Source organism: Anolis sagrei, chromosome 6, assembly GCF_037176765.1.
Source record: "Anolis sagrei isolate rAnoSag1 chromosome 6, rAnoSag1.mat, whole genome shotgun sequence".
NCBI lineage: Eukaryota > Metazoa > Chordata > Lepidosauria > Squamata > Dactyloidae > Anolis > Anolis sagrei.
Genome location: NC_090026.1, coordinates 115,355,607 through 115,427,695, shown reverse-complemented (window position 1 = coordinate 115,427,695; position 72,089 = coordinate 115,355,607).

Below are 72,089 nucleotides of genomic sequence, written 5' to 3'. Positions count from 1 at the left end.
AGTGTTTTTGTGAGTGATGGTCACTCATTGGCCTGATAGGTGCCTTGTGTCCAAATTTGGTGTCAATTCATCCAGTGGTTTTTGGGTTATGTTAATCCCACAAACGAACATTACATTTTTATTTATATAGATTGTTCTCTTTTGTAGCTGCTGGATGCAACGCTATAGGATAGGATGGTAAAGAAAGCTGGCTATGGCATCCATGACATTTCATTTCTACTCTGCTATTACAATAGGTATTCATAGAATCATAGAGTTGGAAGAGACATGGTAGGTCATCCAGTCCAAACCCCTGCCAAGAAGCAGGAGATCACCATTGGTCATTGTTTATTTTTCTGGCTCAGGACATAGTTTCTATAATATGCAATGGTCTAATCTAGATGGGAAACTGGAGGTTCTAGCCATGTAATCCCAAGAGGGCACACTGGCATCGTTCCTTCCTTATTTTTAAATGTTTCACTTCTAGTGTGGATTTAGGCCAATGTAGGGCTGATTTTTTTCCTTGGAGGATTTTTTTTTCATTTTTGAGAGGCGTTCATCACCAAAGTCGTGAACTCAACTTATAGGTGCAGTAGGTCCAAAATCTGGAAAACACACTGAAGAAAATGAGGAATTCCTGCCTCCAACATTTCACAGATGAAAACCAAAAGACATATGCCCAAGCATCATCTGAATGTGGTCAAGAAGGAAGAGATTATTAATGACAAAGAACATGTAAGCTAAGAGGTGCTGAAAAGGATTACTTTTGCCTAAGCCCATTGGGAAGGGCAAGCTTCTATATCCTTTCCTCCTCTTCCTCCTCTAAGTCAACTGAGTGCAAACTACATTTGGCTCTTGGAGTCAGATTTCAGAAACACTGAGAAAAGAGTACTTGGAACAAGAAAGAAATTAGGACATTTCAAAAGCAGCAAAAAATAGAAGAGAGAGGAGGCACTGTCAGCCCATTGCATGCTAATCAAGGTGGTCAGTGGAAAGACTCACACCCAGCCCAACTTACAAAAGCCCTTTGTCTCACCCTGGTCATTCCACAGATATATAAACCCCTTTTTTCCCATTTCCAGCAGACCTCACCTCTGAGGATGCTTGCCATAGATGCAGGCGAAACGTCAGGAGAAATGCCTCTAGAACATAGCCATATAGCCCGAAAAAACCCAAAAGAACTGAGTGATTCCAGCCATGAAAGCCTTCGACAATACAGAGAGAGGATTAATTGGAACTGTACATGCCAAGTTGGACAGTTGGAGGATGTGGGGTCTGAGTTTCTCCAGTGATTTTTGGAAAGAAAGGCAAATGAGAGATGAAACAATGTGAAAAGCTACTGTTTTGCATAATTTGAAATAAAACAAAGATACTCTCTTACCATCCATTTATTACTGAAGGGCATACAATGTGGAACATGGGTCGCTAATTGGGAAAGACAGATTGGAAACATTTAATCTGATCCTTTAGAAGAAAATTGGGCTCTGTGATTTAAGTTCACATTTTATGTTAGCCAATCTCTATTTACAAGTGTCTGATAAGTACCCTACACAAAAGATTTACTTGTTTCCATGGAAACACATTTTTTTGCAAACAGACATGTGGTATACTACTGACCTTCTTTGAATTCTATTGTGCTAAAGTGACAGCCATAAAGCTAAAACATTCATGCCAAGGTTTTTATGTTCATGGGTATCATTTCTACCATTCAGCCTATTTGTATTTTATGGGGAAGTATTTCTGTAAAGCAAGAATTGTCCATTTTATTATACTGAGCCATGACAGATATGCTGTGGTGTAAATATTTCATGAAACATGAATATGTGTGTGAGTCTTTCTCCCTCTCTCTCTCCCCCCTCTCTATGCATGTATCTAATTTTTTCAGCAGAAATATATCACAATGGGTTTTGGATACATTTAAATGATCAGGATACATTCATATGAAATTTTATCTAGTAACACCTAACACTGAATTTCCCATGGGTGAGCCATGTTTTTTTTCCCAATTTAGGGCATGCTTCTAAGACTGAGTAACCATAGTATGTGTTATCTCAAAAATGTCACTTCCCTGATATATTTCCCACTAAAATGAACTCACCATTAGAAGAATTATCCAGTCAAACCCTGAGATTAAGCCTATCTTTGGATATAGAGATCGCCAAGTACACCAGTTCGATATGCTTTGCCACTTTATGTCCTTTTTTAAAAGCTTGGCAGATGATGCCTGAGGCTTATGACTCACTTGTAAGAGCTGGCAATATTCCTTAGCACATTAGCAGTCCGGCTCTGTGAGTAGGCAAAATGAATTTGTTGGGTTCTCTGATGATATCTCAGACCCTTTTGAAGCTCTGGAAATCATTTAGGCAGGGACCCATCCTTGGTGCCTTCCCATTTCTCAAAAAGGTCTACAAAGTATGTTAATAAGTGTGAATGTTGTAAGTTGTTGACTGGTATGTGTTGCTGGCTGCCATTCATCTCTGTCAGGATAGAAAGGACTAAGAACCTACCTTAGAGAGAATCAAACCAGTGGCCCGTCTAGTCTTGGGTACATCTACACTGCAGAATTAATGCAATTTGACCTCACTTAAACTGTCCATTAGTCAATGCTAGTGCACTGATGCTGCTGGTGCCTCATCAAACTACAATGTACAGGATTCTGTAGCATTGAAAGTGAAAGTGGGGTCAAATTGCGTTACTATAGTGTAGCTGCACCCTTGGATTGCCAATCCTGCTTGACAGTATATTTGCAGAATATCTTTTGTTATTCTACCTGAAAATGCTAGGAATGGAACCCATAATTTTTTGTATGTAGAACAAGGGTTCTGCCACTGAATTATCATCTTAAATTAAGGAACCGGGCAAAACTCAATTTTTTTAAGGGCTAGATGAAGTTTATTGCCTTCGCAGATCTCTGGATTTATTTTATGTGAAAGTTGTGTTCTCTTTGAGGGCCATCTACATGTCACAATGGTTTTTTAAAAAATGTTTCAATATCACCTGATCTTGTTAGTTACTGTAAGATTTGATTATTCAGAGTTTTGATTAATATGTTTTCCCTAGGAATTATTAGGTCCTCCAGGGTGATTCAATGGTCAACATTTCCTGGAAATTGACCATAGAATCATGCTGGAGGATCTAAAGCTTCTCTAGGTCCTTAAAGGTGATTCTGTAGTGAATGTTCATCAGAGGCTGACCATCAATTCATTCTGGAAGCTCTAGAGATTCCTAGAAAAAACACTTCTCCAAGAATCTCTAGGTTGGGTCCCCTAGGGCAATTCTCACTGCACTTACCCTATAATCCTACATATCACCTATCACATCAGCACTTTTAATCTGTACCCATTACTCTGGCCCGGCCCAATTTTATTGTGTCTTGGTGTATTGTTTTATTGCTTGTTGTTTTAATATTGCTTTAACTGTTTTTGATTTGCTTCAGGTTGTGTATTGTTATGTTATGTTTCGAGGCCTTGGCCTTTGTAAGCCGCATCGAGTCCTTCGGGAGATGCTAGCGGGGTACAAATAAAGTTAATAATAATAAAATAATAATAATAATTCTCTAGTCCACTAGAAGCTGATGACGGATTCTTGCTGGAGCACCTGAAGGTTCCTAGAGAGCTCACTTCTTCAGAAAGCCTTTTGTTCTCCAGTACAATTTTATGTCCTAGAAGACATAGAGATTCCTATAGAGGTACTGTCTCATGTTGAAAAATACACAGCAAAATTATTTATTTGTGGGTTCCTCACTATTGTGTGAGTCCTATGCCGCTAACCCCAGTGAAAATGGAGAGCCTGGTGTATATTGTAGTTATTTTTGATGAGTTATTATAAGCTCTGGCTATGCATCCTCACTGCCTAGAATCTCCCCCATTGAGATAGGAAGTAATGTAACTCAATCCACTGCCAGTCTTTGGAGTGCATTTCCCGGTGCCTCATAGTCTGTGGCTGCCCTGTTTTCATTATTGAGCAATAGCTCAGTAACTCATTAGCTCAAGGCCTTTCAAAATCAAAGAATTAGGCCGCTTCATAACTCAAAATTTCTGAGATCCCCAAGCATAGGTCATATCACGACAAACTCCCCCAAAGTATTAAAGTTTTAAAACCCAAGAGCCTTCCTAAATTGAAGAGATCTCTTGAAATTTTTGAGATATAAGAAACTATTGCTAACCCAACAGCAATGGAAGGTACCTCCTGTACTATTTGGTTTTGTACAACTTACTGTTTTGAGCTCTATTTTATCAATGCTCTTTCACAAAATTGTACACATTTCCTATATAGCCAATGTAGTTTACCGAGAGAGTTTATTAAAAATAAGTGAAGGCAGAGTTTCACGCTGTCAGATCAATATATCTAGCAAGTGAGAAGGGAAGGTGACTCTGAGCTAAGCCTGAAGAAATGTTATGAAAAATTAAGCTGAAACATCTTCATTTCATTAGAGTGACATAAAACTCATGTAAAATGGTGGTGGAGAACCGGTTCAATTTAGTTAGCAAAATGTAAGCTAATGACTAGCAAAAGCAAATCTATAGTGCTGATCTCAAATGTCTGGATTAAAAATGTATGCTTCAGGCTTGGAGATATCTACCCAGCAGGTAACTTTCATCTGTTCTCTTCAGGAAATGAAATAAGGAAGGGGAGAAGAAAATATAGACAGAAAGGGTATTTTCAATTTTTTGTTTCCAAGAGGTGTGTGTGTGTCAAATCCATGTATTTGTATGTGCAGATTAATTCCTCTGCAACATTTTAGGTGGATCTACAATGTAGAATGAAATCAATTTGGCACCAATTTAACAATCATTATTCAATACTATGGAATCCTGTGAGCTGTAGTTTGGTGAGGCTCTAGTACTCTTTGACAGAGAAGGCCTCTACGTCCCACCTTGTAACAAGATCATCCGGGGAGGCGCTGCTCTCGCTCCCACCAACATCATAAATGCAGCTGGTGGGGATGAGAGACAGGGCCTTCTCAGTGATGGCCCCCCTCCTGGGGAATGCGCTTCCAAGAGAGATACAATAAATCCCATCCCTCCTGGCTTTCAGGAAGAAAGTAAAATAATGGCTATGGGACCAGGCTTTTGGTCAGCAGACATAAATTAGCACTTTAGTGGAAATGGATTGGAACAGCGATTTACATGAGGATACAATTCTATTTGGTAACAAATGTTTTTATATTGTTTAATTAATGGCTTGTGTATTTTATGTATTTTATGTATTTTAATGGTTTGATGGTTTGTTTAATGATTATTGTATTAATTGTTCATGTAATGGCATCGAATTGCTGCCTATGTAAGCCATCCTGAGTCCCCCTTTTGGGGTAGAGAAGGGACAGGCTATAAATACCATAAATAAATAAATAAATAAATAAATAAATAAATAAATATCTTGTCTGACTCCAAAGATTCCATAGCATTGAGCCATGGCAGTTAAATTGGTGTTTGCAATGAGACAGGGTGAGCATTCCCAAGGGGACTGTATACCAAGACCTTGGATATCCCACCTCTGCCTACAGTAAACATATATGTATGTGCACATCAAGCGATGAGATGATATGAGGAGAGTGAGGAATTGAACCTCACAAACTCAGTGACTTGTAGTTCACACCTGAAACACACTATCTTTTATGTGTTTATTACAGGATGCAATTTTTTAGATGTCTGTTTATATTTCTTCAAGGTGTAACCCAAATCTGGAGTCAATATGTAGCTTCCAAATTCTCCTCACAGGTTACATCAGTGTAATCTCCAAGTGATTTCCAGCCATGTAACTTTAGTCCTGTAAGTTTCTTACAAAGTGGAATCCACAACATGCGAGTGTGGAGAAGAGCAAACCAGAGACCACCTACTGCAATGCAACCTGAGTCCTGCTACATACACAATGGAGGATCTTCTCATAGCAACACCAGAGGCACTCCAAGTGGCCAGCTGCTGGTCAAAGGACATTTATAAGTTTGCAAACTTTGTGTTTTGTTTGTTTTTTAAATGCAATACAACTGTTTGGTTCGCTCCTGACATGATAAATAAATAAATAACTCCTGTAACTTTACACGAGACTTTAATATATATGTTGAAACAAAGAAATGTTTATTCATGAATTCTTTTGCACATAAGCTTATATGGTACAAAGTACTTTACTTCAGTTCCACTTGGATATTATTGCAACTGTCTTTCACTCCTTTGAATACATAAAATTGTCAGTATATAACTTTCAAAACAGTTTAACTTATTTCTGCTCTGTAAAGTCACTTTTTTCTCCTTCAAAATATATTTCTCCTTAGCCTCCTGGCTGGCTAGCTTATAACTTTAAGTCACTCTCTTCCATCAACAGTTCGACTGAAACTTAATCCCAAAGGAATCTCTATCTCTCAGTTTTACCTACCTGAGAATTTAGACATATATTAGCTTTTTTCTTTACTTCAGTATAACGATGGAAGCTACAAACTCAAATATCAATCCTCTTCCCTCTAGCTCCTGGTCAGAGACTACTTTTTTAAAATGTTCCCTCTTTTTTATCTAGCTTCACCCCTTTTCTTGCTAGCCATTTTAAAATGGATATATTTCTACTGCAAAGGCTATGTATCCATGGTAACACAACAATCAATCAGATGTAACCAGCTCCTGACTGCCCTTGCCATAATATCAACACTAATAAACATAGACAAAAAACTCCATTATAATTAGCTTTTCCCTTACATTTTCCATTCAGTATCAAACTGCATTCATTCTACCTTTGTGGCAGGTTATCTCTACTGTGTGGAAAATTGGAAAATCCTCTGCTTTCTCTTTCAGGTTCTCCCACATTCAAAATTTAAAAACCTCAAGTTCTTTCAAAAATTCACAAATCTTACAACATCTTTCTAAAAACAAAACAGAAATGAAATTCTGTTCCATTGGTGTTAGCCATGAATCCAAAATGCAGTTATTCCCATCATGGAGCTTATGTTATGACTGTTAGCTGTATACATATACAGGAGTTTTCAGAAACCTGAAGCAACCATAAATCAGCACTAACATGGTATAATAAAGTAGGTTTACAAGTCAGATTTTTAAGAGTTAAGCACACAATGCCTCAAACTTAAATGAATAAACTTGTCAACTGTTCCCTCTTCATTTACTTAAAACAAGCATGCAAGTTATTTCTATCTGGTAAATCAAGGCACTATAAAAAAATCTCATAAGTACTTATCAAAATAATCTGAAACAAAATCTTATGAGATAGGAATGTCTAGGCCTTTGGGTAAAACATGCATGGATAATTCACATTTATCATATTACAAGCAAGGCTAATGACACAAAAGTTATCCTCCATTATGTTACACATTACAATCATAATATAACTTGGTTATGCCTTAGTTGTGGTCTCAAGATTTATGACGGCTCATTACTTGTAATTACTTCTGAGCTTAGAAAATAGGGATCACCCTTCATTTTCTTGTTATTGGGTTCCATACAGACATGGGTTCACCAAATCACTGGAATACGTAGTTTGCCATTAAAAGTCTTGAAGATTGTGCCTTGTAGCCCATGTTCAAGAATTTTCTATAAGATTTAGTGGTGGGAGTAGTATTGTTGCTAGGCCTATTTATTTTTTATTTTATTTATTTGCTTCACTTTTATACCGCATTTTTCAGCCCTTAACAGGCGACTCAATGCGGTTTAGGCCTAAGGGTTGGAAGGAAATAAACATATAAACATAATTGAAATAAACATAATTGAAATATGATGCTGGAAGAGGGCCAATAAATGGGTTCTAGAGCAAATTGATGCTGAATTCTTCCTTTAAGTCAAATTTAGGTTATTATGCTTTGGATATATCATGATTCATTAGAAACTATAATAATGCTTAGTAAAGTGAGAAGCAGTAGCAAATGACGATGGTTGCACTGCAAGTGGGCAGACTCAATCAAGGAAGTTGCAGCCTCTGACTTTCCAGGACCTTGTCTCTCATTTATAAGACTGCCATAAACTGAAGCCTAATTGATGGCAATCAACAACAGCAAGGAGTAGGCTTGAGAGTAATATACACTGAAACTAAGAGAGCTCAAAGAACCAGGCTACTCTCATAGCCAATGTCTTTCTTTATATTCCGTTATCAACAAGACCAACAAAGAAAAAGAAAAAAAAATCAGAAACATCAGGGGACTTATCCATAAATCATCATATATCACATCACCTAGGAGAAATTATTACAGGGAAAACCAGCTATTTTCCCCTATTACAGGGAAAACAAGCGGATTCCGAATCCATCTAAAACACAGACATGTGCTTTTCATCTTAAGACCAGACAAGCATCTCGAGCTCTGAGAATTACCTGGGAAGGAATCCCACTGGAGTATTGCAGCACACCAAAATACCTGGGAGTTACTCTGGACTGTGCTCTAGACTAATAAGGAGCACTGCTTGAATATCAAGCAAAAAGTGGGTGCTAGAAACAATATCATACGAAAGCTGACTGGCACAACCTGGGAATCACAGCCAGACACAGTGAAGACATCTGCCCTTGCACTTTGTTTCTCTCCTGCTGAATACGCATGCCCAGTGTGGAATACATCTCATCACATTAAAACAGTAGATTTGGCTCTTAATGAGACACATTATCACAGGATCACAGGATGTCTACGCCCTACACCACTGGAGAAATTATACTGTTTAGCCAGTATTGCACCACCTGATATCCGTTGGGAAGTAATGAATGGACCAAGGCACTGACATCTCTGGCCCATCCCCTGTTTGGATATCAACCAGCATGCCAATGGCTAAAATCAATAAATAGCTTTCTAAGATCTACAGAGATATTCACAGGAACACCTCAGCAAGCAAGAGTCCAAAAGTGGCAGGCTAAAACCCCAAACCTCAATCAGTGGCAGAGACCAGATGAGAAACCACCTCCTGGGCACACAGAAAGCTGGGCAACTTAGAAGGCACTGAACAGACTGCACTCTGGTACCACGAGATGCAGAGCCAATCTTAAAAAAATGGGGCTACAAAGTGGAGTCCACAACATGCAAGTGTGGAGAATAGAAAACCACAGATCACCTACTACAATGCAGTCTGAGCCCCACCACATGTACAATGGAGGACCTTCTCACAGCAACATCAGAGGCACTCCAAGTGGGCAGCTTCTGGTCAAAGGAAATTTAGTATAATGCCAAGTTTTTAACTTTGTTTGTGATTTTTTATACATTATAGCTGCATTCTCAATTTGCTTCTGACAGGATAAATAAATAACCTAGGAGAAATATATGTGTGGTGTGATGTGTGCATTGTATATGTGGTGGGTACTTTCAAGTCATCCATGACCTATCGAGACCCTGAAGCAAACCTATCACAAGGGTTTCTTGGAAATATTTTTTTTCCAGAAAAGGTATGCCATTGTCTTTTTTCTGTGGTTGAATATGGCTGGATTTACCCTGTCATATAATGCAGGTATAAACTGACCATGTAATGTATTCCAAGCTGCATTATATAACAGTGCAGATCCAGTCTTTGACCAATCCAAGATCACTCAAAGTGTTTCATGATTGAGTTCAAATGTGAATCATGATCTGCATAGTTGTGGCCCAATGCTCAAACCAGTATGCCATCTTTGTTCTCTCTCTATGAGTCTGTTTCCCATTCACACATGTATACATGTCATTTTTAAAAACATTTAGTTGTATGTGTATGTGTGTGTGTGTGTGTGTGTGTGTACGTTCTCTCACTGACAAGAACTAATAGATTGGCTGGGTTATTTTTTTCTCAATGTTTTTTTTTTCTGTTTTAAAGAAAACAATGCCAGACAAATAATATAAACTTGGGGAAAACTCTATGGATAACAAAATGTGACAAAAGTACCCTCTCTTGTTACTTAAAAGTTAAATACAAAGTAAATAGGATGTGATTACAACCACCTAGATCAAAAGCAGGATTGATCCCAATCAAAATCCTTTCTCCTAAATGTTAGTCTAAATTATGACAACAGCCATGGAAAGACATTCCTCAAGAGAGAGGTAAGCTTAGCTACCTTCATCATTTTTGTTGCATTTAGAATATGTAGATCAGGTCTGACAATCTGTTGAGTGTCTGGACAAAGGCTGAATTCAGCACACACCAGAAGGTTTAATTAGGTCAGCCACTGTCATCTGAGAATGAATGCATGTTTTCCTCTCTGCTTAGATAATCAAAGATGAGTGGGAATTTCACCCGTCAGCATCCCACTGTGTTGACATGTACAAGAGTGAGCCAAGTTTCTGTACTTTGCAACTATGCATATTTGTTGAGTGACTCATTTGTTTCTCAATGACCAATTTACATGAGAAAGAGAGGGGGAGAGAGGGAGAGGGATCAAATAATGCCAATAATAAGAGAACTAAACTCATTATGTATCATTGCTTGGTTGCCATTCCTTGGAAGTAGGTAACACTCCTAATGATGGAACACAAGTTACTATGCCAACATTTTCCCCAAACATTTGTGAGCATAAGACTTTATGTGTGAATGAGATTGCTCTCTCTCCCCCCTTTCAATCTGTTTCATTATATATTCCCAGACTGTGAACCCTGCAAAATCTAAATATTTTGAAGATCTAAATATGAAAATTTCCTTCTGTATGCACCTCTCAAACTATCCTTTGTAACAAAAAATTCAGGTGGTCCAAATTAATAAAAAAAATCATAATTGGAATGGAACCACACTATTGCATTATATAAGTTTTTGCACATTTCCCAGTGTCATACAGTGACAGCAAGGGAACATAAGCCTAATCTGAAGTTCTGAGTAGCCTTGTTTTCCAATGGCTTCCTACCTTCATGGGCACTTACTATATACATTTAAATATAAGTCAATGTACCCATCAGTCAATGTACCTGTACTTTAACTGTTACCAAAAAAGAAAAAAAAAAGAAAAAAGGAGGGGGGAACTATCACCTTCTCTGAAGAGTGGCAAAGGGCTAAATCTGAGTCTATCCCAGGAGAACCTAAAAGAAGCATTGGCCCTCTCCGTTCTCTCTACTAAGGCAATAGTCTGAGCAGGAAAATTGTAGTGGTGGCTCTTTGTTGCTTCCCTTCAAAAGGACACAATGAAAGTAGAGGGAGGTCGGTACCCCTTTTTAATTCTCCCAGAGTGGATTAAACTTTTAACTTTTGCCACTCCTTGCAAGAAAGTGAATAGTTGCTTTTTAAATATAATAATAATTTTAGAGGTGTGCATTTTGGCCAGAAGGCATGACATTCCGGAGTCCATTGTCAGCTGACCCCTCATTCTGTTTACTGGGAAATTATTTGAATCAGGAGGGGTGTTGCTGTTTTCATTCAGCAAAGATTCGGCCCATTGGCTTCAATTGGAAAATTTAAAGGCTCAATTCTCAGTCATTTTAAGACCTATCTGCATGAAACCTACCACAGTTGTAGACCTCATTTACAACTGCAGGTCTGCCAAGTTTCCAAACGATTCACCAATCTACTGATTTTTAAGAATTATTTTAATTTTTACCATAACATCTTTTAAAATAAGACAAAATGCAAGAGATGGTTCTGGGAATTGTAGTCATTGGTTGTGTCCATTCTCAGCCAATCAGAGAGAAAAACTTCAACTCCATCATGCTCCAAGAGGAACTCCAAGAGATTTTTCCATGCCCGCCTCATGCAAGTGCTGCTGAGAAAGTGAGTTCCCAGCAGGGCCTTCTCTGGAGAAGTAACTTATGAAACTCTCCAGAAAGAAATGGACTGATGCCGCTGCTGCTGGGGAGGGAGGAAAAGACATTGCAATAATCCCATCTTCTCCAGGAGTCCTGCGGCAGCCCCTGCCTCATGTATATTGCAGACTTAACTCTATCCTCTCTAATAGCCAATAAAACCTGTCTCTCTTAATCTATTTTGCTGGGCTTTTCGGCTGCCTCCTCCCCATTCTGTTTTCAGAGATTATATGAAATGCACCACTGAATATTACAAATCATTTTAGTTCGAACTGATTTCGGCCCAAGCCTAATAAATATTACCCCTTTTATCAAAAAGGAATTATTCTCTTCTCTGTATAGAGTGGTGAAAGGCCTTGTGGATTATTGGGTGGGAGAATGTGAATGTTATGCAAAATAAAGTCTTAAATGTGAATAATCTTAGAGAAAACTATAAAAAATTTCAAAGACTTTCTTGCAATGGGAAGAAAATTGTTAAAACTCACTGCTTTCTTTGCTAATGAAATTAATGAATGATTACATCCCGACCACAGTTTAGTAGAGAAAGAGTAGAGAAAACCTTGAGAGGTGGAGGTGTACATGTTTTTAAATAGACCTGTTTTGTGGAAGAGGGAAAACCAAAATAAACATAAAAGTTTTTTTCAATTTTAATGGGGTCAGGTTTTCTATATCTAATAGTGTGCTCTTGAAACTGGATTAGATTTGTATTTAGTCATACTTAGATTATACCTACTGAAATGAATGGGACCAACTGGTAGTGACTAACATAAACTATAACCATTTTATTTGGTCCACATCTGCTAGCTTTCCTTCCCTGTCTTGACTGGCATTGTTATAAACTCTTTTAATTGTATAATGCCCCCATATAAGTTCATTTTATGACCTTAAATTAACTTAAAAGCCACAGGAACCCTATGAACCACAGATGTTCAGGGTGCTGAAAATTGCCTCGTAATTTCTGACTTCATAGTAGACTTAGCAGGTGATAATCCTTGCTAATTTTTTTTTTAACCAGGATTTCCTGATGAAGCTGAAATCTAAAACATAAGTACTAGGAAATAAGTCACCCACCCAATCATATCACAGGGAAATATACATAACACTGGACAAGCCTTCGCTGCTACTATTGAAATAAACCATTAGATTCCCTACACTTGATACGCGATCAAGATCTTGTTTAAAACTACAAAGCAGAAATTATTTCAAGAGATTGGAACATAGAAGACATATGGGGGGAAGGAGAAAAGGAGGACCCAACTTCAGTGTAGGAAAAATATGGGCTATGAATATTTGCAAATGTCATTTTCAAGGGTAAGAAAAAAAACCCCTTATTTAAATTCACAGCGACAAACTCCTTGAAACCTCCCTGTGTTTGAAAGACTATTTACTGTGTCAGGTTTATTTTGTGCATTATTATTATTATTATTTGAAACACAACAAGATTAGTGCACAGCAAACAAGATCACCACGTCGGACACTTGCAGATCCAAGAAGGGTTGCTTTTTGCAGCTAACGGATTGTAATTTTGTCAGCACCAATTGTTTTTAAGTGCAGACCAAGGTGTTTAGGCATTGCACCCAGTGTGCTGATCACTACTGAGACCACCTTTACTAGCTTGTCCCAGAGTCTTTGTGTAAGCTTCTCCAGTTGCTTTTCGTCAATTCTGTGGTCACTTGGGATTGCAATATCGATGATCAACACTTTGGTTTTTTCCACGATCATGAGGTCAGAAGTATTGTGCTCCAAAACTCTTGCCAGTCTGAATTCAGAAATCAAAGAGTAGTTTTCTGTGTTCATTTTCTGTAACCTTTTCAAGCTTTTTATTGCAGGCTGATTGTATTTGTGGCACAAGTTCCAGTGGATCATCTGAGCAACAGTAGTATGCCCCTGCTTGTAGTCCATCTGCACAGCTGAGTATGTGATCCATTGTTTCATCTGCTTCCTTGCAGAGGCTACACTTGGAATCTGTAGTCGACTTTTCAATTATAGCTTTGATGGAATTTCTTCTAATTGCTTGTTCTTGGGCTGCAAGAATCAGGTCTTAAGTTTCTTTTCTCAAAGTTCCATTTGTGAACCATATACATGTTTTTTTTCCTTTTCAATTTCCCCCTCAATTTTTCCCAGGAACTGTCCATGGAGAGCCTTCTTTTGCCAGTTTTCTCTTCTGCTCTGCATTGAATTTTTATAGTATCCACTTTTTGTCATTTGCACTTTACGCAGTTTTCTACTATTGACTTCCATCAATGTTGGTTCTTGACTGTCTTTCATGTCATCTACCAATGCATGTTTCTCTTCTTCTACCATTTGTTTCACTTGCAGAAGCCCTCTGCCTCCTGATTTCCTGGGCAGGTAAAGTCTGTTGACGTCACTACATGGGTGTAACGAGTAATGGATTGTTATCAGTTTTCTTGTTTTCCTGTCTGCCATCCAGCTCTGCTTGCATCCAGTTTACAATTCCAGTAGTCTATCTGATAACAAGGATGGCCCAGGTGTTGATAGTTTTGATTGTACTTCTGCCATTTAATTTGCTTTCTAAAATGTTTCTGATCCTTTGGACATATTCACTGCTTACCACATTTTTCACATGCCCATGTTGATGTCCAGCTGTAGTATGCCCAGATATTTATAGGCTTCAGGATTATTGCACTTGATAATTTTTCTATTGTTATTATTATTATTATTACTATTACTATTATTACTTACAGCACCAGCAATGTACAACAGTGGCAAGCCAAGATATGTTCCAAGACATCCCCTGTGGATTCTTGAAACTGTGGAAAATAGAAAACCGTGTATTTTGACTGTGTTTGGACTGGAAGGAATTGGATTGGATGACCTAGAAAAATCCATAATCATTTCAGGGGGGAAAATATTTTTTGGGTCATGAGCAAGTGAAACAGTGGTTTTTGAGTTGTGTAAGAGGCAGTTTAATGTGCATACATACACAGAGGAAGGGATTAATAATGCAAATATAAAACTATACAATATACTTCATATGAGGGAGCTGTTCTGTGCAGGAAATGTGTACATTTCCTATGCATTTTCTGCACAGGAAACAAAATTTCTGCACAGAAAATCTGCCACTGTCATTGTTCTGCACAAATTCTTTTTTTGCACAGAAAATGACATTTCCTGTGCAAAAAAGGACAGGACAGAACAAAAATGTGCATGCTTGTATAGATTAGGTGCTGAAATTGCATGTCTTGATACTTTGTTTTCAAAGTTTCCTGGCACTCAATAATCTTTTTTTTCTTTTAAAAAAACCAAACAAATAATCTCTAGTGGTTGGCAGTGAACATCTTGTTCTGAACTCAAGCAAGCTACAACTAAGTAGAAGAACTGCTCCTGTGAAAAGGCACCAGACATTCACCGAAAGATATACTTGCTCATTGCAAATGTCTGTATTTTTGTGTTTATTTGTATAATGCCACTACATGACCCCTACCCAAATATTTTAGACAATCTTTTCTGTCAATATCAACTAGCATGGCCAATGGATTGGAACTGAAATCTACTTTTTTTAAAAAAGCAATGTAAATCTGAATCAAATATTTATGGGCTTTCCACAAACATGTTGGGTTTTTTTTTTCAAAAACAGTGTTGCTAAATACAAGTTTATATTTGTGATGCGGAGATTCACTTAACGTAAATAGTAAATGGAAATCCATCTCAATGTTGTTTGTCACCATTCAGGTGACAGACGTGGTCGTTATGCAGGGTTTTCCCCTGAGACAGTGAAACTACCCACCAATATAGAAAGGATCAAATATTCAATTGGAAAACTTTCCTTACCTCACCACATAATTGCAACTGAATCTCATCTCCTCTCACACTTTTTTTTTTGGGGGGGGAGAAGGGGGTGTTCATGCCAGACAAGGCGTGTTCCCCCTGGAATGAATAACATCTTGTTTTTCGTTTTGCATTTTTTAAACTCCATGTTTAACTTTTGAGTGCCAAAGGATATAAAGATAATTTTTACATGAGGTTTGGCTTTTCTTTTCCAAGTTAGTGTGCTTGTATGATGATGCTATGTAAAGCTCTATTATGCATGTTTAGATTTATCCTCCTTTGCCTCTTTAAAAAAAATGGCAGAGGCAGCTGCCCAAGAACAAGAGATGAAAGGATTAAGTTATGGGGTCATGCATAAGTTATACAAAAATAAATGTGGAACCTAGTACATTCTACAAAATAATTCAATTTTAACAACGATGGCAACATGTAATGAAATTTGGGATTTCAGAGAGGTCTAATTACCTCACCAAACTACAAATCCCAGGATTCCATTTGACATTACCATGACACTTAAGGTGAAAATGTAGCACTATTATTGTGTGATGTGAAATAGAGTTCTGAATACCATATATACTCATTAGGCCTGGGTAACAACGCAAAAATTTGTTTCTAAAATCGATTCATTTTTGGGGTTTTTTTGCATTTCGTTATTTAAAAGAATTACAAAATTTTCCTTTAAAAAAGTTCAGTATTTACGAAATTTCGTTATTATTAACGAATCGATTCATTAAGATGGCGGACCCCCCGCGCATGCGCAAATCACTTCCGAAACTTCGTTATTGATGCGGGGTCGATTCGTTAAAGTAATAACGAATCAATTCGTTAAAACGGCGGACGCGATTTGCGCATGCGCAAAAACGACTTCCGAACTTCGTTATTAAATACGAATCAATCCGTTATTAAAATAATAACGAATCGATTCGTTAAAATGGCGGACGCGATTGCGCAATGCTAAATGCTTTATAAACAAAATCATTTCATAAAATAAATAAAAAAAATCAAATAGAACAAGATATTAAGATAAAGATATTAAATAAAAAAGTAATAAGATAAAGTAGCCAAAACTGAGTCAATAATAAAAATAATAATAATATAATAATAAAATTTAAATAAATAAAATATAAATAATAATAAATAATAATAATTTATAAATAATAATAAATATAATAAATAATATAAAATTATATAATATATACAATATAAAATAAAATTATATAATATAATAATATATTATTATATATATTATATAAATGAAATAAATAATAATATAAATATTTAAATAAAATATAATTAAATTTACAAAATATTTATAAAATATAATTATAAATAATAATAAAAATAATATATAAAATTAAATTATAAATTATTAATATATAAAAAATAATGTTATTATAAAAACTTAGAAAGTAAATATGGTATGTGGGTGAACTACAACTCCCAGAAAGGAAGGGCACTTCCTCCCAAACCCCGCCAGTGATCCAATTTGGGCCTATCAAGTCTATATTCAGGCACACATCCACACATCCCAAGTAAATATAACAAAATGCTTGCCCTGTTGTGGAGCGAACACAGCCACAGGACAGTGACAAACGCACACACAGGCACACAAGTTTCTTTTCTTTTTTAAGAATATTTTTTGAATTTTTTGAAGAATAAAAGAAATATATTTTTCAGAAATATTTAAAAATGTAGGGCGAAAACAGGGCAAAGCCTCCCCGCTGCTCCCAGCCCAGGGAATGAATGCAAGCAATGAATGAATGCAAGCAAGCCAAGCCTCCCTCCCGAACCTCCCGTCTCCTCGCCTTCCCCAGTAATGAGCAATGTGGCCACGCGGAGCCGCTTTTAAAGGGCAGCCCACCCAATCACAATGAGCCACGGTGCTTGGGAGCGCCGGATTGGCTCCCGGCGCACCTAGCATCTTCCATCCCTAAAACGTCATTTCCGAAACGGGCGGAAGCTCGTAAAAAAGATGGAGGATGCCGTTTCGATATTTAAAAACACTTCCAGGTTTGAAAATAAGTTTTGTAATCGTTTTGTAATTATTAAAAATAACGAATATTTAACAAATTACAAAATTAACGAACGAAACCGCCCAGGCCTAATACTCATGTATAAGTCTATCTCATATATAAGTGGAGAGCAGATTTTGAGCCCAAGATTATGAATTTTGATATGACTCATGGAGAAGTCAAGGGTGATTCTGCAGAGAAGGGAAAGCACTGGTTCAACCTCAGGAGGCCAGCTGTCCCTAGTTGCTACCATTTTCCCATACAGGCATTGAAATGATCCAGAAGCAGCACCACAGCAGAGAGAGTTGTTGCATCTTTTAGTTCTTCCAAGACTTACTAAGCTCTTGTTTTCACCACTCTGCTCCAATAAGGGAATGGTTCCTTTTCTGATACGATTTAAGGTACAGTATTTATACTGACCTGTGGATAGTTCAGGCAAGGTATTTTTGGACTGATTTTTGGAAGAAAAAAAATAGATTTGTATATGACTTGGACTGGAAAAACACATATAAAGTTCTCATATAAAGTAGTATAATCTTTATATGATCTTTTTGTTAACATATGCTGCACGTTTTGATACAAATCCTGAAAATATATAAAGACACACCTACAGATATAGAAATATGGATAATATGGTGTGTGTGCGAGCCCTTTCATGCACACATGTGTAAGTACAGCAAAACTTGGCTGCTTCTCCACTTCTATGAAATGCTAATTTGAAATCCAGATGTTCACATTACTTCATACTTTGAGTCCCAGCTTGCTTTAACCTCCTCTGCATCTAGAGTGAAAAATGTTGTAATCTTCAGCATCAATTCTGTGGTTGCTCATTAACAAACCTTGCCTTATATGGTGAGCGATCTGGAGGCTGCAACTCAGTATGATTAAAAAGGGAAAGAAAGAAAGGATACTACTGGAGCAAATTGCAACACCTGTAGCAGTTGTTACAACATTTTGAATAGTTGCCAACTTGTTTCTGGGCAGAATTCAAAGTGATGGGAATGTCCCATAAACCTTTAAAGGAATGTTTTGGGTCAGGGATACTTGAAGGAATGTAAACTCTTGTATAAGTCTACTTAGGTTGTTTGCTGTGTGCGCCATGGCTAGGCCATGAATTATGAGAGAAATGATTGAGAGAGAAAGCTTAGTTGGTGGTAACCATGTGAAAATTGTGTTGGCCACTATTTGCTGCCTGGGGTGGAACAGTTTATGGACCTTTAAGTTTAAGAGTACCCCAGACCTGACCTAGGATACAAATCTTGGGAGTTATTTTTCAAGATCTTTGGCCTTCTCTACCAAAGAGTGTTCGTGCCCCACCAAACTACAACTTCCATGATTCCATAGTAATGAACCATGCAGATGCATTCTGGGCATCGTTTGCACTAAACAATCATAACTCTATTATTATTATTTGCCAATTTGCAGTTTGGGGTGGGCATTTAAGATTTCATTCAGACTGCTAGTGCTTCAGCAAGCTAGCAGTCTCAAGATTCCATAGGAGGAAACCAGGACAGTTGCAGTGTGAAATAATAACACTCTAACTATGTAGTGTGAATGAACCCAGTTTATGTTACAAGGCTGGTATAGGGCATTTAGTTGTTTGCTATAGCAAGCCGTGTATTCACTTTAGTCAGGTTAAGGTGCATAATATCTGAAGCTTGCCAGTTTATTTTGGCACAAAATGCAGAAAATTCCACAAGTACCACACCTCCTTTCTGGCATCGAAAATGTAATAAAACAACTTGATGCCCTTTTTACCAATTGGCTAAGTGATCCTTCTTGGCTGATGGTTTAGCATGGTAGACTCCCCATTTGTACCTGCCAAAACAGTTCCCACTTTTATCCTGGGGCTGTATTTCTTTTGTGGGATTGGATTTGTTGCCCCACCCCCACCCCACACCTGTTTAATTGTTGCAAATGGTGTTGTGTGATACCAGGAAAGAGTGCATATTTTGTAAATAGAACAGAGCATGTATAACATTATGATGTGAACAGTTGAACCAACAAGAATGCACACTGCACTCTTCTTGAGTCAAATGGAGGCAGTTTGAATAAGTTGGAAATCTGTTGATGGTTACATACTTCTCTCAATGATGCTGTATTGGGTGTGTCCTCTTAACTCATACATGAAGGCAGCAATTGCTGTGAAATTATATCCCAGGCTAATTTAGTGTAACGTATTTCACTGACACAGCTTTGAAGTAACTATTTCCTTGGAACTGATGCATTTCCCCACTAATGATGCCACGATTAATAAGAAACGACTTCATTCCTTTTCAGCATTTGATCCTGTTGTTTCTACTTCTTTAGTGGAAGTGGTGTGTGAATGTCTCCATTGTGTTAATCTCTGCTCTGCAGAATGATTTTTTTTTTTAATTTTTGGAACCAGTGAGTTTAGAAAGCTAGCACAATTATGTTTTGGGGTTTTTTTTAACCTTCTGGATAGCCAAATAAAAGTATTATCATTTTGTATTTTGTATTTTGTTTAATAGTCAACACAGCTGCTCTAGCATTGCTTTGTTGTCCAAACTTTAACTTGTATACACAGATAGGTGATCAACCATTAACAAGGTAGAAAGGTGTGAGGGATGTATTTTTGGTCCAAGGAAACTTCCCAAATAATCACCATCACCTTCAGCACTCCAATAATGCATTAAAATTAGAATGTCTGTTCGTAGAACCCACAGTATCAACCATTCTTTTCAAATTTAAAGTGAACCCACCAGTGTCTTGCTTTGTCTCCAAAGAGCTTTTTTGTAAGGAAGGCATGAAACTGGAAGTGAATTTACAAATACCTTTTTACTTTTTCAATAATTGTCTTTTCAAAATTCCATGGTTTATGTAATCTCTATGCTCCGCAAGCTGCCCAAAATCAGTCCATCTCAATGGAAATAGATACTTCAAAATTACTCACTGCAATCTCCTTCTTGCAGGTCAGTCTTCAAACAATGCCCATTACATCCAATCAGATTTTGGATCTTTTCGTTTCTTCCCTTAAATCTGTAAATGTTAAAACAGCAAATATGGAGAGCAAACTGTATTGTCTTATATAAATTGTACATTTCCAAGTGAGCACATTTGATCTGACTGAAAATCGTAAAATAAATACAACCCCCCCCCCCCCCCCCCCGCGCGCTTTAATATGGTCCAATCATATATTCAGCTTTCAGTCACTAAAGCCAGGTTCAGATATACATGTGCATGACTTGATTATTCTATACTTCATTACTATGCCCTTGTGGACTGGCTGATGTATTTATGAATTGACTAATTTGAATAGTATTCCATTTGGGATGATACAAAGATATGACAGTTCTAACCATAATGTAAAATCCATAATATCAAGTGATGAATATGCATGTATGAAAGAGGTGAAGGGAAATGAAGGAGGGTGAAAAATAATAATGATCAGGTTTATACACAGAGCAATTCAGTTGAAATCAGTAGGACTTACAGAATCAATGAGTCTACTCTAAGCATGGCCATATAGGAATTCAACACTGCGTGCTAAGTGCTAATTATATGGCAGATTTCTTATCAAGAAAGCAGTACAAGCTGTGGGTACATTTGCCATATGATGATCTGCTTTAGCCACTATATCTATCTGTACATCTTTTAGATTTGGGCTTGAAGTCACGAGGAAGGATGTCAAGTGATGACAGATGCTAAGAACTGAAATCTTCAGTCTTGAATTCCTGTGATTAATTCTTTTAGAAACAGTTAGGGAAAAATGCATTCTGACCCTACAGCGGGCATCCAAAGATTTGGGAGTTAAAAGGAAGGCTAATTAGTTTCAAATCTTGCAATTAGCACTGCCGTGGAAGCCTGATCATTTGGGAATGGAGCAAACAACATTAATATTAACACTACAACAGAAGTAACATTCTGCAGCACTCAGATTTTAGGTCAACGCCACTTTGAATTGATAAATAATGTATCATGATGGCAAATGATGTGTGGGAAAGATATCGATTCAAAGCGGATATTAAAGCAACAGCAACCCCCAAACAAATCCAGCACAGAATGGGCTGAACAAAGCCTCTTTGATGAGGCCATGTTTAAATGTGTTCCGATTTTCTCCACCCAATCCTACATCATGGTATAATTGCTCTATTTGGCAACGGCAACAAAACCTCCATCCACTTATTTTATTCCCTTGTGCTGAATTTGGACTAGTGCTTGATAATGCAAGCTTGTTAGATCAGGCCATGTGGTAGTATCAAAAATCAGCTGATTGGGAGTCACACGCCACCAAACAGATGGAGGAAAAATCTGGGTGTTATTTATGACAAACATGGAATACAACCCCTTTGACTGAAATGGCTTGGAGGCATCCCAAAGATCCTAACAGCCAGAAGCTGAGAATAAACAAAAGTGCATTTTGTTATGTGCATGCTGACATGAAGGTCCCACAAGAGATGAGGCATTCCTTGTCATGTTGGGGAAATAACAGCAGGAGAACATTTACAAGTCCCAAATATAAGTTCTCTTGGTTTTGAAATCCAAGTGGACATTGAATGACTTGGAGGTGGTACATAGTGCTGGATTCAGACTGTAATTGTAGGGTTTGGAGCCAAGCAATTTGAGGTTTAGAGTACGCAAAAAGGAAAAGTGAGAATATCAGGGAAGTTTGTAAAAAAAAAAAAAGAAGGGTGGAAGTCTTCAAAAATTGGTTATAGGGCAGAAATGGGATAGAAAAGAGTGCACTGCTGATACTTGGAGTGTAGTCCCTAAAACACAAGAGATCCTTTGGGGCAGGGGCAGAGGTGACTGTAGGTAATTTTCAACGGTAAGCAAACAGTATTTTGGCATCCCCACCAACCAATCACTGATATATATTTTCTGTTTGTCGTGGGAGTTCTGTGTGCCATATTTAGTTCAATTCCATCATTGGTGGAGTTCAGAATGCTCTTTGATTGTAGGTGAACTATACATCCCAGTAACTACAACTTGCATATGTCAAGGTCTATTTTCCCCCAAGATCGCCTCAAGAGCGCCCCTGGGCAAAATCAACTATACTGCAAATGCTTACTTTGCGTAATGGGTTGAGCTGCCCCTGGGCAGGGGCAGGACTTCTGAATGAGAGCAAGAACAGGAAAAAAAAAAGATTTGGATCTGAGAGAAAAAGCGAGAAAGATAGCATGTACATTTACCAAAATAATTGGGTCTGAACCCATTGTCGCCTCCCTTTCACCAGGCAAAAGTAGCTCCCTGACAGAGCCTTGCTGGTCCCCAGTGATGTCTTCAGCAAAACCTTACTGGGAAGCTGCTTCTAGCCAATGAAGAAATGGGTTTGATGGGTTTGTTTGTGTTTTTGTTTTGTTTTTTAATTTGGATCATATAAGTAGAATATAACATTTCTACATTTCCTCACAAGAATGTTTAGAAAACAACAAATGCAACGTATACAATATATCTATATATTTAAAAAAGAAAAATCTATATACTGCCCCCCTTGTGATGTCACCTATTGTCTACGTCTTATTAATTTTGTACTCGTCTCCTACCTATATCCATCCTTTTCCCAGTGTTCCCCCCTTCCTTTTACCCCCTCCCTCTGGAAACTCTTGTACATTTTCATTATTGTTCATCCTATTTGTTTGATAGCCTAGTTCAGTTCTTTGTATTTTCTATTACTTTTTACCTTGGCTATGAGTTCTTCCCATTTCCTTTCCCATTTCCCCCTAGGATAATCATTAGTATATTTATTTTTCCTATCCATAATGTAAACTTGAAGCACATAATCTGCTAAATATTCATACCAATTTTGTGCATCACATTTTTTTATACTCTTTCCATTCCAGGGCGGCCATAGCTTGTGCCGCAGCTAACATATATTTTAACATCTCAGCCCAATCTTTATTACTCCTTTTCCCTTTGAGTTTCAGGGTAAAACCTGATTTTGATTCAGTATTATTTTTTGTCCTAATATTACTTCCATTTCACTCATTATTTTCCTATAGAATTCTTGTACCTTGGAACAATCCCACCACACATAGATGAAAGTACCAGTTTGCCCACCTTCTTGCCAACAGAATTTAGGTGGTCTGAAGGACATGTGGACACTGGATTAGGGAAGATCCTACTATTCATACCTCAAAAATAGAAGAATCATTCTGGCGGTTCTTAGAAGCCGTGGAGTAAATTGTTACCCCTTGTCCTGGATTAAGGGTTGGAAGCAATGCTTCTGCTATAAAGCCAGATGTATGTCTCATAGACTCCCAGAAGTGAGTCCACTTTATTTGGCCTGTACAGACATGGTCAAAAGCAGAGGAAAACAGACAGAGTGAGTTTTCAGATAAGAGCCCCAAATTCTGTGATTTTATCCTAATAAGTGTTAGGTGAAGCCTGGCCTGTCATTTCAGCAAAGTTCTTGTAGCTGCTTCTGCTTTTTTATTCCACAATTTTCCTAACTCTGGAAATTAAAGTAGCTTACACATTATTGAAAGCAGCACAAACTGAAAATATATATTGCTTAGTGTGATATATATGGTAGAAAAAAAGGAGGGAATCATCCTAGACTTCCTAGGCTAATGAGGAGTTCCAAAGTTTAAGAGCAGCCATAGTGAAGAGCCTTTTTCTTGAAGTTTTGTTCACCAGGAACATGCATGAAAAAGTAATGTGACAGAGTGGAAGACCCCTTAGAGATCTCGCTCCTTGAACAGACTCATACAGGAATGCGTAGGGCTCATATAACAACAATGTTTCATAGTGGTATCCTGAATTTGGAATATTTTCCCCATGCAAATTTAAATAATGCAGACAATAGAGTTTCTTTGGTAACAGGTTGACACATTTATATGAAATCTTTCTTTCTCTTTCTTGATGTCTTTAAAAAGATGTCAGCATGACATGGAAGTAAAATCACTGCAAACAACTCAAAACAATTGAAAATAGTAAAATTATTTAAATGAACACATATTAAATTTTAAAAGGTCTAAAAGATATTTATGACAGCTTTATTGGTTTCTATGCGGTTTTTATAGAGGATAGCATCATTGTTTCTAATTTTATTGTATTTTTATTTCATTTTTGCATGCCAGCTGGAATGTGTCTGAGTGATGACATATTAGATTATTTTAATAATAAATACTTTAAAAGCTTGTAGAGATATGTTATGGAACTGCTTTAGAGTTTAGTGTCACCCTAGGATAATAAATCCTATCATCATTCGAGCCTGAACCATCATAACATTCAGTTGAATGCGGCATAATCATTTTTCAGCACACATTTCAAATTTGTTATAGTAATTGGCAACCACCAACAATGTTTATTTTTAAATTAAAAATTAACATAAAAATAAAAAAGTTTTACTTTTATGGGGTAATTGGGAAAAGAGTTTTAATTAATTATTAACAATTTTATTAATTATTCATGCAATGAATGAATTCTGTAGTTATTGCTTAATATTTTCATGTTAACAGCTTAATTTTCTTTAAAGATTGAAACTTCAGCTGTGAATCCTCACACTAACATTTGCAAACTCTATCTAAATTCCTGACTCTTTTTCATTTCAGAGGTGTGATTAAAAGAGAGGTGCAAAGCGGGTATGTGTGGATAACTCTAGAACATTTGCAGCATTATCTAACATTCCCTTAAGCAATTTTTAAAATAATGACTTTATATGAGTCTTCTTTCAGCCCTTCTGATGATAAGCGTGCTGCAATGCATAGTTGTTGAAGATGCCCCCTGATATACCGTCTGTGAGCCTCAGTGCTGAAAGATGCTCATCTCAGGTGTGAAATGTGGAAGTAGTAGGCTATGTCTTATCCATGTATGTTGTGTGTTCACTGGAAACTTGTTGCTGGATCCGAAAAAGCTGGAGTAGCAAGTAGCATAAGTCAATCTCCTCCTCAATCACAACTAACACCCAGACTTTCACAAGCATATCTGGCATCTCTTGTATAACTGCCTATGGAAATGTGCCAGCTTGATTTTTGAAGTGGCATGATGAATCAAGGAGACAGGATTATTACAATAACATTAAGAGATAGATATGCGACTCCTTTACTTTTGCTTCAAAGTTGGTGTGTGCAAGATAAGAACACCACACTGATTTATTGGTGGAAGTGAGTTCAAACCAGAACAGGAATTAAAACTCATATTCTAATCATACGAACTACTCCTACTGCTGCTGTTGCAACTAATGCTGTCTTTATCATCACTAGAACTACACTTTATCAAGGAAATGTTATCTTCCCTATACTATTTGCTGGAGAAACAGGCAAGGAAGTGTTGTTCATTTTCTGCTTGTCTTTCCAAAGGCATTTGGTAGCTCATCACAACAGTGGGAACAAAATAGTTTGCTAGATAAGCCTTTAGTCAATGGTTTCACTAGGAATGATGTCCCCTGTGTGGTAACACAGTGGACCTTCTCCAGTTCCAGATTATATGACAATATTGTTGATGAAATATCAGAAAATTAGACAAAATCAGCAACTATATAACATCAATTACAGTGATTTGAAGCATAACTGTAATTGGTAATACTGACAGCTCTGACTGGAGCAAATGAAGTTAGAAGGTTCAAAAGTCAGTCAGCATAGTGGTTTAGTGTTGTCATTATATTGATATAGTACATGCAAACTGGACTTGTGCAAAATATTTTTGTGGTTGCATCTAACTGCAGGAATTAAAAAATAAGCATAACAAGTTTTTTGCAGAAACACTACATATAATTTGATAGAAAATCCTTCTGGTGTTACTCAGTGTCATTATCACATGAACACATACCACGCTAGTGGTGCCTGCGTATAGCAATACCGCGTAGTGGTACCTGCGTATAGCAATACATAATTATTACTAAGTACAATCTCATCTGAATCCATTGGTTCAAGTTTTAATCTCTGAAGCAGCAAAAAAAATGTTTATTCCATCTTCTGCATGCTATTTTTCATAATCTTTTCTGGAGCAAATTCACATTTTCTGAAATATTCCAAAATTCAAAACAAAAACACATCAACATACACATTTTATTCAGGCCTGAGGACTAACCTAACATATAGTGAAACTTAAGACAATTTCTTCAGGCCTGAATAAAATGTGTATGTTGATGTGTTTTTTGTTTTGAATTTTGGAATATTTCAGAAAATGTTAATTTGCTCCAGAAAAGATTATGAACAATAGCATGCAGAAGATGGACTAAACTTTTTTTGCTGTTTCAGAGATTAAAACTTGAACCAATGGATTCAGATGAGATTCCACCTAAACTATGTCTTTACTGTAAGAAGCAAATCTCTTGGGAAGACAGGCAGACAGATGTCAGTGTGCTGGAAGAAGCAAAGACCACTAGCATTAAAGCAATGCTCCTCTGCCCTCAATTCTGCTGGACTGGACGTTGTCCTAATGCCCAATCATCATCTCCCAAAGCAGTTACTCTACTCCAAACACAAGAATGGAAAACGTAATGTTGGTGGACAGGAAAAGAGATTTAAAGATGGGCTTAAAGGCAACCTTGAAAACAGAAGCCCTAGCCTTTGAGTGCTCTAACTGGAGGTCAGCTGTGACCAGCAGTGCGGCAGAATTCAAAGGGCATGAATGGAGGGCGAAAGGAAGAAACTTGCCCAGAGGAAGGTGCATCAAGCCAACCCTGACCAAGACTGCCTTCCACCTGGAAACTGATGTCCTCACTGTGGGAGAACATGCGGATCAAGAATAGGGCTCCACTGCCAAGACACCACAGACCATCTTCATTGAGCTACGAGGCATCACCAAAGTAAGTAAGTCCTGTAAGAAATGTTTGATAGTGGAATGGAAAACTTCAAAATGTGTTTTAGAAGGTCTTTAAACAGAGGTTGGATGGACATTTCTCAAGAGTACTCTATTTATATGTTCCTGCATGGCAAGAGGTCAGATGAGATGGCAATGATAATCCCTTCCAAGTCTATGATGTTATGTTTCATGCATTTGGAGTTCATCTTTCTGTAGGTTTCTTACTTTTCATGCTGTACCTCTCCAAAAAATGCTTTTTTCAGAGGAACTGCTTGACCAAAATGTCTGCATCAGTAGCCCTCTGGGATGGAGATGTTCCATCCTTCTGAGTTCTGAGGCAGAAGACATAAAAGGAGTCCTCAGGAATATTTAATACATACGTACATACACAGAGAATAATACAATGGTAACTGACAATTTACAAGCCTTTAATTGTATTCTAAAATCTGATGCCCGGGGCAAGTCATTTCAACCTTTCTAATGGCAGATGAGGACCTACTTTTGGAATTGATAAACAAATAGATGAATACACTGGGAGATGAAGCCAGGATTTAACTTTCACAGAATAAAGGTGTGGTCTGTTGTTTGAAATTCTGTCTAGTGTCTACTTCTGTTTTGCTATAAGTGAAAGTTAGCCTCTGGTTTGAATGGCAAAGTTATTTCATGTCTTGATTGTGCCAGTATGTGACAGTGGGTGTAGCTTGGGAATGGGTGGAGCAGTGACTTACTGCTCAGAGTATTCATGACATTAACTGTCAGTCTCTGCATGGTTGCTTATAAATGGATGACAGGAGAACCCAGAACTAGTTGGGAGTGGTTTAGGGCGAGTGAAGGCCTAATTTTACCCCCAGTGACTTCATCAGACAAGCAGCAAAGCCTAGAGCCTTTAACAGAATGCCTATGATTGGTGTCATTACTGATTGATTTGGGATCAGATAAAGGAAGCTGTTTGTCTTTCCATTCAAATCCAGAATGCACATAAACACTATATTTCCAATATTTTTGTTTGGTTTGACAAGATCAGTTTCAATGCATTTTCTGTCATCCAACTGTCTCAGATTCTCTTTCCTCCTTTCCCTTTCTCTCTGTGTGCTCCATTTACTTCAGTTACTGCAAACCAAGTTCAAACACACCCGTACCTTCTCCTGACATGAGATCTATTGTATCATGGGATTAACAGAAGACATATTGGCAGATACACAACCAAACACAAAATGCCAATATTCTGGAGAAGTGTAGAGTAGTGGTACCAGCATATAAGTACAATACAGCTCCTAAATTTACAGGGGACATGTTCCTGGACTTTGTGTAGATACGTGAAATCATGAAAGGTGAACCCTATGGAAATGAAGGACTTGTGGCAAAAGAACACCATAATGCTGGAGAACCTAGGAAATCTCTAGAGAGGGTATAGTTTGTCAGACATGGATGAATGAAACTATATGGATATCAGTCTTGCAGATAAGGAGGTTATACTGTACATGACTGTAGATTTATACTTTCCACATATGGTGCTGAAGACATCTATAACTGAGACAGTGGTGAGGCTCAAGCTCTGTGCACCGTTATTGGTAACTTTAAAATGTCATAATAGTAATTCTCCATTAAAAATACATGTTTCTCCAAGAAACATTTTGTCCATGATGAAAGATTATCTAAGTGTGAGATACTTAGTGGATTATCCCTAAACACATGCCATGTATAAATGTGGTAGCAGGGGGCAGGGTGAGAAAGTAAAATGTGTCCATATCGAAATATATGCAAACATTTATCCAGAGTAAAGAGGAAGTAAATATGTATAAATCAAGCAAACAAATGCCAGCTGCAAACTATCCGGAGAGCCTTGAACATATTGTTAACAAGCAGTCTTGTTTTACAAGATGTAATGAAGCTGCAAAGTGGCTTTAAGTGAAAATAGTAGCTGGAAAGTCTATTAGCTCAATGCATTTCAACCTCACAATCTTCTCCAGTGGCTTAAATGGAAGCAGTTGTAATCTGACTCTTCTAAAGTTCCATTCAAATTTAGATCGGGATATATATATATATAATTTAGTTCAATTTGAAGTCTTTTTTTTTATTATATAAATTTTTATTGATTTTCAGTCTAAAATGAACATTTACCCACCCATATACAACCACATTAAACATTGTACATTCAACGATACAGATACAAATACAGACACAAGTACGTACACCGACAATAAAGATAGTTGGAGCACTAGCCTGTTTGTGTGTATTCTTTCACTTAACAAGTACTTTTCTTCACAGATCTTTAGCTTAGGCTAGCAAGATAAGGGAGGGGAGAAGAATAGGGGGAAAGAAAAAGAAAAAAAAAAGAACAAAAAAAAAAAGAACAAAAAACACCAAAGTGGTCTATAGCCCGGACCAAACACAAAACCTTAACACCTACGTGGACCTCCAGTTCCTCCCAAGCTGATGGTAATTTAATCATTTGTATTAAATTCCTTCTTCTCTTCCTTTCTCCTCACCTCTTTTCTTGAGTTTTCCTCTCATGTCTCCATTTTCTTTCTTGAGCATTACCTCTGAGCGTTTATTAGAGTTTACTAATATAGATCTCCTTGTTTTCTTTTTTAATATAGTCTAGGAATTTCGTCCAGTCCGTTTTTTGATATGTTTCATCATTTTGTGCCAATCTTTCGGTGAGCCTATCCATGCTTAGTATATCCATAACTTTCATATTCCATTGTTCCTTTGTGGGTATCTCTTTTGTTTTCCACACTCTGGCAAGGATAATTCTTGCCGCTGTTGTCATGTAAAAGAAAAGTTTGTCTGTGTTCCTGTTCATTTTAATGTCTGTTAATCCCAATAAAAAGGCCTCCGGTTTTAATTTGATTTTTATCTGTAATATATCCTCTATTTGTTTCCCTATTTGGTACCAGAATTCTTTGACTCTTTTACATTTCCACCACATGTGGATAAAGTTTCCCGTTTTCTCCTCACATTTCCAGCATTTTCCTCCTGTTCTTCCTTTATTTATTTTTGCTATTATTTCTGGTGTTAGGTACCACCTATAGAATATTTTGTACCAGTTCTCCTTTATTTCTGCTGCATATGAATATTTTAATTTCTTTTGCCATACTTCTTCCCACTCTGTCATGGATATTGATCTATTTACGTCTTTGGCCCATTGCACCATATTTTCTTTTATTTGTTCTGTTTCCGTATTCCATATTAGTAGTTGTTTATAGATTCTACTTATTATCTTTTTATCTATCTTTATCACCTTATCCCAGAATTTTTCCGTTGTTTCAAAGCCTGCTTTTTTGTCTATGTTGAAGTTCTCTCTGATTTGGAAGTACTGAAACCATGAGAGCGTTGGATCTAATAGCCTTAATTCTTCCTGTGATTTGAGTGTTACTTCTACTGTGTTTATTTTTATCAGTTGTTTATATACTAACCATTTATCTCGAGGTAGTTCTTTTAAGTGGTTAGCTTCATTGGGCGAGAACCATAATGGTGTTCTTGTATATAATCTTCCCTTATATCTATTCCAAACTTGGATTAATCCAGATCTTATCGAGTGGTTTTTGAAGTTTTTCTCCTTCTCTGCCTTTCCTCTCCAGAGATATCCGTGCCAGCCCTTAACTAAGTCAAACCCTTCCAAGGTTAGTAATTTTTTCTTCTCTAGAGTAGTCCACTCCCTTATCCAATCTAGGGCGGCTGCCTCGTAATATAATTGGAGATTGGGTAAAGCCAGTCCCCCTCTGTTTCTGTCATCTGTTAGATTTACGAAGCTTATCCTATGTTTTTTCCCTTGCCATATAAATCTTCCTATATCCCTATGCCACTTTTTTATCATTATTTTGGATTTCAATATTGGCAGGGTTTGAAATAAGAACAGGACCTCTGGCAGTATATTCATCTTTACAACGGATATTCTCCCCAGCATGGATAGATTCAGATGTTCCCACTTCTTCATCTTTTTATTAATTTCTGCCCATTTCTTTTCATAATTATTTTTTATCAGTTGTGTATTTTTGGCCGTAAATATTATTCCAAGGTATTTTGTCTTGTCGACTACTTTAATTCCTGATGTATTCTGTAGTTCTTCCTGCTTTTTCTTATTCATATTCTTTGTGATGATTTGTGTCTTTTCTTTATTTACTTTAAACCCCGCCACCATTCCGAATTTTTCAATTTCTATCAACCATTTATTTATCTTATCTATGGGGTTTTCTATAATACAGACTATGTCGTCTGCATATGCGCGGATTTTGTATGAGTGATTTTTTATTTTTAGGCCTTGTAAATCATTATTTTTTAAAAAAGTCTCATTCAGCCATGTATCAGATTTGGTAAGAGCTTCCCTACTCTCATGCCCAAATGTTTGCAGCATTTCTGTGGCCACCCAATAATACTGTGAGCATAAAATATAAACTGCTTCTTAAAATATCAAAATATTAAATGCAAAAAAAGAAAGAAAGAAAAAACAAGCCACAAAAGCAATGGCAACAAATCAAAAATCAGAATAGAAAAATAAAAATAGTTTGCTTTTTGACCTCAACAATGGATTGTATTTAAAGGGCATCTAAAAAATCCCTTTATATTTCATAAATGGAGTCAGATAATAGATTGAATTCATTACTCTATGTGTTTGTTTACATAGGTATTAAAATCCAGACTCAACATAAGCTGGTTCCTGGCTGTCCCATGGTTTTTCTCTGCTACCGGCAAGTATCATCTCACTTTAGTAAAAGTTTTAATAAAACTGTTCCATAGTTTGCTTTAAACTCCAATACATCCCCACAACTTTGGAGCTTTATGGACAGCTGAATCTAATCTGATTTGGACCAGTCCACTGTCCAAAGGGGGCACCATCAGTCATCAGCAACAGAAAAAGTTCACATGTCATACCCAGCTGGCCACAAAAGCTCCATGTTAATTCCTGGTCATCGCAGATGAACCATGCTGACATCAAGAGAGGTTCCTGTGAGACTAGGGAGAAGTATTGAGATTAACCCCCACTTTCTTCCTGATTGTATGGGCATCTGTGCTGATATCAACACAGGGCATCCACAATACTCACATGGAGCTGTGCATCTACCTGGGAGTGGTAATGGTGACATGCAAGGTGAGCTCATGGTCCAGTGGGTTTATGCAGTTTCTGCTTGGCCGAACATTATAGACTCCAACCTGCCACCACAGTGGGTTCAGGAGGGTACATGTTGTTAGGGAAACGACCCTAAAATAAACCAAAGCATCCAAAAATCAACTGCGATACTAAAAGTTCAGCAAAAACAAAAAACAAAACACCGATCACGATATCTCTGACACACACAAAGAGAGAGACCTCAAAGCACACAGCACATACTCTCCATATAAAAATGTAAGAAGGGACAAATCAGATTAAAAAAGGCTTGCAGTAGAAAAATATCAATTTTAAACAACCAATCAAAATGAGAGCAGAAACAGAGGAGAGAAGAAAAAAAATACATTTCCAATGGTCATTCAGGAGATATGAGGCACATACTCTCCACTAAGTATACCCTTAGTGTATACTAAGCTAACTAAGCTGTTCCTCATTGAGGACTTGAGACTTGGGCAGTGTGGGGTTGAATCCCAACATATAAAAGGCCATTTTTTGCTCCGGACTGGCCCTAGATTTACCAAAGGACTTTATTACACAAAGCTGCCATTTCACAAAACATCCTCACAATTGGGGTAACAGCAACTTACCAGAATGATCGCTCTCAGTATTGCACTTCTCTGTCATTGTGCAACTGCAACAATTTGCCAATCCACATCAGTTGGCACATCAGTTGATTTCAAATGAAGCAAAACCAGCAATTTCTGCCTGATCTTGTGACCTGTTTTCCCCTCTTCCTTCCCCAATGCGTCCGGTCAGTTTCCCTCCCTCAATCTGAACACAGCTCTGGTCCCTTGTAGTGTTGTATTTTTTTTTATTTTGGCCTTCTGTCTGGGATTCCCTTCAGTAATTTGACTTTTGTTTGGTCTGTTGTATCCTCTTAATGCATACATCTTATTTTCCAGTTGTCAGATCAGCTCTGTTTTCCCTGCTGGAAACTCTATACACACCGCAATCCAGACCACAGACCCCAAACTCCATGCTGTAATCATTTTAATACAGAACTTGTGAAACATTCTCATCCAACAACTTCTTCTCCTTGAGAAAAAGAGCCAGGGGGCAGGGAGGAATATGTTTTCCTCTCACCAATCCAATTTTTTTCGGTTGCCTATTGTTCCTAATGGCATCGCTCTCTGAACAGGAAAAAGTGTTTTCAGTTATATCGAGAGATGCGTAGCAGCATGGTAACAGAAACACAACTGTTGCCAATAAGCAACATGTACTAAATTAGTCTGAACATGACATCACATTTCAACCAACACCCTTCCCGCCCTTAAAAAAATTCTCACAGGGTGTACTAAGTTCTCACTCCCCTATGATGTTTCTTGTGGTGAGATGGCATGCCTAGCAAATCTCATAAAGGCCAGTTGATGCTAGCCTTGATACTTAGACCAAGTTGTCTCAAAGCACACAATATTTTTGGTCTAGGTTGCCAGAGCATGCAACATTCAAAAGACAAGCAGGAGAGCTCTGAAGAGGCCTTCAGAGATGGACTCCTGAAAACATTTGCTTGGCCACTGTAGTAAATAAGGTCAACTATATGAGTTGTTAGTCTGATCCATAGAATCATGAATCAGACTAAATACGTGAATTGAAAGGTACCTTGGAGATGAAAGACTACTTGATGCAGAATCTTATATCTATAGTATCCTTGATGGATAGCCTTAAACCTCTGCTTAAATACTTCCAAAAATAAGAGTTCATCATTGGCCATGTTTCATTTTCGAGCAGTTCTTACACCAGCAATGGTTTTCTCATGCTTTTCAGAAATTGCAGCTAAAACAAGAGGAAGAGATAGAAGAACAAAATACAGATAGATAGATAGATAGATAGATAGATAGATAGATAGAGGCTATTATTTCCATTGTAAATGGTTGGTTGTTCTCTTTACTAGATACTGAACATTAACACTAAGGAGTGATGGAACTGGAAAAAGTGAACATTCTCTAGTTTTAATGGGGGTTTCAACAGATTCTGAAAAATACAATTCAAGAGCTATTCATGCAAGGTCTTCTTTAAAGTCTTTGGGTGAAATATGCTGAAAATGTAATGAAGGCTCCAAATCTTATCCATTACTTATCCAGACACCAGGTAGTTTAATACAAAATATGCTTATACACTGGTGGATTTTTCCCTCCCCATCCTCATCCAGGTATTAAGTATCCAGTGGAAAAAAATAGCTCATTTAGAGACATTGAGCTCTATTGGCTAATTACTTTAATTAGCTAGTTTTTTGGGAAAGTGCACATTAGCTACATGACAGATCAGAATGACTGTGGTCTATTGAGTAATTATTTAATTAGGCCATGTTTTAAAAACTGTTTATTGCTCATATAATGGACTAGTACTAGCTCCTTCTGGTCTTTTGTGTGAGTATTTAATGAGGCCAAATGTACTATCAATTGCAAAACACACATGCACATGTGAACTGAAACCACTCGGCAATTTAGCAAGAAGAATTTACTGCATCAGACGCCAGATGCTTTTTGTGCACAGAATCATCCAAGATTTTTCAGGCTGCTGAGAACATTTTGCCTACTGTAATATGAATTGGGGGAAAGAACAGCTTGGCCGTCCTTCCCTTCAAGTGTTAGAGACAATGCAGAAAAATAGGGAAGCAAAAAAGGCAACATACAGCTTTCTGTAGGTTCCTTTGATTGTCTGTTTAAAAGAAGAAAGGCATTGGCTGGCTTCCAAGAATAGTGTTTTCTTCCAACAGGCAGTGAGAACGTGGAACTGGAATCTAAGATGCTGGGGCACCTTACTGATGATCCAGGCTTAATTAATCCAAGCGATGAAAAGATCAATGTTGAAACAGAGCTCAGGACATGTGTGCAATGGATGTTTCTCCCTGTAGATTTTCTTTAGAGGCAACTCTTTCCCCCACTATCATGCAGTATCCCCTTTCAGACACGGTTATGCAATCAATATGTGTATAGATTCAATATGATGCTGGATAATAATAGTTATCAGCTGGCTATAATGCAGGGATTTTGATTGGACATTTTAATTAACACACACATAAGCAAGTGGTTGGAGCCTATGTTACCCCACCATTGTTTGTGTAATAATAACATCTGAAAGTAAATAGAAGCAGATGTAATGTATTGGTATCTATATGACTACAAGTGTATGCTGCTCTGTGAGTAATAAGAAAATCTTCTACTTGCCCTATCAGTAGGATAGCTATGACCCCTCCCCCAAGGTATAGTTTAATTTGAAGTTTAAAGTAGCATTCTAAGTAGTTAAAGCTTATGGGGAAGAAACATACATTTCTGCATCTCGGATGCAGGGGTTCCTCTATTTTTAATCACATACCCCAGGTTCCTGGTCTTGTTTTTACCTGGTGGATGTTTTGTGTTTTTTATTGGTGTCTGTTCTAGCTTTGTCTTTCATGGCCAATTCAACTCCTCCCCCCTTACAAATTCAAGATTGCATATTACTTATCTGAGCAGGGGTGGATATATTTTGTTGGTAACACAGATGAAGGCGAAACACTTTCATGAACTCCAAGATACCCAGTGATTCACAAACTACACCTGCTAGAGTGTGCTTTGAACAGCTGATCACAAATTACAAAAGGGAAATCATGATGATGATTGGTCAAGGATTTCTTTTGTCTAATCTGCCTTTTTGGCTTTAATGTCAGCAGATAACACAGCTGTTGTGCAGAGTACAAGATTGCAGGCAAATTGCCAATAACAGGGAACAAGTAGCAAAAGACTTGACAATAGTAGCATAATGGAATTGATCAGTGATGGGGAAACTTGCCAATTTTGCTTTCTCATGCTTTACAATGTACACTACTAAACATCAACTTCTTTCCACCCTGGAAATGAAGAAAAGTGCTACATTATTTAAAATGATCTGACCTGAGATCCTATTTATCTTCACCAAATGCACTTGAGTTGGTCCAAAATGCTGTTGCCAGGCTGTTGATGAGGATTACTTAGAAGAATTGTGTGATGTCCCTGTTAGAACAACTTCACTGGTTGCTGATACATTTCTGGGCACAATTCAAAGGTCTATTTTTAAAACTTTTAACTCTAAACATCTTGGGTCCAGACTATGTGAAAGACCATTTATTCCTATACAAGCCATCTCAGGTTTTAAAATCTGCAGGGAAGGGTAGATCTTTCTCTCAGGGCGGATCTAGACAGCCCTTTATCCCAAAAGCATCTGCGTTAAAAAATCGTTGATGTTTTGGGAAGGTTGTCCGCACCCACCCCAGAAAGTGCACACTTTGTGTGGTGGGTTGTCCAGACATTCTCTCAGGACTAGCCTGAGAGAGCATAGGGAGGCACTAACCTCCTCCTCTCCTGGCATGTCATTTGAATGTGCTGTGAGAGCTGCTTGGAGGGAATACTGCAGGCTGATAAGATTGGGTGCAGACAGCCTTCACAAAACATCCGTGGGTGGGTATTCCCTGGAGTGGGTATTCCCTGGGGTGGGTATTCCAACAATTTACCGGGCTTATTTAGCCTGGTAAACTGTGGGAATGGTGTCTGGACTAAAGTCCAGACACCGGAAATAGTGCATTTATCCTGCACCTTCCAGTAAGGTGTGGAATAAATGCACTAACAAATTAATTCGCTACAAACCAGGGTTTTCTTGGTTTGTAGCGAATTAATGTGGGACTGCCCAGAACATTGTCTAGACAGCCCCCTTTTTATTGTGGAAGTTTCCACAATAAAGGGGCTGTCTGGATGGGCCCTCAGTCTCACTACCAGCACAGATATGTTTGATGAGGACGCAGGGAAGACTCTTATCAGTGGCTGCTCTCACTCTTACAAAAACAGTTCGGTTGACCTCTTATTTGGTCTTCTTCTATTGACAGTGACCTTGGTTGTAATGATGTTGAAGAGTTGCAAAGTACTGGGACTACCCAGTGACTCCAGTTTCAATCTCCCCAATCCCCAATTACTGGGCAGCAGCTGCTGGAACTGAAGGGGATATGTTTCCATTTCACTTGAGAATCAGTTGGCCATCCCACTCCCTCCCATCAGCCATGTTCAGTACAACAGGCAGAAGCTGGGCCCCTGACACAATTCCCCCTAATGCCAGAGATCATTCACAAGAGGCAAATGGGTCTGTCAGCCAGGTGCTTCCTGATCAACACAGCTGTTGATACCTTTTAAGTGGGAATTAGGGGACTTTCACAGTCCTCATATATCCTCTAAACTGGAAGCTATTTAGGAATCAATACAAAATATGTGTAACATTTCGTAATTTGAGAATTAAATCATGTAACACATGATAGTGCCAATGATTATTAGATGCTGTAAGTATTTTTCAGGGAAAGAAAATTGCCCCAAACCACCTCTGAGTATTCCTTACCTAAGAAAACCCTATGGAATCTATGAATAGTGATGTTGTGCAATAGCCATACTCCCTAACGGGGAGCAGAAAACTGTGAAAATGGATCCAAGAAGTAAGGAATCAGTGCCAGCAGCATGGTCACAGCACCACAGTCCTGATGCTTTACAGATCCCAATAAACTATGAGACAAGTTATGCATAGGTTTTGCCTTGCTTTAGCACTGAAATGGCTTTCTTGGAATTAGATGGAAAGGAATATCTGACATTTTGTTGGCACTGATGAGCTAGTTCTCCAACCAATTTCAAGTACCATGGAAGGAAAAAAGAATAATGACAATATCACAGAATAGCAGTCATAACCTTTCTGTCCAACCAATGAAATTTCTCTGAGTAACCGAAACACTGAAAACAAAGTATTAAAACTCATTATTTTCCTTTGAATATCAGCTGGTGCCCTAAGTTTGACTTTAGCTGACCAAAATCTTGTTCTCAATTGCCAGAGAGCTGTCAATCATATATATGTATTAGGGCTGTGCAAAAAATTGTTTCTTCCTCGTATGTTGGATCTATTTCGCAAGATTTGTACATATAACTCAATATTAAGTAATGTGACAGCAAAATAAATCTAAGAAGCAAAACACTCACCTATGACCTTTTGTTAAAGTTCAGTAAACCTTGTAAATCTGCCCAAGTCAGTTTCATTTTCAGTACAAGCAGCAAACTGTACCAGTGGTGTGAAGCCAAAGAGGCCATTGCTCTTTAAATGAAGGAGAGCCAGGTTGCCTGTTGCCATAGTGGGAGGGGAAGCGAGTTGGGTGGGAGACTGAGAATTCTGGGAAATGTCATTTGGGAGGACCCCTGTGGCAGAAAATTCAAAAAGCCCTGCCTTTTTATTATGATACATATTTTAGAAACACCCTAGAAATGATTCGCCACCCTCTCCCCCCCCCCCCCAATTTAGTAATGAGGATTGAAATATTTTTTTATTGATCGCACATGCCTAATCTATCTATATATTTATATTTCAAGGTACTATGTGGCATCTATACATTCAATTTCTGTCTTGTGTACTTTTCTCTCTCCCCCCCCCCTTTTTTTCTTTTATTTTTAGCTGGGTTGCTGAAAAGCGCCAGTGTTAGAACTGTCTTGTTTGTTTTGTATGGATTTTGATCAGTGCACAAACGTAAGTAATGATTTGAAACCATTAACCTTTAAGAAAACATGGTAGAAACAAATACTTCAGTAATGACTCATTTTTGCTTGTGTTTTAAATGGAAAGAGTGGTAAAATGCTTTTGGCCAGACACAATTTATTTGTGCAGTTTTTGAATCTGAATGTCAAGTGGAAATCTATAGGCATCTTGTAAACATGTGGTGGCTAGTTTTTGCATATAATGAAAATGTTAACATCACCTGAGACAATACTTTAAAGTTAACAAATTGAAACCTGGAATGGGATTCTGTATCTTTCATGGTCGTGCAGAAGTGAGAATTTCAGTAAATAGAATCATAGAATTATAGAGTTGGAAGAGACTACAAAGGGCATCTAATCCAATCCCCTGACATATAAGACAGTAACAGCACTCCCAACAGCCTCTGCATAAAAACATCCAGAGAAGGAGACTCTACCATATTATGAGATAGCATATCCCACTGCTGAATTGCTATCAGGAAGTTGTTTCTGGTGTTTAGGTGGAATGTCTTTTCCTCTAGTTTGGATCCGTTCACCCATGTCTTAATCTTTGGAGCAGTAGAAAACAAGCTTGATCTCTCCTCAATGTGGCACCCATTCAAATATTTAAACATGGCTATCATGTCTCTTCCCAACCTTCTTGTCTTCAGGTTAGACATATCCAGCTTTCTAAGCCAATCTTCATGGATCATGGTTTCTTTAGCTTTGACCAATTTGGTTTCCCTCCTCTGGAAATGTTCTAGCTTGTCAATATCATTTTGATGTTGGGACCAAGAGAAAGACCCTAAGCTGACATAGGTCATCACCCATGAAAGGGAAGCCACATGGAGTGGCTTGTAGCTCCCTGTCCCCACTAGATGGGAGAAAGGGCCGCAATGCATGGCATTATATGGGAACAAGGGGAGGAAAGTGCAGATAGCTCGATTGGAGCTACCAAAACTAGACTTTCCTCCCAAAAAAGTGGAGGAAGTGCCTTTTGGCATTTCTACCCTATTTTAAGAGGAATGTGGGCAGGGCCTGCTGTGCATCATGTGATGGCGCATGGCAGGGCCCATCTTTGTCACACAACAAAGTGGCAAAACACAGCAAAAATACCCATGTGTAGAGGTGGACAGAGAGAGAGAGAGATGGTCTTAAAGTTATCTTAAAGTCTTTTCTGACTGTTGATATCAGGATGTTATGACTGTTCTTATTGCTGTGAGCTCACAAGTCACTTCTGTGAACAAAAAGCCCATGCTTTCCTTTTGAATTGAATCAATAATTATTTATTAAGTCAAATATTTATTGTGCTCATTTCCCAGTGGCTTGCTTTCATGTGACATTTCTGTTTCTCAAAGGTGGAAATACTGTAAGAAAGAAGAAAAGAGTGTATATACGGGGGTGGGGGGGGGAGTGTTCAATTTTCCTTACGATGTTTTCATAATATTCATGAAGGAAGAAAGCACTTTACCTATTTCTTTTCAAGTTGAAAATGCTTATGCGTATAAAGGATAAGTCTCTAAGAGAGAGGAATATGAAAGCTCAGCAAAGGATGTGCCCCCCTTCCCATCCCAGGAGGCCAAAAAAGAAAATGAAAATGGGGAATGTGAAAGGGAGAAAACATGAGCCAAGGTAATAAATGTGTTCATGTTTTCCTCTCCATATAAAACCCATCATTTTGAAGGGTTACTTTATATTGTCAAAGGCTTTCATGGTCGGAATCACTGGGTTGTTGTGGGTTTTTTGGGCTATATGGCCATGTTCTAAAACCACTCTCTCCTGACGTTTCACTGCATCTATGAAAGGCATCCTTAGAGATTGTGAGGTCTGACCTTACAACTTCTGAGGATGCCTGCCATAAATGCAGGCGAAATGTCAGGAGAGAATGCTTCTAGAACATGACCATATAGCCCGAAAAACCTACAACAACCCAAAGGTTACTTTTTTTGGATGACTCCATAGTCTACCAGACAATGAATGCATTGACCATGCCAGCTTGGGGGAGAGTTGTAATTTGGCACACACGGCTAAAAACCTTGTAAAATTAAAACTCCTGTTATTCCATAATAGTTAAAGTGGAGTTAATCTTCATTAATTCTACCAAACAAATGCATCCTTAGAAATTTGTTTCTTATAAGACAGATCACGATGTGTAAAAGTTACTTTTAAAATTATAGATGTCAGAAATCATCAGACAGAAGTGGAGCCCCCAGTGGCGCAGTGGGTTAAACCCCTGTTCGAATCCGGGGAGAGGCGGATGAGCTCCCTCTATCAGCTCCAGCTCCTCATGCGGGGACATGAAAGAAGCCTCCCACAAGGATGATAAAAACATCAAATCATCCAGGCATCCCCTGGGCAACGTCCTTGCAGACGGCCAATTCTCTCACACCAGGAGTCACTCCTGATACGACAATAAAATAAAATAAAAATCAGACAGAAATCCTCAGATGGCTAAAACATTATTTAGTTCAAGAAAAGAAACTTGAACCAGCTCTTTTGACAACAACTTCACAAAAGGTCTGTGTGCTGTATTTTATTTTCAAAGCTGAAAAGAAAAAGGAATTAAAACAGAATGTGTATTCTTTGTTATTCATCTAGAAAAGGCTTGCATTTCTTCAGTATTTTAATGTGATTTCCCACTTTTTTGCAGTGTACCAAACTGCATCTCACTAGGCCTTGCTGGATGCAAGCCTTGTACCAAAGCAGGCTTTGACATCAATAAAGTTGCCACTGGGATGAGTGGATTATCAGAGACCTGCTACATATCAATCTTAGATTCTACTTGTATACCAGAGCCTCCTGAAATGGAATGAAGGCCATCTGGAACTCTGGATAGTGTTTTGTGATATGGGCTGAAGCAAGCTCAGAGCACGTCTTTTATATGTATGTGCTCAGACACACACAGAGTAGAGAACTTTCAGATGGCACATCCTCTGCGTTCAACTTTTCTGGGTACAATTTCAACGGAACCATCCAAAGGCAGCTGGAACTTTTTAAAACAAGCCCTGCTCTCACTTGAAAAAGAATCTCAGGAGTGCCACCTTCAATGTCAATGGAGTCACATGTGTGAATGTCCAAACAGTTAACTTCTAAATGGTGGATTATGGCCAACTCTAGGCAAAACCTATATATACTTTAGATGTAAACAGAGCTCAGTTTTTTCTTTGATGCTTTTGCTCCTGTTCAGAATCCTCCAGTGGAAAACTCAAGACCATAGTACAGAATGTGTCCTTCACGACTGGAATAGCTGTTTGCTGTTCTGTTAAATACACAGCATCCAATGTAGTGTTTACTGTTTAAATAGAACTTCTTTTCTCACTTCTGGCTCTATTACTTGCTTGTGTTTACTTTCAGATTAGTAATGCCTATAAAGAGAAAATGCCTTGTATCTCAGCCCCTTAGCTTGGTTGGCCAATGAAGGAGCAGAGTCAATGAACATTTATGGGTTATTTGCTAACGTCAAGGGGGTGGGGGGAGAGAATCAAGGAGACTTGCATTAGTTTACACCTGCTTTCTCTTCTCTAGGCCCAGTTCTAGTTTGAGGGGACTGTTAAATCAGTGCCAGCTTAGCAGTCCCTCTTTCAGGTTTAGCTCCTGGCAGCCACAACCCAGTGACCTTTAATTTTTGCAAAGTGTCTCCAACATAGAATTGTTCTGAGACAAATAGGAGAAGTAAAATGGACCTGACATCCATGGTTTTGATCTGCTGTCCTAAGATGCTGTATGATGACAAGTCTATGCTTATCCTTCCTGCACAGCACCAGAAAGGAACAGGTAATGTTGCCTCTCATTTTCACAATCTAAATGTAGGCTGTGGAAATGAGATGACATTTCCATCAAGATATACAGAAAAGTGAGAGCCAGAATGGTTTGCCACCTTATTACATTAAGGGCTTTTGGCCCCTTGCTTACAAAGGATGGGGTCTACTGAGTGCCATCACATGACACTGGCTTGACCCTGCCTCATTGATCCCTGAAGTGGTGAGAAAGCATTGCAAGATGCTCCCTCACTAACAGCACAAGGTTTTGGGTAGCTCCAATGGATCTACCTGCATTTTTTTTTCCCCTTTCCCCCATTATCCATGCATCACATTGGGCAGGAATCATAGGCGCATTGGCACCCTGTTCTGGCCCTCATCAGACAAAGGAAAGGGTGCCAAAACATCTTGTCATGACAAGATGTTTTGGCACGCTTTCCTGTGTCTGATGTTAGATGCAAGGTCTTGACACTGGGAATTTCCAATAGATCTTGGTCCTCAGAACGGAGGGATCTCTGGGGTTGGTAGGGGGTGAGGCAGTCCCTCAGGTACATCGGCCCCAGACCATGCAAGGCCTGGGGCCCATAGTCATTTCAGCATTGAATTAGGATTCTGGAAGACTACATCCCCACTGATCCATGGAAATGTACTGGTGACCTTGGGCAAGTCACCTGACACTTCTACCCTTTTTACCAGTTCATTCAAGGTCAACATTCTAAGACTCCTTGGCTTCTCATCCAACCAAGGATTTCTTCTTCCTTGGGTCACCATCATCCTTTTTCATTCACTGATCTGTACTTTTGCAATTCTCTCCCTGAACACTAGTGGACTGATCCCTCCTTCGTTATTTTTAACTCTCAATTTAAAATGTTCTTGCTCATTATTGGAATTTTTGCATAATATTGTTTATAATCATGTATAAATGTATTACTATCAGTTCACTTCTTATATTTTTTGTATTTTATCTAGATAATAATTTGTTTTACAATTGTATAGCTTTATATTTTTAATTTGTTCCTTCCCTCTGTGTGTGCTTGTCTATATATACATATATTTTTTGTTTTAAACCTTTATTGGGATTTATTTTGTTCTTTAACTTGCAAATGCCATGTACATTGGTGGCCCTATACAAATCAACAATAATAATAATTTAAAGAACTGATTGTGGTTTTCTTTTGCTTGTGGCATTCTGGATATAAGCTAAAGTGTCTGCCCTTTTGTAGAGTTTTGTCATATTTCTCTCCCCATGCAATCTCTCCCAAAACTACAGAAACATAAGCTCCTGGGAAAGACCTATTGGTTATATTATCTTTAAGGTCACAGCTCTTAAATTCAAGGACACTAACAAATATGCAAGTAATTAAAATAAAACTTAGTCCCTTGTAAATGCCTGGTGTTGTCAGCTAAAATTGGAAGAAAGCGGTTTCTACTTGGAGCAGCACCCTCCGAGGAGACAGCAGGGATAAATTTGGAAGAAGGCTGAGAAGCAACCCTGTGTGAGCACACCACAGTCAGTCATAAATACTTATGTGTCAGAAATGAGAAGATGCAACGTGCCAGGCTTTCACTCTGGGTGTTGAAACACAGCCATTTTTACGTGCAATGAAGAAAGCGCTCTAGCCTTTACAATTTGTTATTGCATACCAGAAGAAGTATGTAAGAATAAGATTTAGATTAACAGCCATCCAGATAACCCAGTGCCATGTTGCTCAGCATGCGCCATAAACTCCTTATCTTTGAGAGGAATACCCAGGAACCTCACTACACATACATTTAGAGTGAGTCAGGGAGACAAATAACCCTTCCTCTATGAGGCATCCCAGACAAAGATTAGCAAAACATGTTGTATGAAACAAGGAAGGTTTTGTGTGTTTATGTAGCAAGGCATTTTATTGTGGCCCAAGAGCCTGCATGTTATATCTTGCTCCATGAATCTAAAACTCAAGCAAAGTGCTGTACGAAATGTGGAGATGCTGAAGAAAGGAGCAAGCACAGGTTTTGCTCTCCACTTGTGTGTGGTGTGGAAAAAAATTAACACACTATTATGACCCATTCTCCATTATTCCACCACTTGCCAACACAATGGGGTTTGGTGGCCAAATATTGCATCATTTAGGGCCAGGAATGTTGTAAAACACACGAGGATATTTTTTTAAATTTATCATGTCAGAAGCAAATAGAGAATACAGTTATGATGTATTTTTAAAATCACAAATAAAGTTAAAAACTCGGTATTATGCCAAATTTCCTTTGGCCAGAAGTTGCCTGCTTGGAGTTCTTCTGGTGTCACTGTAAGAAGATCCTCCATTGTGCATGAGGCAGGGCTCAGGCTACCTTGTATTAGGTGGTCTGTGATTTGCTCTTCTCCACACTCCAATTTGTAGCCCCATTTCTTAAGATTGGCTCTGCATCCAATGGTGCCAGAACACAGCCTGTTCAGTGCTTTCCAAGTCTCCCAGTCTTCTGTGTGCCCAGGGGGGAGTTTCTCATCTAGTATCAGCCACTGATTGAGGTTCCGGGTTTTAACCTGCCACTTTTGACTCTTGCTTGCTAAGGTATCTGTGTGAGTATCTCTGCAGATCTTAGGAAGTTGTTACTTGATTTAAGGCATTGACATGCTGGCTGATATCCGAACAGAGGATGGGCTGGAGATGTCCACGCCTTAGTCCTTTCATTATTAGCTGCTACTTCCCCACAGATGCCAGTACAATACCGGCTAAACAGTATAATTTCTCCAGTGGTGTTGGCTGTAGACATCCTGTGATAATGCAACATGTCTCATGAAGAGCCACATCCACTGTTTTAATGTGATCAGATGTTTTCCATACTGGACATGCATACTCAGCAGCAGAGCAGCAAAGCGAAAGGGCAGATGTCTTCACTTCTAGAAATTTTATCACATAAATAGAGGAGATTATATATATATATATATATATATATATATATATATATATATATATATATGGCATAACAGAATGGGGCAGTCATACCAAGTTCTTGTGCATTTTGAGGATAGCAACTCATTAAAAATAATGTATAGGTTGGCCCTTAGCAGAAGCAATCCTACCATGAGTCATTGTAAGGCAGTTGGCTCAGACAGAAGATTTTGAGTGCAATAATGAAACAAGTCCTCCATTGTTTAATTTATTTTTATTGTAGATAGAAAGAGCGAGAAGTGTCTGGAAGATTTTATACCTCAGGTGCCAACTTGATTTACCTTAATTCTCCAAAACCCCATTGCACTTTGACTGGGAATAGGAGATGACATCTTCTGCTCTTCTGTAAAAAATGTCTAGAATGGTTCCTATTCTATTGATGCTGTTCCTCAACAAAGTCCCTTATCCAGGATGGAATGTTGATGTGGCCAGTCTACTGAACAGCTATTACAACATTAAAGCGAGCCAATTCAACTATGTTTGCTGGAAGTAAAGCAGTTTCTTTCACCTTAAAAAATCCACCTTCATTTACAGAAACAAAGCAATTTAACATTTTTGCCATTCAACCTCTGATTCTATCTAGGAATGGACCTTTGGACCTTGGAGAATCTTTTCCCTTGCATAAAAATTGATATACTGTCAACAGACATCTCACGCAGCAAGTTTGCCTTGCTCCTTCATGAGGCTGATGTTCAATTTCCTCTCCTTGGATTCTGCTTTTGGGATCACTGAAGGTGTCATGGTTCAAAATTACTGGAGGGAATCATTTTTATGAGATGCCAATTCAAGAATGTGTTGATTTGTGTATTTGTGCTCTTGAGAAAAAGAATACAGCTCAATTCCTGCAATAAAGCCTGGAGATACATTTCAATTCATCACCTTTGGTACTCTCATAGTCGAAAATCTCTCTCTTTCTCTCTCTCATCATACTAATAGATTTCTCCACTATAAGCTTTATAATACATCTTAACTGTTCAGGTTTTACAAGTTTGCCTCTTTTCCTAATGAAAGCTGCTATGCACAGAAAATAAATGGCTGCATTAGTAAATCCAAATCTTGGCTTTTTACGTCTGTCAAAGTCCTACCAAGACTCACATGCTACCTTTTACCATATTCTTCAGGATCCCCTTCTCCTGTTATCCTTACTTACTTACCTTTCTTTTATCTCCCAGAGAAAGAACTTAGCAGAACAACAAGAAAATCACTAGAAACCTATAATATTTTGTATATGTGTAGACCGAGCTACAAGGACAGTAACCCAAAAATGACTATAACTATGTATGATTTTGAACAAAAAAGAAGTAGTGGAGACACATATTCCATTAGCAGTACCGAAGTAAAGTTCAATGGCTTGACCAGCATATTTCTGTCTGTGGAATAGCAGGGTTTTCCTATTTGTCTTGTGATTCAAGCATAGGTTAGAAATATTCTATATACTACAATGTATTCCCTAGTCAACACATTCAGTGACCATGGTGGCAAGGGAATTCTGGGCAGTGCAATCAAAAAGCTTAACATTCCCAACTACTAGCAGCAAAAGGTTTCTACTCAGTCATGTTTGAAAGGGTAATTGCTGCTTACATTTAAGAGATGGAGGCCAGGGAAACTACAGTATCGCCACTGTACATGTAAGGATTTGTTTCCAAGATCTGACACAAAAGAGAAGCTCAAATAATCACTCCTCATGTTGTTAGTTAACAGTCAGTGTGAGAAAGGCGGTATATAAATATTGTAAATAAATTTACTAATGTGGAGCACAAGAATCCAGTCACTGAAAATTGCAGAACCGAAGGTCCCATTGTAGTTGAATGCATAATTACTGCAATTGGATTGGTCCCAACAAATAAGCTAAGCAGCTAGGAGATCCAGGAAAAACTCATCTTTTGGTTTTCTTGATGCTCAGTGTTAGCTGATTTCCACATCAAAATAGTTACTGCTATTTGAATTTCCTATAGTTTTTTCCAAGACAGAGTTATGCAACTAGTGTGATTTTTTTATTTGTGTGGGTTGCTGCCCAAATCACTGAATACCCATCAATGGGATGTTCACCCAGCACCACTTTTTTTGTACATGTTTCATTATACGTTATGTTAAATAATTTTATATCTCCCAATCTTCCCCTTATTGCTAATGGTTTTTTAAATGACTGCTATCAAATTTTACTGATGTGCAATCTTTTTAACTATCCTTTTTACGGTTATTTTCTGCTGATTTTCTTGCTTTCTCTGTTTTTGAATTTGACAGTGTTTCCATGTTGTTTATATTTTCAGATTTGAATAGAAATCACCATGAAATATATGAGTCATTAAAATGAAAGGCTGAAAAAGAAAAAAAAATAAACATGATGGCCCTATTCAGATATTAATCTTAGGTGTAACTCAACCTGAGGAAAAAATGGGTACTAACTCTTCTCGACTCCACCCCCCTATCATTGGTTCACTCCTGTGAAAAGCAATGAGACTGAGAAGGAAAGATGGATGCATCCATAGAGGTTCTCTTAATGCCATGGTACCTGGGAGGTCTCTCCTTCATAAGACCACCATACGTCAAAGCCAACTCAACAGCAATTAGCAACAACAGCAGCAATGAGTTAGGTCAGCTCACTTAAAGTGAAGGTCAGAGTAAATACTCCAGCATTTCTTCTTAGAACAGAACAAATAAATGGGATTTAATTTAATGTACATCCTGCTAGATTTCATTGGATGCTCTCTAGGTATGACTAAGGGACCTTCTACACAGCCCTATAACCCAAAATATCAAGGCAGATAATCCACAATATCTGTTTTGGATTGGGTTATCTGAGTCCACACTGCCACATAACCTAGTTCAAAACAGATAATGTGGGATTTTATACAGTGGTGTGGAAGAGGCCTAAGACTGTGTCAACATGAGCCAAATAAAATGGAGACTGTGTCTACAACAGGGCAGAATCTACATGGACCAATTCAAACATCCCTAGGCAGCTGTAAGTCCTCCAGAGAAATTGTCATGTTAACTTCCAGCAGAAGTTGACCATCCCATTGTACTAGAGGTGCTTTCGCAGGTAAAATAAATACCATTTTTATTTTGTGGTTCTGCCCTCCTCCCTCACAAATACCACAAAGGACCCTACAAATGTGGGGATATATGTAGGGTCCTGCACCTCTAACATCAGTGATTGTGGATGGCTCACTATACATCAATTACTGCGGCCATTTTATCCTGGTCCATGATAAGCTGCAGCTGGTGGATCAGTCAAAAGTGGTCCCAGATACTTCAAGCCACAGAGTTCACCTGGACCTCCAGTTAGAGAAACGGAGCCCAGAAAGTTCACTAGCAGAAAATGGCCCTTGTTATTCACCCTTGTTTTAAAGAGCCTTTGAACTACAGTTCCCCAAATCCCATGACCAACATAGTGACTGGCCATGCAGTCATGGGAGTCAGGTATCTGTAGTTTTTAAATAAAGACCCTAATTCTGCTTTGATGGTAATTTTGAGTTTAAACAACTCAGAGCTGCCAGAAATGTTCAAGCACACAAATTAGGTTCATATTTGATGCATAGGACCATTATTGGCTGATATGATTATTCAGTTTTCTATAAAGGAGAATTTGCAATAACAACCAACCGAAAGATCCAGGGCACAATCTGGGGGGACTATCTCTACTGTGAGCTCCTCTGAAATGAAGGGCAGGAGAGGTTCAAGAATGCATTCATCTATACAAAAACCTAATAAACCAGAACAATGTGATGCACCTACCCTTCCCTTGGAGAGAATTTCCTTGTGAACAGATAAGACATTGGGTAAAAAATTAATGTGGGCTGCTAAGGCTTGCAGTAAGCATATTACAGGATGTTTGTTCACATATTTCTCTTCACACAGTGAATATCTGTTCTGTACGTTATTTCACAATCTCAGCATTCCAGCTTGATTCTTCTGCAGAGACTGAGTGAAAACATACCTCTTTTTTCAAGTTCTCTCCTGCCCTCCCCCCACAACCATCTGCCTCCAATGCTTTGCTCTGACTGTTAGTTTTCCTTGACATTCATAAGGGGATTGGAAATTTCTCAAGGGTTACCTTGCACATTATTATTTCATTACTGTTATACATAATGCATTTAATGTATGTTACAAACGTGCTTAGGTCTATACAGCACATCCTTAAATGTAGGAATCTTGGTTACTTTAATATCATGATTAACCTGTATTTCCTTCCTTGCCCTGGGTCAGAGCAAATAGCATTCTCTTTTATTTGAATATTGGAGTGGCCTTCAAGCTGCTCTTATAAATGAGATTGGACTGTTAGTGACTTATAAGAGTTCTGCTGTTTGCAAGGAAACAGTATTTCTTATGCCCTTCACCCACTTAGTCTGCTGTCAAAATCAGTACCATTAACTTGATAGTTATTGTTGTTGTCATAGTTGTTGATGTTGACATTGTTGGTATTATATGCACAACACTTTACAGAACTCCAACAAGATTACAATTTAACATCCAACACAGAGAAAGAAGAAGACAGTGCTAAATAGGAGGGAACGTATTTTAATATTCAGTAAGCTTTCCACATTTGCAGGTTTGACATTTGCGAAGTTGATTATTCACAGGTTTCATTAAAATATTATATCTTAATCTCTAGATACTCTATGGTCAACTTCCATCAGAAGTTATAACATTCTGCATCTTCCAATGTGTTCCCATGATCAACGTCCAGCAGAAGTTGGCTGAAAGACTTAGAGATTCCTAGAAAGATGTCCTCTTGAATTGAAAGTTAGCATTTTTTTATTTGCAGTTTTTCACTTTTGTGGAAGTCCTGTGCTTCTACTCCCAACAAATATGGGGAACTGGCTGTATTTAATTTTATTTACTAGGTTATAGATAATAAAGAGGTTAAGATCCTTTTGCTATTGGTTGTAAAATGTTTTGTGCTTATTTACTTTGGCACTTTTTGTTATTCTTAGCAGTGATTTCTTTCTGGGTATGATCCTAGACAATCAGAGACCATGAAGACAGCATAACAATATCATAATTCCCCAATTGTATGATGTAGGCAATTTGGGCTCTCACATATTATGAAGTTCAGGGAGGGCAAAGTATAGCCTGAGGGTTGTATGTGGCCTTCAACTCCCTTTTATAGCATCTGAGTCCACTTCGGTTCCTTTCCCCAGCCTTCAGACTCCCAATTTTAATTTTGGAAATTCAAAAGTCCCTATAAATGCCGCATTGAGCGCTGGAAGAAGAGGTCCTGTATATGTCAGAGGAGCACTGGTAAAACCCAGTGGGTTTGCAACTTCCATCACAGCAGATGTGCTGGCTTTGGCCTATAAAGCCCTAAACAGCCCTAGCCCAGTTTACCTATCCAAACGCATCTCCCTTTATGAACCACCATGAAGGCTAAGATCTTCTGAGGAGACCCTGCTCTCAGTCCCAGGTGCGTTTGGCGGGGATGAGAGACAGGGCCTTCTCAGTGATTGCCCCCCAACTATGGAACGCCCTTCCTGGCAATATTAGATCGGCCCCTTCCCTCTTGTCCTTCAGAAGACCTGGCTGTGGGACCAAGCCTTGGGGGCAGTGCAATGAGGTAATAATAGAATGGTGTCCTGAGATGGTTTTTAAGCAACTGATTTTAAAGTGGATATAAGTTATTTTAATGTTTGTGTATATTTATGGCATTGAATGTTTGCCGTGTATATGTTGTGCTCCACCCTGAGTTCCCTGCGAGGTGCGGAATACAAATGTTTTAATAAATAAATCAAAAATAAGATGCACCAACTGTCCCAGCCCCCAAGCTGTGGCGAATATTCACCTCAAATGATAGATTTTTAAAAGATGCATTTCCAGTCCAGTCAAGATATAGCTGATCTTTTCTTGCTGACATCCTCTGAGGAAGAAAGGCAGCAAAAACTCCCAGCAGCTCATGGTGCCTGGGCTACTGACAGAGAACAGATTGTCTTTCCCCTCACTGTTGCCGTCACAAAGCAACAGTGTCAGATGAACGATAAATACTGGTTTCATACAGATGGCTTGCCTAATCCTGTTACCAAAAAGCTTTGAGGGCATGAGATGAAGACATAGTAAGGATTCATCAACTTTGCAGCACCTGAGCCTGACATGCTATCCTGCTATACAGATTTGTTGGACTACAATGCCCATTATACGCAGCCCTGGTGACCATACCCAAACATGCCTGGAGGACACAGGGTTGAGGATGGCTTGCAGCACCGACATTATGCATTGGGCAGGAGTAGCTCATTCTTTTCTACAAAATGCTGAAGTCTTCCAATTTCAGCAGCTCTTGGATGACAGTAAAGTCCCTCCAGATCTGCTTATTTTTACTGCTTGTGGCAAAAATTAAAATTCACTGGTAATATAATGCAGAAGCTGCTTGGGAAACAATAATGAGAATTGAGTTCCGAGATGATTAAGCATTTTATTTTCCCAAGGTGCATTATGCTGGTATATAATTTTATGTAACGACAATTTAATAGAACAAAATGAGCCAAATTCATCACAGAAATCCATAGAGTTTCCTGTGGGATGAATTTAGCTTTATATATGCTCACAGATTACAGCAGCAAGAGCAGGAATGCAGGTATCAGAGCAGCCGTTTCCCAATTAAGGCTCCCACCTCCACAAAGGTTCAGAAAGCGGCATCTGAAAAGCCATTACGTTATTGCGAGACCAGAATCTATAACATGGGAACTTTTGCACTTGGCTGAAAGATGGGACACTTTATTTTGCAGAACATGTCATTTGTCAATTGGAAGGGACCCTTCACTCCTAGCCTAGGCAAATGGTTGATCTGTGAGTTGTACTTTAGTGTGTTTCAGTAAAGGAAAATACATGTGACTCAATAAGAGGGACAAGAAACCCATTTAAATAATATTTGAGAAAGATCCTGGATAGTTAAGATTACAGGAGACATTCTAGGGGCCCTTTGAAACAGACCCTGTATCCGAGGATCTGATCCCAGGTTTTCTGTTTACCCCAGATTATCTGCCAGTACGGACTCATATAATACACTTTAGAGCAGAAAGCATGGGATCAGATACTGGGATACAGGATCTGTCGGAAGGGTCCTAGGTGAAGGAAGGAAAGAAGGAAGGAAGGAAGGAAGGAAGGAAGGAAGGAAGGAGAGAGGGAGAGACTCTTTGAAATAAATCCTGGGAGGATATTTGTACAGGGCCTTCTCAGTACAAATAGGGTGGCCCCTCAGCTGTGGAACTCCCTTCCTGGGGATATTAGATCAGCTCTCTCCCTCCTGACTTTTAGGAAAAGTATGAAAACCTGGCTCTTCGAGCAAGCTTTTGGAACCTCATTGTAACCAGACAACTCAGTTTTTTGAACGAATGTGGAACAGCTTAACGATGCAAATGGATATGGATTTTAACCCGGAAGGCATTAATTTTTATGGTTTTAAATTGTTTATTATAAATTTTATTATGTGATTTGACCTGTCTTAAATGATGTATTTATGTGTGATTGGCATCTAATGTTGCCGATCTGGATGCCGCCCTGAGTCGCCTTCAGACTGAAAAGGGCAGGATAAAAGTGTAGTAAATAAATAAATAAAATAAATAACTACTCACAAATGTAATTTCCCCCCCTTTTTGGCCCCTTCATTTTCTCTCTGCATTTCTCTATAAGGCCTTTCGGGCATAACATCACCTCTAACCTTGTTTTCTATTCTGTGTATTTTATTAACCTTTTTCTCTCTCCACTGCCAACCAGCCAGCAGCGTGGCTTACACTCCAACCCAGAAGCTGGCCAGATTTATATCTGTCTGTCAGAACTAAAGGACTAGAGTGGTGTAGTTTGCGGTAGAAAGGCCTTGGTCAGTTGCCATAACAATTGTAACGTCAATTGCTCCCATTCGACTTTGCCCTTACCCACTGGGTTGACAGACCCCTGAGGTAGAGTCATTGACTTGAAGTCCCTGTGCGGCTGTGACCTTTTACAGGGAACAGGTAGCGCTTTCTCTCCAACCAGCCTCTCACCAGCAGTCCCCTGAGTTTTTGACCTCCTGGCCTTTTGTTGACACCTGCAGAAGCATGTTGTATAAATAGTCTGACACGCCGAGGCTTTTTTCTTGAAAAGAAAAGGGAAAGTTTATTGTTTTTATTTTAAAGGATATGGTTTGTTTGCTTTCATGCTTTGAGGTATGAATGGTTACTGAAGGAGAAAATTGCATTCTTCCAGGTGGAGTTAAAGACAGTGGCGTCTTTAACCCGCACAGCTTTAAATAGCTTGAGATCAGTGTTATGTGACAGGTCATTTACTACTTCCATCACTATCCATGATAGAAAGCCATAGATGACATCAGCTAGGCTCCTGAGTTCAATCTCCTTTAACTCTAGTGAAAATATCATGGGCTATTTTCTTGTGTTTTACCTAGGAGACAAATAACCAAAATAAATGTATTGGTTCTATGGTTTTCCTTTTGAAGAGCGACAAACATGTTGTTTTCCTTTTGAATAAGAGCAAAAAAATGAATATGGCTCTATACATTTCTCAACCATGATGGAAAACCAACTGCTGTAAACCTAAATAGGTTTAATAACTATTTCTTCTCCCTAACTAAATCCTAAGAATTACTATTCTGGGAGAAGGCTGAGGAACTTGTATTAAAATAAAATTTAAATAAGGATATCAGATTCAAACGCTTTTTCTAGAACTGAATATGGCCAAATCAAGGGTCATGCTGGCTGTGGGATCTGGGGAAGTGCAGTAGCACAGTTGTGGCCCCACCTACATTTACCATTTAATTCAGTTTGAAGCTAACTTCAATCTGCAGCAGCCAGACAACAAACTCCCACAATGGTGAAATAATGTGCACCACTGTTCTGTGGTTTATATAATCATCATTTGGGCATTAAACTTCCTTGTAATCATCTGATAAAGGAAATAACCTTCAATACCAGTTTGAAATTGCACTAAATGGTCAATGCAGATGTTCCTAAGTAATGCTTTGAAATTGTTATAATTGTGAACATTTTTTTAAATCTGGGGTATTTTGTGTACACTACAATACATGGCGCCCTGGTGGCACAGTGGGTGAAACCTCTGAGCTGCTGAACTTGCTAACCGAAAGGTCGCAGGTTCGAATTTGGGGAGTGGGATGAGCTCCCACTGTTAGCCCCAGCTTCTGCCAACCTAGTAGTTCGAAAATATGCAAATTTGAGTAGATCTGGCAGAAAGGTTACGGCACTCCATGCAGTCATGCCTTCCACATGATCTTGGAGGTATCAACGGACAATGTTGGCTCTTCAGCTTAGAAATGGAGATGACACCCCCCACCCCCACCCCCCATCCCACCCCAGAGTTAGTTATGAATGGACTTAATGTCAGGGGAAAACCTTTACCTTTACCCTACAATACAGAATTTTTGGGCGGGGGGGAGAAATTGGTTCTAGAATTGATAGGATTCTTTATGAAAAATCAAAGATGTAATGGTATTGAGTGTACGTTTCTGTTTCTGTTGAGATATTAATCATTGTGTTGGTTGCAGACAATAATCATGTGTTAATTCATACAAATAAGTGGGACAGTGGTTGATGCTATATGCCTTTGAGGCATTTCCAAATTACAGCAACCTTAAGGTTAATCTATCATGTGGTTTTCTTGGCAAGATTTATTTGGGAAGGAGGGTGCCTTTGCCTTCATCTGGGAGTGAGTGAGTAAAAGTATGTATTGTCCAATGTGACCTGATGGTTTTCCTTTACCAAATTGGGATTAAGTGCATAGTCTCCAGAGTTGTAGCCTAATATTCAAGCCATCCTACAACAACTTAGTTGTAACTAATTTTGTCTGAACAATTTCAGAAGGACTAAAGCTTCACTAGATTAACCTGGATTTAACACTACCTATATCATATGAAGATCATCATTAACTAGCTCTGCTTAGTTTCCATAAAATAAATGTTCACAAGACAAGGTTTGTATTTTGCAAAGAATAAGAGTACAATGAGGAAGGGAGGAGGGAACAAGGAAAGGAGGAGGAAAAGGAAGGGAACCTGGCAATAGATTCAGCAAAATATTTCTGTCCAAAGCAGTTGTAAGAACTCGTAGACTTCCATAATGTGTAACGTATTTCACACAGAAAACCTAGAAGTGGGACATTAAACAAAGGGCAACATTCAAATATGTGCAAACTACACCACTTGTTTTATATGGTTATCAGTAGAAGATGGTGTGACTATATGAACATGTCTGGTTATGAATCAAAGCATTGTTCTGTCTGACTGGCAGAAGTCCAATCCAGCCCTACTACTACATAGTATTACCCTGTAACCAGATATGTGGAGAACTCTGGTGTGCAAACCATGTGTTCTTCCATAGAGCAAGGGCACCCTGCAGTGAAAATCATGCGATTTGGGATTACCTGTAGAGTTTAAACATATATAGCTTTTTAGCTTGAGATTAAAAGTTAGAACCCTGTTACGAGCAAGAAAGAGATTTAACTATAATCTGCAGGCAAGCTGTAGAACTGTACTCTTTTTTTCTTTATCTTTTGTTGCTCCTTTGGGATTGTACACTTCCATTGCTCAAAGGAAAATTGTTTCTGAAGCCCATGTGGCTCATGTTTCAGATAAGCCTTTATGTGTGAAGACCTGGCTCTTAAGAGATGACTTAGTCTGGTTATTGACCAGCTGAAACAGGAGACTCTTGATGTTACAACATGAGCCTGTCTTTTCTGAACTAAGGGACTCTTCTCTTTTAGTCCAAGCACGTGGCTGATTCATGAGAATTTTCTTTGGGCAAATTCACTAAGGAGAGAACAAATCAGCCTCAGAGCCACACTGCAGTGTAGATTGCACTGGGTTGCTATTCATCACTGACGCACAACTGTTCTGCACAACTATGATGCATTCCATATCTATATAAGCAAAGCTAATACTATTGTTTTTCAGGCAGTTCTACAAAGCATGTTTCCATGCTATCGATTTGATGACTTGGCACAGGAGTAACATGTGGAATGAGTGATTTAAAATTATGTTTGCTCTGTTTAGTAACCTAATTTGATCCTATACCTATATAGGCAAAGCTAATAACAACTTGACTGTTCTGCAAGCAGTACTACAAAGCACGTTTTCTTGTAGTCAATTTGAAACAGGTATGAAAGATGGGATAGAATATATTTTATACAATTTGAATTTTGTTGTATTCGCTGCAAGGGCAACATGGCTACCTTACATATCCCAAGACACTGGTTCTCAACTTGTGGGTCCCCAGATGTTTTGGCCTTCAACTCTCAGAAATCCTATCAAGCTGGCAAACTGGCTGAGATATCTGGGAGTTGTAGGCCAAAACAGCTGGGAACCCACAGGTTGAGAACCATTGTCCAAAGGTAACCCAATGAATTATGAAGTCCAAGTGTGAATCTGAATCCTCTAAATCCCAGTCCATACTGTAACAAGTAAAGATCTCATGACAAGTTGATGATGCATTGGTTGAAAATTTTCATTTCATTTCATGATGGATTAAGGTTCTTTTGTTTCCAGCTGTAGGATCTACTGATAACCTTGTTCAGACAGATGGTAGACTATGTTATGAGAAGAGAATGCTCCTCACCCAATTCCAAAATGTTGATACACTGTTGCAATGGGGTCTTCTTTATAAGACCAGAAGATACATTTTCAAAATAAAGCAACACCAGATATTTCTTTTAGACATAGACAAGTCATAACAGAGCTGTGCATATGCCACACAAAGAGCACCACAGATGCTGTCTTTCTAGTCTAAACAAAAACAAATCTACTCCATTCTTCATTTCAAGAGAGCAATACTTTTCTAGCAGATTGTTATTCTTTGGCACAGATGAGCTACGGGTCAGCTCACTGTGAAGGAGAACATCAGTAATACACATTTAGCAGAACTATCAGATGTACACACCACTGTTGCCTTTCAAAGGACATATTTCTGTGTATTATGTACAGCAGATTTAGTTGGTCCTGCCTACTGCACTTCTTTAAATCCTGCCCCAAGCAAATGTGGCCATACTCTCATTCAGTGTGTGTGGCAGGCTGATTGCATTTACCACTTGCCATTGCCCTAAGGTTGGACTCTCCACAGTCAAGGACCAAAACCATATTTTATTTATTTATTTATTTATTTGTCGTGTCAGAGCAACCAGTCAATTGTATTACATTTCTAACAGAACAAAACAAACAGACAAAATACAAAATTTGCGAGTTTGGTATTTGATTAAATGTCCTTTGACCAGTAGCTGGCCACTTGGAGTGCCTCTGGTGTTGCTGCAAGAAGGTCCTCCATTGTGCATGTTGTGGGGCTCAGGATGCATTGCAGCAGGTGGTCAGTGGTTTGCTCTTCTCCACACTCGCATGTCATGGATTCCACTTTGTGGCCCCATTTCTTGAGGTTGACTCTGCATCTCGTGGTGCCAGAGCGCAGTTTGTTCAGCGTCTTCCAAGTCGCCCAGTCTTCTGTGTGCCCAGGGGGGAGTCTCTCATTTGGTATCAGCCATTTGTTGAGGTTCTGGGTTTGAGCCTGCCACTTTTGGACTCTCGCTTTCTGGGGTGTCTCTGTAGATTTTAGAAAATGATTTCTAGATTTAAGTCGTTGACGTGCTGGCTGATACCCAAACAAGGGATGAGCTGGAGATGTCTCTGCCTTGGTCCTTTCACTATTGGCTGCTACTTCCCGGTGGATGTCAGGGTTCTGGTCACTTCTGGGGTGAGAGAATCAGCTGTCTATGAAGACATTGCCCAGGGGACGCCCGGATGTCTTGCAATCCTGTGAAGAGACTTCTCTCATGTCCCCCACCAAAACCATGGAACAGTGAGATATAGGTGGATTGAGGGGAGAAATGGTCTCTCTCACACAGATACTTACAGTGCATGCAAAGCTCATCACCACCTTTCAAGGCTGAAGATAGTGATACCGACATATTTGTATTTTCCAATCCTAGAAGAGGTACTCCAGCATGGAAGCTACAGCAGACTCACAGTATACGCAACACAATTAATAGTCAACAGTGATCAAATTGTACAAATTTTCTTTGAATACAAGAAATCTTGGGTGTATCCCACTCATTAAAGTTAGTGGCACAGGGCCCTCACTAAAGTGGAAAAATGAGAATAAAGAATACACTTTTTAAAAAATCCGAGAGAGCATTTTTAAAGGAATCCCCAGGTCTCCAATGTAACTCTATGGTCAACTTCTGCCAAAAGCTGACCATAGAATCATGTTACCTAGAGAAGTGTTTTCTATAGGAATTCCTACATCAAACAACTCTATTGTTAAAGGTGACCATAAGTCACGTTGGAGGGTCAAGAAATTTCTAGAGGTGATATTAAACAAATCCATGAATAGTCAAATCCACAAAAGTCAAACCTACAAATGCAGAGGACTTGTATAATATTTTTAAGATAAAAAGATTTTTAAGAGTTATTTTTTTCAAAGAATGTAACTGTGTTTCAGTTTATTTTTAGAATAGCCATTGAAAACATTTTGGGTTTTCTAAAGAATACAGGTTTTTGACCATCACACAGCATGTGGAGCCTAATCTCTTTTTACTTTTTTCCATGTATTCCCATGCTTACATGTTTATATGCTTTCTAGTTATTTGTTCATTCCTGTACATTTCAAACAATGGATTAGAAATCATGTGCAACCTATCAAATTAATTTTGGCACTTGACACATTTGGCAGTATCAATAATCTCTATGGAGTGAATGGCATGTAATTAAAGCTGGATCTCTTGAGTAATGTTACTACACTCAGATGATCGCCTTAGATCTTTTTCTCAACTCATTGGCCAGCTTTCCTTGTGCTGTTTCCACACCTCCCTCCATGCTTGAATATTACTTGCTTCTGCCAAGTCAAAGAAATAGACTTGCGGCACTGTGGCACTCTGATGTAGTCTAGTCACCTCAGGAGATTCCTCAGAAAGGCTGGCTGAATGTTCAATTACTCTCTGAAGAGGAACATAATGAATGACAATGAAAGGAACAGTATTCATTTGAGACTGCTGCCTAAGAATGCCAGGAATGCAGTCAGCAAAAATGCACATTTTGATTAAGCTAAAAATCTGTTTGCACTCTCATTGCCAGAGGTTTTTCTTTTTAAAAAAATAGAATTCAAATTATTTTTGTACACAACTAGGGTTATTAGAAGAGCTAGTAGCTTTTCATTGCAAAAGGCAATGAACTCAGTTCTGATGGAAATATAAAATTTCAACTTTTAAAGAATGCACAGACTGGAATTAGATCAGGCCTGAATGTTTGATACAGCTCTGTGCCACTCTTGAACAATATGAATATGGAGCAAAATGGCATTACTTCAGTGCTATTGTTTTGGCTCACAATTGGCCTTGGTGTTTTTTCAGTGGTCGAAGCTGCAGCAGACACCTTTGAATGAATGAATTTGGTGGTAAAATGTAAAGCTATAAATAGAGCTATAGATATCAACACATATACACATGCACACACACATTCTAAAAGCATGGATAATAAGGCTTAGATCTAGTCTTTCTAGATCAAAGTTCCTGACATCACTGGTTTGAACAATATTAGAAGTGGGAATCATTGGCTGTTGAGCAGTTTTGGACTTCAACACCATGAAGCCCTAACTAGAAAGGGACTTTATGGGGACCTGAAGTCCAAACATCGCAGGCAGCAAAAGTTTTCTTCCTCTGAACTAGGCCAAAGCAGATGTTATCATTATGTTATCCAAATCAAAGTAGAAAACCAGACTTTGAATATGTACAAAACCACATACTTCATAAGGCTTGTAAATTGTAGAGAATGACATTGCACACATAATTTCCCTCTCCTACAGAATAATGCTTTGGGGCTATCTTTCACAGTTCATGATAAAGTAAAGCTAAAGGTAAATGTTTTCCCTTGACATTAAGTCTACTCGAATCTGACTCTGGGGGGTGATGCTCACTTCCATTTCTAAGAAAAAGAGCTGGTGTTGTCCGTACAAGTCTCCTAGGTCATGTGGCCGGCATAACTGCATGGAGTGCCATTACATTCCCACCTATTGATCTACTCATATTTGCATGTTTTTGAACTGCTAGGTTCACAGAAGCTGGAACTAACAACGGGAGCTCACCCCATCCTGTGGATTTGAACCCTAACCTTCTAGTCATCAAGTTCTACATCTTAGTGGTTTAACCTGCTTTGCTGCCACAGCCCCTATAGTTCATGACAGTTCCCTCAAAAGTTTTGGATCTCAGACCTACTGATTTCTGAGTCATACCCAAGAAATCCTGACATCAAATGGGCTATGGATAAATCAAATGGGTTACTGTTATTGAGAATCAGTTCTAAACATATTGCGCATTACTCTTTTCTTCATGAGGTGCTATGAATGCTGCAGAACAAGAGGGAATGACCTCATGCAGTGCTTAACAAATACTTTCACAAACATGTTTGATTCATGTAATATATCTTGTAATATAAATATCGTATGATACTTTATATGAGTTATATTCATGTTGAAACTCAAAAGCTTTGATATGCATGCTTTTATTCAGGCACTGATCAGACCATAGGCCTGCTTAACTTCAGCACAATGTGCTGTATCATGTGCCTTTACATTATGTCTCTGAATGTGGAGGCAAAGTAACTTCAGTGTGGTATTGATGAGATGGTAAAGTACTCCTGTATTCCATTTATTCATCATGGAAATCCCCTTTCCTCTCATGCCAGCTTGCTAAGTTCTCTATGGCAAAGAGATGAATCAATCACATTTATCATGTCATGCTAGTGACAAGCTGATAGAGCTAAAGAGAAATATTTTAGCCAGCCCCATATCTGTCACTGGCCTCTTCCATTTATATGGAACATGCCAACACTTCATTGTGGCTAATGTAGGCCTTGCCAATTGTATCACACTAAGTAGAGACTTTTGGCAGTTCCTCCATGATTGACAGTGTTAGAAAGGAGCAATGTTGTTGTTATTGTTGTTTTGTCTGATATTTCAGACAGGAATTGTGGGATAATTAGCTTGGACAACATGACATTTAATTAGGCAGACACAAGTAGCAGCAGGAAGAAGACTCAGACAACATTTGGAAGAATCTAAGGATGCCTTGCAGATAGAGAGCAACCTCTCAAAAGTGCCATTTGGTTTCAGAGGTTGAGGAGTGGGCATCTTGATGAGTATGTCATTGTAGGGACATTTTTAGGGATACCAAGATGCTTGTCCTATTGTCCTTTTAACCCTGTTATATGCTTACAAAATGTGGACCATCTACTTCTGGAACCATTCCATCAGTGTTGCCTCTGAAAAATCCTGCAGATCTCATGCAGACAAATGTCAGTGTTCTGAAAGAAACAAAGACCACTAACACTGATCCTTCACCATCAACTTTGCTGGCCATGTTATCTGAATGCCTGATCACTGTCTCCTAAAGCAGTTACTATACTCTCAATCAAAAACAGAAAATACAATGTTAGTGGACAAGAAAAGAGATTTAAAATGGACTTAAACCTAACACTGAAAACTGTAGAATAGACACCGAGAACTGGAAAGCTCTGACTCTCAAGTGTTCTAACTAGAGGTCAGCTGTGACCAACAGTGCTATGGAATTAAAAGAGGTATGAATGGAGGGCGAATGAGAGAAATGTGTCAAGAAGAAGGCACATCAAGTCAACCACCTTCCACTTGAAAATCAGTGTTCAAACTGTGAAAGAACATGCAGATCAAGAATAGGTGTTAACAGTCACCTACTGACTCACTGCTAAGACCCTACACTTGAAAGGGAATCATACTCAGCCATGAGTGATAGCCTGTGAGATGAGATCTTGATGAGTGCTGCTGATTCCAAACCCACTCTGAGAAATGGGTTTTGAAGAATGTTTGAAAGACAGCTAATTTTCCCTTGAGATAAATGTTGACTGGTAGCAAGAAGTAGATATATTCTTTGTCAATGGACCTGGACTCACTCACCCAAAGGGGCTATAAGGCAGAAGTTGGAAGCCAGCTGTTTTGTCTCATAGATTGTACTAGTGTGTGACTGCTGATTTACGGTGACCCCATGAAAAAGTGAAATTTATTCCATTTACTGGTGATCTCCCATCCAAGTACTAATCAGAAATGTCTCTTCATAGCTTCTAAGATCAGGTGGGATCTGCCTTTCATTCCATCCCTAGGGTTTTTCCTCTTTCTTCCAGATGGTAGACAAAAATTACTTGTTGCCATTACTATAGCAAATAACTAATATTTGCTATAGTAATGGCAACAAACACAACTAATTCTCCTGGTTGGTGGCTCTTTGAATCTCATCTAATAGAGGATGTCACCAAGATGAGCAACTTTATTTAAAAAATATCTAAGGAGTGGCTGGCCCTATTATAATCTTCTCACCAAGAAATATTCCAGTCAAAATTGTAGTTCTAGTTTTGGTAATCTTTGATTTCCCAGTGTAAAGATGTTACATTTGGGCTGATTCCTAAAACTAAAAGCTGTGTACATAGGGGCTGGGGAAAATGGCCTCAAAACCCTCTGAAGCTGCCCACTTGCAAGCAATTGTCCCTTCCCATGCTTACTGAGATTATACCATGTGCTGCCTTACTAAAGCTGAGCAAGTTATATTTGCTTCTTCCTAGTATGTTTTATAGGTAAAATTTAAAGTAATGTAATTTATACTTCATTTGTTTAGTGTGCAGTTGTAGCTGAGACAGCATTTCAAACGACAGAAGGACTTTTACGTATTTCTGCATTCCATGTGGAGTTCTCCTTGGAGAAATGAAATGACACCATGGGCTATGGATAAATCAATAGGTACACTGGAGAAAATGGATACTTTTTAATGTTAACATTTCATCTTCTTTTGTGAACCGCTGCTGCTGCCTGTAATTTTTATTTATTATCTGCATCAATTCCTCTTTTCCTATCCGACATTCATGGATGTGAATTTAGTAATGTTAGAAAATATGCATCGGAACTGGCCTGCTGTTAGTCTGATAAATATTTCAGGGGCATAGAATTTTATTATTGGTTCTTGTTTGTTTGTTTTTTAAACAAAGTGGCATGGATGGTAACATTTCCATATTTAACAAGCTCTCTGGATGTTTGGGCAGCTTTGCATTGACATGCATTATGTTCACAGATATTGACTCTTTCTGTTGAAGGAACAAAAAGTGTAGCATGCCAAATTGCATTTAACTAATATATTCAGCAGAATGGCCTACAGATTGATTTCTAGATTGGAAAAAAACCATTGAGTAGCCCCTAAAATACATGTCAAGTAATCTACTCAGATTGCAGCATCGTGTACCTGTTAAAGTTTCCAAATAGACTCACTGGATCAATTGTTAACATAAAAATCTAGGTTCTTATATCTGGTGTTGTAGTGAGATCAGTAAATCTGAATGTATAGTTAAATTCTGTTCTCACTATATTATGATGCCCAAGTGTCATAACATGGGCAAATTACTAATTTTGGCTAGAACTTTCCTCATAGCATTGTTACAGGATGCTGTTCTGAGTCCTTTGGCCGAATAATAATAAAAATGGTAATATGTTGACTTTGAACATTCATGAAACTCTGCTGTGTTGACTTAGTTTTACTTCAGATTCATAAAAGATAGGCTTACTTCATCAAGTAAAACTAGCAGCTCTGTATTATGTGCAGCAATAGTTATGTCTCCAGCTTTTATTACAATTAGCGATGCCACAACAATTGAAATGGAAAACTGATATGCAATGTTTGTCTTTGTTGCCTTGTTCAATATTAGATCAGCTCTCAAGCTTTTGCCTGGAAATAATCCAACAGGATGTGGCTGCAGCTTGCAACTGGGGATGATTTCCATCTGATCTTGGAGGAAGTTTGCTTTGTGAATAATCTGCTAAACAAAATATGGAGATGCTGCATCATCATACTTGAGCAGAGAGATCCTAGGAGTGGTGCTTGAAATACTTTCATTATGCTTTCCAGACAATTGCAGAAGACCTTGACTGCAACCTTGTGTAACCCAAACTCTTCTAATGTATTAATCCACTCTGGCAAGAAGAGACATATGCCCCATCTACACAGGTACTATAATCCAGCTATCAGTAAGCTCCTTCACTATTCCTCCCCAGCCAAAGCTCTGGCAAAGGGCAAGAGCAGCTAACAGGAGCCTCCCCTGCCCCTCGTCCCTTTCCTTAGGTGCAGAGGGAGAGTGAGAGAGACTGGCTACAAGCTCCCTTGCCATCCCTCCTAAGCCAAAACTCCCTATTTGCAGCTGGAGCTGGGGGGTGAAAGAGGTTGACAACAGACTCCTTCTCCAGGAGCCTTGACTGGGGAGGAAGGGTGAGATACTGCCACCACTCCCCATCTGGTCACCCTGTTGTTTCTAAGTTGGATGTTTGTAACTCAGTGACTGGAAATGCTGATGCAAGATGGTATGGAATTTCAGACAGTGAAAGTTCCCAATGCCTCAGAGGTTTTGAAAGTCTCTCTCCAGTGTTATTTTGGAGAACCACAGTACATAGGAGGTGAGTCTACACTAATGCTAAATCTGTTCTGAACTGGCCCTAGAGGCAGCCAGACTTACTCATCTGAACAAGTGCAACATTGGCATCCACATGGATTGATTGGGTGGAAACTACATCAGCTGTCTTGGAGTGTCAACTCATCTTCCATGTTGCCAGCACCACTCTCAGTGGGCTATGGAGCTCCTTGCAAGGCCCTAGCTGCCCCCCTGACATTGACATAGGTGCCTGTGTGACCAGGAAAAAAGGGAAGTAGGTTCCCTTCTTCTTTCTGATAATGGGAGCAGGCCATGAGCTTGTATAGAGCTCCATGGCTAGCTGGGAGCAGTGGCGATGGTGACACAGGCACGATCCATCTCCTTTCCCTGTGCTGATGACCTCAGGGAAAGGATGATGCCACTGGCATCCCATCTGGACAATTAACTGGACCCAAGCAGACCTGATCCCATTTTACAGACTGCCATAAACCCAATAGATACTCCAGCACTTCCAGAAAACTCTGGAATATCTCCCACTTTGCCAAAGTGGAGCAAAGCCAGTTTAATCCTGCAAAGCCCGTAATACTAACCAGAAATCAGGAAATGTTATGGGAACATCCAGAAGTGACTACAAGGTGAGCCTGTGTTTTCTTGCCTGTGAAGGCTCAACCAGAGACACAACTCAAGGATGGAACTCTGTCTCTCAGTAGGGTTTCTCTAATATATGTGTCATCTCTACTTCATCTATATTTTTGAATTGGTCACTTTCCCATTTTCTATTGGAATGATTTCAAGGAACAAGTGACCAGCAGGTAGTATGCTTGGCTGTGGAGCATATTGCACTAATGATGCACTTCAAAGCATATCATTCTATAGGGTCTTCTGTAAGTAAGTGAGGTGTTACAAAAGCAATTCTTGGAAAGTCACTTCAAATGAGCAGTGTCTTGGGTAACAAAGGGAAGTATGATGGCAGGAAATCAATAGCTACACTTTCATCTTCACCTCCAGTAGCTTTGAAAAAAATGGAATTTCCAGAGCATAATGCACACTTTACCATATGAGGCATCTGGTGCTATTTGTGTGTCTGCTGCGGGATTGTGAATCGTGGCACATTTCTACATTTATCCTAGAACCATAGGAATGGATTGTTCCAAACCCTATTTGCTTCCCCATATAGGAAATCTAGAGCTCCAGTAGGCACTTGCCCTATTTGATGATAGGGGAGTACATCTCCCCTCAAATCAAATTGCTCCATTGACACACATCTATATTATTCTCAGTATATTTCTGACAAAACACTCCCTCCTATATTTTATGCTTCTGGAATGTACTCTCTCGTCTGAATCAGCAAAGCCTTTATCCTCTTCTACATGACAAACCTCAATTTATTATTTTCTTTTTGATTAAGTTATTTATTTCTCATCCTATCTAGAAATCTCAGGATTTGTCACAGACAAAAAAATAATTAACCTTTTAAAAAACTCAAAGCCTTTTCTTTAATTTTTTAAGCAAAAAAAGAAACAATTTATAATAATTCAACAAGTTAAAATCCTGTGGCATGCATTTTTGTGCAACACCGGCAGAACTTGATTGTGTGCATTCCACTGAGGGAGTATGAAATAAGCCATGCAATCCAGTTTCTTGCTCTTTGAAAATATCATAATTATAGTTCTTATAGAATTGAACATTAGAATTCAGGTGCATTGTACTGGGATGTGAATATTTTTCATACATTGCTGCAGGACAACTTTTCTTTTTTGGTCTTGTACAAATTACTTTTCAATAAAATGGAATAACAAGAGCAGCATTCCACTCCCCAATCTATATTCTAAACCAGGGAAGATTTTGACCACTTCCCAGCTAACTTTTATTCAGAAAGTTTCATAAGAACTACTATTATGATACTATCACAGAATATAATTGTGCCATTATTTATAATTGGTGTATACCATTACATCACATAATTGGATTCATTCAAGTTCTAATTGTATGATTTTTTTTTCTATCTCTGCATACATTAGAACACAACTGGAGTAATTTCTTAATTTTGAGTCACTGTCCATGCATTTTTGCAGGTGACAGGGAGACATTTAGTGTGACTCTGTGCCTAAAATTTCCCAAAGAAATAAATGAAGGGCAAGAGAATCTCTTATATTATGGCATTGTATAAAATTTCATGAGAGTAATTCCAATTGAGCTTAACATAATTTATTTCTGAATAAGTTTTCATTACACTGCACAATTTGTCTAACATGCTTGCAGATTGAACAGAACACATTTGCACACAAATTCCTTCTCTCTCTCTCTCTCTCTCTCTCCCCTACCCTCAAAGTTAACAGGGTTCTCCCCCCCCCCCCATTAATAAACATACTTATAGACATATCAATTTATTGTAAAGCAATCTCCCCTTCTATTCAGGCAGGATTCTCTATAAATATTACTGTTCAAAGAGAAAATCAACCTATGGGGCCAGGGTTTTAGAAGGCTTGTTGTATGATCACCATCCCAAGATACCCAATGAATTGGAAACCTCCAAGAGATGCCATTATTAACAACTCTACTCAAGTCTTGTAAACTCAGGGTTGTGGCTTTCTTTATTGACTCAATTTCCCTGAAATGTGGTTTTCCTCCTCTCCTAACAGCTTTCAACTTTTTCCAGACTTATTGCTGTTTTCCAATAAATGAAGCTTGGTGCAGAGTTCAGAAACATTGGCTGGCATTCAGTAGTGCCATTACTGACTCATAACCTAGAAATACAGATATGCACTGAATTTGGAATACTACACAGTCAAGACTGGGACACTACATAAATATTATTACTATAGGTGACCACTCGTGGCTGAGTATGATTATCTTCCAAAGGTAGAGCTTTGGCTGTGGTGATTGTAGAGACCTATTCTGGATCCACATGGTCTGTCACAATGAGGACATAGGTTTCCAAGTGGAAGATGGTCACAACAAGGATTTTTTGATGCACCTTCCTCTCAGCAAGTTTCTCCATTTCTTCCTCTAGTTGGGCCTTCTCAAAATCTGTGGCACTATTGGTAACAACTGACCTCTAGTTAGAACTCTCAACTGTCTAGGATTCCTAGTTCTCAGTATTTATTTTTTAAGGTTAGCTTTAAGCTCATCTTTTTTGTTGTCCACCAACAATCCTTTTTTCCATTCTTGAGTTGAAAACAAAGTAACCACTTTGGGAAATAGTGATTGGGCATTTGGACAACATGGCCAGTCCAGTGAAGTTGATGGCAGAGGATCATCGCTTCAGTGCTGGTGGTCTTTGCTTCTTTCTGAATTCAGAAGACTACACAAACAAGACTAGAAAACTACATAAATATTATTCTGTTGTTGTTGTTGTTCATTCATTCAGTCGTTTCCAACTCTTTGTGACCTCATGGATCAGACCAGCTCCCTGTCAGCCGTCACCATCTCCGGCTCCTTTAAGGTCAATCCAGTAACTTCAAGGATTCCATACATCCATCTTGCCCTTGGTCGGGCCCTCTTCCTTTTTCCTTCCATTTTCCCCAGCATAATTGTCTTCTCTAAGCTTTCCTTTCTAGGCTACATAAATATTACTCTAGCCCACCTTAAGAGCTAAGTAACATTCAATTTCCAAACGGGGCACAAGGTCAAGGAATTTCCTTCTACCAGTGAATACACAGTGACAATCAGAAGTTGAACCTCTACCACAAGTTCCTTTGCAGATTCACTTGCTGGTGGAAAGGAGTTGGACTGGAAACAACATCTGCTTTGAGTCTTGCTTGGTAATTGAAAAGAACTTTTTTGCTCAATTTGGGCTAAGACTAGGGGACCAGGTGAGGAGACATTACAGTAATTAACTGGTGCAAAATATCTGTGTTCCTTTCTAAAAGCAATTATCCACAGTTATAGTCCTAAGACCCTATTGAAGGAATGCATTTTCCATTATAGTTATATTTTGAAGCCATCACTTCATTTTCAGGGTATTCAAATCTAAATAAAATAGTTACATTTCGGGACTTAAAAGCATCAAAATGCCATGAGCCTGTTCCATACGGGATTCAATTGTGGGATTCAATTCTACAAAAGTGTGCAATTATCACCAATTTAGAAGGATTCTATACCAAAGGGATTAGATTGCTGACCATAAGACTAGCAATGCTTGTATTTATCACCCTGCTTGACATTACCCTGCTTGAGTTAAAATCTTCATCTGAGAATGAAACATTTCTAATGTTTTTTCCCCTCTTGGTCAACACAATGAGAGTTTTTGCACATCTGTAATCGTATATATATAGGGGGGGGGGGGAGTCCTTTGCACATATAGTTAAATGGGCTGTTCAATCCACATGTTTTCTATTGCTACTACCAATGCAAGGGTGGGGGAGCTCTTTATTGTTCTTGAATGCAAAATCTGGAATCTTTTCACACTGCACAATTAGAGCAATACATTCCATTTCAACTGCCATGGCTCTCAAAATGTGATAGAATGTTGTGCAGCAAAGAGCTGGGAAAGCTGGAACAGAGTTGTGAAAAGGGCCCAGGGGAAAGGATATAACTTCGAAACCAGTATGTTAAAGGGCTAGATGGAGCCAATTAGAAATACAGATAGAGCCAGTTAAAAAGGGTAATGGAGAAAAGCTGAATGAGATTTGATCAGTGGTGAGAATGAAGATAGAGTTCAGGGAGAAGTTTTATTTTGTCTGAAATGGAGAATCCTATGTTCAAATCACCAAGTGGCTTAGGGACCAAGTGGTTGGAGGGTAAGAGCTGTCAAGAAGTTAATTGAGTCCAGGTCAATGGGATAGAAATAATTTGTGATTTTAAAAATGAATGTGGTACAAAGATTTTCCATTCTCCTTGGAAAGGGAAAAAGATCTCTAGTGTCAACACTGCTATCATGAAGAAAAAAGCCACTCAACCTAAAAGGGTCAGGAATCAAGCTTTTGCTTTCTTTATTGGAGCAGTATTTCCTTGGCACTTAAATGCAAATTCAGACATGGGAAAAAATCTAGACAAATCGACTCCCATTTCTGCTGAAATGCAGCTAGGTAGCATTGTTTCATTTTGATGCAGATAATTACATCCATTCATATAATGAAATCAGACATTCAGATGTCTGTTTCAGCTCACCAAGGATTGAATCCAGTAACAGGCTCATTGCTGCTACATGGTTTTTATTCAAACCCTGAGTAAACACTGTCAAGTGGAATGGATGTTTGTTGCATTGCAATAATGACTGATAACATTTGGTGTTTCTGGAGTTAGAATTCTCCCATCATCCTTAAGATGTATGCATTTGCCACATCTCATACAGCTAAGAAAGTCTAAAAAAGTTCCCTTAAGCAAGTTTGCTTTGCCCAGATGTTGACATTCAACTGTGGCAAGGCATTCACCATTAACAAAGCATGTCAAATAAAAGTCTTAAAGACTGAAGCACTACATCTCAGATGCCAAGTAAATTTACTGGTGAATAGAGCTGTTTTCATGAGGTGTCAGGCTGGGTCTTGTTTGGTTTGAAAGCATGCAACTCTCACCAACCCTTCCCTCCCATATTCCAGTTATTAGAAGAGATAATAATTGATTGCATATTTTTAAGGAACTAAGAATTTTGAGGATGTTTATTGGACTGCCTATCAACACAATTTTGTTTTCTCAGGAAATTATTACTGCCACTAAAAGAAGTGTTGAGTTATTGCCCAAATGTGTTTCATTGTCTACCCCATCAGTAATCTGACAATCCTCAAAGGTAACGTCATGCAACATACTTTACTCAAAAGTGGTTACCATGCAAAAAGAAAAATGTATTCCATGTGGAGTGAATGTTACACACCTGCTCAATTGCAAGGTCTCAGATGACCTAGATCAGCCTCTACTTTGTTTGGAGACATTTTTATATCATTGTATCAAGCATTCTTAATCAAACATTGTTGGGTCATGAAACAATTGTGTTGGATCTTGTGTGACTTGGGACATGATTAGGACTTTCCAGCATGTTCTATATTAATTACTTTTCCTTCCCCATTCATTTCATGTCTGGGACAAAGCTATTTTGTTAAAAAGCTAAGTGACTATATTCCAAGAGGAAGATTAATTAAATTAAACCATGTCTTTTTTTTTATCAGAGTCAATGTCAAATTACTCATTCTGCAGGACTTGGGAGCCAACTTATAGCCTCACAATTAGAAAGTGTTCTTTCTATACAGAGAGGACAAATGTCCATCCGTCTAAGACCAATGGCAAATATGAAACAAAACTAGTTGCACAGCATGACAGTCAAGATTAAATTTCACCCAAGGATGCTGAACCTCAGCACTAAATCCTGTAATCCCCTTTCGATAGAGTTAAATGTCATTATCTTCCCATTGCAGATGGGAATAATACAAAGCTCCAAGGCATCAACAAGATAGCTCTTCTCTTCAGGAGAAGATAACTGGTCTGAAAACAAAACAAAAATTAAATAACCTGTGAAAGAATGTTGATGACCATTTTTCATGTGGTAACTTCTCATGGTTCTGCTTGTTTCTCTGGCCAAAACAACCTGAAGCCTGCCAGGCTAAACTGAATCTGCCAGTTGTGTTATTGTTGCCTACCAGGTGCTGGACGGTATCTCCCCTTTCCCACTGCCAGATAAGCAGCAAAAATGAAGAGATTTATCAATCTGTTGGTGCTTTGCCCTGCATTGCTGGTGGGGTCCATTCAGCTTCACATTATTCAGATCTGTAATGTCGGGCTAATGAAGCTGTTGAAGGAAGGTATTCAACTGTTGACATGCATCCCTTTGTACAGCTTCCTGGCCCTTGAAACCAAAGTAATTTGCACCTTCTGGACCCAAATGCTGACCCAACTACAATTTTCAATCAAGAGTCCATATATTTTGCAACTTGCAATGTAATTCATAGATCAGAAGTCACACATTTGAGGGGGGAAATGCACATTCAAAAACATCTGTTTTGGATTTTGGAATTCCAGATGAGGGATGCTCAACATGTACATGAATACTCCCAATATTCAGTTTAGCAACCACTGACAGACAACTCATTTTGGGGAGGAAACCCTCTTATCCAAGCAAACAACCTCTTGCTATAAGCTAATGATACCAAATGAATACGTATATTCTGTTATGGCAAACAGCAAGATAACTGGATGAATCAAATTGCAGCTATTATGCTGATAGCATCTATAGTTCTAATTAAGTACTAATTACCCTTAAAGCTTTTGACTTCTGTTATTCATTTCAAAGTGCAAAGTTGTATGCCTTTT